The following is a 62,917-nucleotide window of genomic DNA, read 5'->3' on the forward strand; positions in this document are numbered from 1 at the left end:
AAGAGCTGCAGGCGTACAGAGTGGAGCTGGCCCAAAAGAGGGGCTATTTATATTGCAAGAAGCTACGCTGGAGAGTTGGAGCTACTTTTGGAGATCAACCAGTTTCATCACAAGCCCTAGAATCGACGTCCTATATGCTGGTCACCGTGGCAGACTTCAGTGTTTGCCACGCCTCATTTTGGTCTTGTTTTGATCTGAGCACATCTTGCTCTGCTCTGAATCTTCCCTTTTAGAATGAGAATATTTACTCTGACATTCTATGTTGCATGTGTCTTGTTTATTTTTATTTTATAAGAATTCACAGTTAAAAGACTTTAGATTTTCATTCATTTTGAGAGCATGTGTGTATGTGCACATACATAGACCACGATATTCATGTGGGAGTCAATGGACAGTTCACAGTTGATTTTTTTTTCTACCCTGTGGGACACAGGGATCAAACCTAGGTCATTGGACTTGGCGTCAGGTACTATTATCACCCACTGAGCCATCCGGCAAGTCCCACTGTAGACATTAAAAGTGTTAGAAGACTATGGGTACTTTCATATTTGGACTGAATGAATTGTGTTTTATAACATGGTCATGTCTTATGGGGACAAGAGGTGGGATGCTGTGGTTTAAAAGTGGTGTGTTTGAGAGTCAAGTTAACAAGGAGAGAAACTGTAATAATCAGTGTCAATTGTCCGCTCGACACAATCTAGAATCGCCTGAGAGACACCGGGCATGCCTGTGGAGGGTTATTCTGATTGTATTAACTGAATTGGGAAGGTCTACCTGTTGTGGGCTGTGCTATTCCCTGGGCGGGATCCTGGACAGGTAAAGAAAGGAAGCTGTGCAGCGGGGTGTGTTTGTTGATCTCTATTTCCTCACCACGGGTGCAATGGAGCCATCTCAAGCACCTACGACTACCACTTCCCCTCCAGGTTGGAGTGTACTCCTGAGCTGTGCACAAGCTGAAATCAGCCCTTTCTACCTTAAATTGCAGTTGTCGGGTATTTTATCACAACAATGGAAAAGCATGACAGGATACATCCGACCTTTGAAAATTGCAACATGATGCGGCCATACTCTGAAGAACTTCACAATCAAGTTACCAAAAAAAAGACCTCATATTTTTTAAAAGTTTATGATTTTGTTTTGGGTCACATTTATAACTGTCTTTGGCTCCTTGTAACCATGTGCAGCCCGTGGAGCACAGATTAGATGCAGTTGGTTGCAACAAGTATCCATATGTATACATATACTTTTTCCTCTCCTTGATGCTTTTGCTGTTGGATAAACTCCTAGTGGCAGTGTCTCTGAGATAAAGGTTATGTATATATTTAAGACATCTTTGTTACAGACAGAAGACCAGCCTCTTCACTTCTGTTGTCTTCACCCTGCTTGGCACTGCAATAAAACCACATCCAATGTCACCAAATTGCTGGATAAAACAACGAAATAATTATCTTTTGATTTCAATTTCAGAAATTACACAGTAGTTTTTTTTTCTGATATCTCCTTTGTCTCAGTTTTGTTGTTGTTGTTTTTCTGTTGCTGTAAGAAACTGACAAAAGCAACTTAAGAGCTGGCTCAGCCCATGGAGCTGGCATTTGCCATCGAGGCTCAGTTCATGGGCTGCTTTTCTTGTAACTGTGATAAAACATATGCTCTCACACACAAACAATAAGTGAATAAATAATTTTACATGTATATATATATATATTTCTGTGTGTGCGTGTGTGTGTGTGTGTGTGTGTGTGTGTGGTGTATATGAGGGCCAGGGGACAACTTGTAGGCATTGTCTCTCTCTTTCCACCATGTTAGTTAGTGCCAGGGATCAACTTCCAGTCATCAGTTTTTGATATCAAAAACTATTACCTGCTAAGCCATCTTAACAACCCAACAATTCTTAATGTAAAGCAACATAAGGGATAGGGGTTTCTTTTAGCTCATATTTTGAGGTAAATTTCATCATGGTAGGGAATTCACGAGCTTGAAGAAACTGGTCACAATATGTCTACTGTCAGTAGAAGAGAGGGATGAAGGCAAGCTCTTGCTCAACTCCTTCTCTGTTGTATATAGTCTACAGTCACCTGCCCAGGAATGATGCTGGCCACAATTAATACCTGTCCTTCCAAATCAACTAATGTAATAAAGTCATGACCAGTGCCTGTGTCCCAGTGGATTCTAAATTCTGTCAACTTGAAAACTACTGCCCAACACAGCTCCAGCGTGTTACCCCCAACAGCGCAGCGTTTTAGCCAGGGAATATAATGTATAGTGTGAGGAACCTGTGCCTCAGTACGGCACCTGCATGGCAAATGGGACTTCCAGAGTTCGGGTCCCCAGATCCATAGAATGCCAGGTCACTGATAATTCCAGCCCCAGAAGGCAGAGGCGGATGACCCTCGGAGCAAACTGCTTGGATGATGTAGGAGGAACAGGACCAAGATAACAGCAACAAAGGACTGGAGATCACCTTAGAAGGACGGCTGATTCTTTGGCTTCTTTTACAACTACTTGGAGGGAAAGACGCACAAAGGGCTGCCTAAAAAGCAGTTGTCATTGGGGATAAGTGACTGATACGATCAGTCTCATTAAGGCTAGGGCGAGGGTCAGAAAACTAGACACACTAAGATGTCCTTATTTTAAAAGATGAGAAGAATTAAAAGCATAAGAAGATCAAAGAAAATTATTTTTAAAAAATCATTCAATTCTAAAATCGAAAATTGAGTGGGGAGGAGATCGTGGCAATCACATGAGTACAGGCGAAAGGCCAGGACCCAGTTAAATTCTGACATTTTCATTTAGAAAGGACAAAGACAGTTGTCAAGACGCTGACTGAAGGGCTAGGTGTGCGGAGGTCTGAGGTGAACAGCAGGGCCCTCTGATCCTGCAGTAATTCAGGTACTGTTTTCCCACCCATGCGGGCAGCGTGAATGACTGGTTCTGATCGCTCCGATCTCTGCACCACTCAGGGTGGAGCTGAACACTACACTGAAGCTTAAGCAAAGCTGTCTTTACCACACTGCGCAATATATATGTATTTTTGAAAATTTCAAGACACAGGTTCTTGCTAAGTTGCCCAGGTTAGCCTCAAACTTGCGACCCTTCTGTCTTAACCCCCCCCCCACGTGGGCTTGTGGATGAGTGCCACTACTCTGAGCTCTTCTTGATCCTCAGATTTCTAGCATATGTAGATTGAGAACTTTCCAGGCATTACTTTCAATCAAGCCTCTTTTCTTCTCTCCTCCTTAGATTCTGTTTAAACTCTGCTAGGGTATGAAAGGCAAGCTACACAGAAAGAATAAATATTTATACGTTTTGTCAGTAACCAACACCTGTCTAATTGGATTTAAGGCCAGCTCAATGGGGAGAAACCATGCCTGGTACTAGAAAACTAGCCATCTACCCATGACTAGTGAGGTCATAGACCCCAGAGGAAAACCTTCTACTCCCATTTTAAATCAGTGCAATTCCTAGCTGCGTTCTAAACAACCTGTCCTTATGCCCCCACACAAATATAGCTCGCATCCCTCATCAAAGAAGCTCCCCTTTGCAGTAGCGTTCCCCTTACAGAACTCCACAATGGGTCAAAGTGTAGGGAACAACTGGCTGAGGGGTGTCCAGTTCAGGTTGATACATCTACAACACAACCCCGACATCTAAAGCTTGGGGAACATTGAGGAAGAGGAGGCAGAAAGATTATAACAGACAGAAGACACACATTAACTGTGAGATGTACCTTCTAGCTATCACAAGGAAGACACACCCATGATACTGCAACAATACAGCTGCTTAACCAAAACCTGAACAATGGTAACAACAGTTAACATGCCAACATGGATGAGTGAATCTCACAGGGCTCCACCCCTAGACGAAGAACTACAGGTAATTGATTGTAGGTGGAGACTTCTCATTCATTTCCCTGGTGTGGGAGGTCCTTCTGTCTGTTGCTTTTCTTGGTTAATGAATAAAAAAAAAATGCCTTGGCCTGCTAATAGGGCAGAATTTAGCTAGGCGGGGAAGACGGAAACTGAATGCTGGAAAAAGTAAGGTGGAAAGGGAATGCCATGGAGCTGCCACCAGAGATACACGTGCTGAAACTTTGCTGGTAGGCCACGACCTCGTGGTGAGATACAGATTAATAGAAATGGGTTAACTTCAGATGTAAGAGTTAGCCAATAAGATGTTAGAGCTAATGGGACAATCAGTGATTTAATGAATACAGTTTCTGTGTGGTTATTTGGGGGCTAAGTGGCCGGGAACAACCAAGCAGCCCCCTGCAACATTTCCTGACTGCTCAGATCTAAATAATTACACAGAAACTATATTAATTATTAATTACTACACTGTCCGACCAATGACTCAGGAATATTTCTAGCTAGTTTCTACATCTTGAATTAACCCATTTCTATTAATCTATGTACTGGCACAAAGTTGTTGCTTACTGGTAAGGACCTGGCGTCTGTCTCCTTTGACAGCTTCATGGCATCTCCTTGACTCCGCCTACTTTCTCTATATCTCTGTTTGGGTTTCCCACCTGGCTTTGCTCTGTGAAGCCATTGGTCAAAACAGCTTTATTCAATAACCAATGGTAATAAAATAGATTCACAGCATACAGAAGGGAATTCCACAGTATCTAATGACTGCTGAAAAGGAAGAATCAGTCTTCCCCAAGAACTGGCACCCTAAATGGTTATCAAGTTCAAGTGCCAAGCAGTCAGCCTTAAACACACATATATGCAGGCAACACTAAATAGAGCCAGCAGGCTGCATTTACATGTTTATTCATATGTATATATATGTGTGTGACAACAATAACTATAGAAAAAGAAACAACGGATTTGAGAGGAAATGTGGAGGAAGACGTGGGAAGAGTTGAAAGAGGGGGGAATGATATAACTATACTTTAATAACTTTTAAAAATATGTCAAAAACTAAAAAATACCTACATTGTGAAAAGAAATGTCAAAATTCAAGAGTAAAAAAAATTAAATGACAAACATGACTGACAAAAAAAAACAACGAAATGATTTCTAATAATGTCCAAATATACTCATAAATTAGTGACTAGTCCAGTCGCCATCAGAGAGGCTGCCTCTGGCAACTGATAAGAGCCGATGCAGAGACCCACAATCAGATATTAGTCGGAGAAAGAGTCCAGGTTAGAAGTCCCCATCAGAGACCTCCACTTAGAACTGAGGAACCCTGCAGAAAAGGGGGAAGAAGAATTGTGGGAGCCAGAGGGGTTGAAGACACCAGGAGAACACAGAACCAACTAAACGGAGCTCATGGGGACTCACAGAGACTGAAGCAGCAGTCATAGAGCCTGCATGGGTCTACACCAGCTTTTCTGCATATATGTTGTGATTGATGGATTGGTGCTTTGGAGCGATTCCTGACAATAGACAGTGTCTCTGACCCTTTCCTGACTCTTTTGCCTGCTTTCGGGACCCTTTTCCTCCTACTGGGAACCTCACCGGCCTTAATGTGAGGTTCGTGCCTAGTCTTATCTTGTTGGGCAGCTTCCAGTTGATATCCCTGGGAGGCCTGCTCTTTTCTGAAGTGGATCTTCCAGTGAGTTCATCATAGACAGAAACTGTCATTGTCCCAAAAACTCATTAACATAAGAGCGATTTTATAATGGAGTGTGGACTATGTCATATACACAAATGTGGTAGAAAAACATAAAATACAACATGCTGAGCACACTCGCAACTCAGCACACTAGAGAATACCATTTATCCTCGTGGTTGCATGGCTCACTGGGAACTCAAGCTTGATGCTACCACCCAGCATCAAGAGAGAGAAATTAACAGAGTATATAACCAGCCCAGGAAAAAAGTCAACATTCAAATTTGGGAGAGCAGTTACTAAGGCCTGTGAGATGGCTCCACAGGTGAAGCCCATGAGAGAAAGTGGGGCATTGTGAAGCAGCATCCCAGCACTGCTAGGAAGTAGAGACAGAGAATCACCCTGACGCACACAGTGCGAGCAGGAACAGTAAGAGAGACCTTGCCTCCAAAACAAGGTGGAAGGAGATAACAGAATCCCCAATGTTGTCCTGTAACCTACACATACACACAGTAATAATAATAATATAGTTAGTATATATGTATTTTTATTTTATGTTCATTGATGTTTTGCATGCATGTATGTGTGAGGGTGTCCTGGAAGTGGAGTTACTTATAGACAATTTTGATCTGCCATGTGGGTGCTGGGAATTGAACCTAGTCCTCTGGAAGAGCAGCCAGTATGCTCAGCCACTGAGCCATCTCTCCAACCCCTTTGTGGGACTCTTAAAAGCCCTAATAGGAGTCATTCAGGAGACAAAAGCCAAACCCAGAAATCTCAGAAGCCACCCTCTCTTACTTTAAGCTTCTGCTTAACTGCCTAAGACCCAAGTCCTCAAGGTCCCCGGAATAGTTCTGTAAGGCACTCTGGGTCTTTTCTGGGATCTCAACAAAGGACTCCATATGCACACCTACAACTTCACATACAATGCTCTGGATCTGATCTGTGATTAGAAGCCATTTCTTAATGCTAGCGCAATTTGGTTTTGGAAAGGCTGGGCACAGAGAATGCTTCTCGTTTTGAAGACCATCCAGTGGGCAGAATATGGAAATACACTTAATCACCTGATGCACCCATCTGCATAATTCCGATTTTAACAAGTTTCTGTGTATTCTCTTCTCCTTTCTATTACCCTTTTCTCCTTTTAGTCTTTTTGAGAATTTGGGCTCTCAAGGGGGAGGATGGAATGATACATCCCATAATTACTACTTGTCTTAATTTCACACCTCCAGTAGCATTACTAATATTCTCCCTATTCCTGATATTATACTGCTTGTCTGTCAGCGCCGCACGCTTTACTCTGTCTCTCCACCAATGGTGTGCAGAAGCCACCTCGCGTCATTGCAGGAGAGCAAACTTTCAAGAACTTTGCAAGCTGATTGTTAGTTATTAAAGTAATAGAGTGTTACAATTAAATAAACTACATTAACAGCAAAAAACTTGTCATTGCTACTACATGGTACTGTCTACACTTTGAATATATTATATATTCATATATGCGCACATATAAAACATTGTTTGGCAGAAATGGTTTCATAATACGCATCTCCTCTTTTGCTGTTGTTGAGTACAGGGTCTCGCTCTGTCAATCAGGGAGACCTTGAAGCTGAGCTCCTGCTGAACCCTCCTGAGTGTTGGCATCACGTGTGCCCAGTCTTACACGTCTCTTTTCAACCCCACATTCAGTGACATCCTGCTAGTAAGCTCAGATCAACCCACAGTCAACTGTCTACACTAATGAAGCTAGGGGAGGCTAGAAATCAAGACTAAAGTTTGCTTTCCAAGACAAACCAACATTAACAAAGGTGATTAAGCTGGAAAGTGTGTTGTACTGTAGTCATTCATTATACGTAGTGCCCCCAAAGTGAGGAAATGTTTGAAAGCTATTACCCAGCTCATCAGTGTTCCCACATCACTGCAAATGAGGAAACTGCTCATCTTTATAAGAGTCATTCTACTTTTGGAATGATGTATAAACAGGGGATGGTATATGATTGCACATGCCCAAGGAGTCCAGAAGAAGGTGTCAAATACCCTGGAGCTGGAGATACAGCAATCAGGAGCTGCCAATGCAGATACTAAGAACTGAACTTGGGTCCCCTGGAAGAGCAGTAAGTGCTCCTACCGATGAGATATCACTCCAGCACCCATGGCCTGCTTGTCATGTTTCACCTGTCATTAACAAAAGCGTACCAGTCAACATCTGCGTCAGGAAGCTCAAATCAACAATATGAGCAGTTTCTTGGCTAAATCATAATGATGATGTCATAAGAGATCACCGCGTGGTTTGCTTTACACTGTTGTTACAAGATAATTTAGAAGAACTGATGGAGACTCAACAAGAAAGAGCACCTCACACTGGAATTATAGTTACAGACTACAGAACAAAGTGTTACCGGTTGAAACTGGATTAGTCCTAAAATAACACAATGTGGCTATCATCTACCAGTTGGTCTCAGCCATACAGCTAACAGTATTCACCCCTCCTGATCTGAAAGTCTCTCTTGGTCATTCTAATCATCAGAAGCTCATCCTCTTGTACGCAGCAAAATTAAATATAATTCTTTTTAAAAATCTCATGTGATTAGATAGCTTATAACTAATATACTTTATAAATTCATGTTTTATTTTCTTATTTATCTGTTTGTTGTTTATTACAACACAGGCTGGCCTTGAACTATTGACATTCTTGTCTTAGCCTCCCAAGGGCCAGGATAACAGGCATGAGCCACCACATTCAGCTTAACTCATTCTCTACATTTATTATAACTATCTTAAAATTATATGTACCTTTATCACACAGTTTAGTTAACTTGACTACATCTGGGATCAATTAAAACCCAAGATGCTGGCACTCCTGTAAGGGATTTTCTTAATCCACTTATTTAAACAGGAAGACGGACCCTAAATCTGGCCGCACCCAGTGTCAGGTCTTATGAAAGGACATGGAAGAAACTTGGCTTTTTGCCTACAAAAGCAAAACTTCATTCTATAAGTTCTGTTCCTTTAGAGAGCCGACAAATACAATAAGGATAAGTAGAGCATGGGAGAATTTTGTTTAATGTGTGTGTGGTGCATGCATGCATAATGGTGCATTTTATAAGGACATGGGGACCAGGCAAACGGTTTGGAAAGTGCTGCCCTTGTTCACCAAGAGGCTTTTTTGGCAGTGACTCTATAGCCTCATCTTAGGGTTTGCTTCCTATCTACTAAGTAAAAGCTCTGTTAAAAAAAAAAACAAAAAACACGCGTCTATCCCTGGACTCCATGACAGAAGCCTAGGCGAGAGCAGCTGGCACTGGGAATAGGCTGGAACGGTGAGAAAATTCAGGGAGTTTCCACCCCTTCCCACTTACTCGTCCGGGCACGTCTCTCACACTCATTCCCACCACTGAGATGACAGGTGTTTAGGACGTTTAAGGTGACCAATCCCTCCTCAGTCCCAGAGTTTGTAAACTGAATCCAGGAAATTAGGAGATGTCAGGTATGTCTGCATCAACAAAGTCTGTTCTCGGACTACCTGGAATTGTAATGTAAGACTCCAAAGCGCCCTCTGCTGGCAGCCAGGAAGAAAACCCTGCAGAATTCATGGGTACACGCGGTTTACATAGTTCACGTATAGTTATACTGCATTTACCATTATGTGCCACAATTGACAAAATGAAATTCAAGCCCCATAAGTAAAAGTTTAAAAGGATCCTTTTGAAGCTTATGTCTTCACATATGACACAAATCTACATAATATGAAAATGAACAGACCAGTCATAACTACTGAGAAAGCTGTTAGGTGAAAAGCAACTGTTTGGAATTTTAGTATTGGATACTGCTGTACCTCCAGAATGCGTATAATTTACGTGTCCGCGTGGACAAGCGCTCAGCTACTGAGGCACACCCCTGTCCACCAACATGCCTCTGAGCAGGTGCTGGACCATCCTCTCTCAGGCCTTGTCTCATATCTCAACCACCTAAGAATCAGGATTAATAGCGAGAACAAAAATTATATCCTGGAATTTGTTCAAAGATTGAGTTGTATGTGTTTTGCCTGCAAACAGGTCTATGCACCAAGCATGTGCAGTGTTTCCGGAGGCCAGGAAAGGGAGCTGGATTCCCTAGCACTGAAGATTCAGGCAGTTGTGAGCAGCCGTGTGGGCGATGAGAACCGAACCTGGGTCTTCCGGCAGAGCAGCCAGTGCTCCTAACCACAGAGCCAAGTCTCCAGTCCCAATTCCTGGAATTAAGTTACGTTTATAATAATGTAGCTTACCACTACTCTGTGAACTTGTATTTAAAAGGGTATTGGGTCGGGGAGGCTGGTGGACAAGTGTAGTGAGTTAAAGCACTTGCTACCGAGCCTGATGATCTAAGTTTTCTCCCTGGAGTCAAATGGTGGAAAGAAATACCTCTAATCTACACACACACACACACACACACACACACACACACACTCACGCACACAAGAAAGCCATATGAAATCAAATAGAGTAGTGAATAGTATCCTGAAAAAAATCAGATCATGTGAATTAGTAATTACTAAACTATTTATTCTTATGTAAGCCCAGCCATAAAGAAGATAACTTAGCCAGCTGTGGTGGTGCAGGCCTTTAATCCTAGCACTTGGGAGGCAACCGTGTTCTCCTCTTCCACTGTATGGGTCCCAGGGATTGAACGCACACCGTCAGGCATAGTGGGGAGTGCTCTTACTTGCTAAGTCATCCTGCCAGCCCCACAAAATAGCTTTGATGAAAGACAGAAATGATGATGGTACTTTTTATTTATTTATTTTTGTTCGAGACAGAGTTTTTATTGTGTAGCCCTGGCTGTCCTGGAATTAGCTCAGTTGACCAAGTTGGCCTCAAACTCAAGACTCTTAACAGTAGCAAAATTACAGTTAAGAAGTAGCAATGAAATATATGGTTGGGGGCCACCACAGTAGGAGGAATTGCATTAAAGGGCCACAGCATTACGGAGGTGAGAACCACTACATTAGAGAATCTACTGATGTGAACCAAATGATTACATTTTAAAAAGCATATGGATTATATTGTTTATTTTAAGAGCATATTTATTTTAATAATTTCACAAGAGAATCAATAGACAAATACAAGCTATATTCCTGCCACATCCCTTCAGGCAGTTGTTTGTATGAAAGTTCTAGTGTTTTTTGTTTAACTGAATACTTTGTTACTATAGTAACTCTAAAGCATATAATTGGCTGCAACTTCCCTAAGACTTTAACATGGTACATTCTTTTCAACTAGTAAACAGTAATAAAATATAATCCTTGTTTAGAACTTCATCATCTTCCTGAATATCCCTTAATTAGTATGCAATAGGATTAAAATCAACTTTAACCTCATTATAAGATTTTGAATAATTAGAAGGAAAAGTCCAACTTCTAAACTAAGCACATGTATCTTGCAGGAGTTTGCTGCCACCTTCAGGCTTTAATCAAATGCACAGGAACTAGAGCTCCTACTAAATTTCCTGGAGGCGGCCCCTAGGCAGTGTAGTTGAAATGTTATTGTTTTTAAAAGAAAAATACAATTTAAATTAGCCTGTAGCTTGAGATAGGCCCTTCTTCCTGTCTTTATACCTAATGTGAGTCATTCAATAACATGTCATTGGAAACGAAAACTGAAGTTTATGTGATCAGCCATTCTAACTGCAATTATATAGTAGAAGCTGCCAAAACACTGCCACAAATACAAATATTTTTAAATTCTAAATCTAAAGAATAGTTCTCAGAACTAGTTTAAAGCCAGGCACAATGGCACATGTCTTTAATCCCAGAACTTCGAAAACGGAAGGGATTAGGAGCCCAAGGCTGACCCTGTCTCAAAAGAACCAAGAAGGGGCCAGCAGGATGACTCGGTGGGTAATGGGTTTTCCAGACAAGCCTGATGACCTGAGTTCTATCTCCAAAACCCAAATGGTGGGAGGAGAGAATCAACTCCACAAAACTATCCTGTGACCTGTACATGTGTGCTGTGGCACGCACACACATACACACACACACACACACACTTGATTTTAAATTAAAACGTTTTTTAAAAAACTAAAAATTATAATTTAACTGTCTTAAATGTTTCATGTAGCAAAAGCTGAAGAGATGACTCGAGAGGTTAAGAGCACCTCCTGTTTTGTTCCCAGCACCCACCCTGACTGAATCACAACCACTTGTAATTCCAGTAGTAGCGGTTCCTATGCTCTCTTCTGGTTTCCATGGACATACACACCATCACACATATACACATAAATAAAACTAAAATCTTAAAAAAATAAAAGTTAGTCTTTTGTATATTGATGGTCCCCAAGCAAAGGTCAGCAGGAACTCACATTGGCCACGCTTAACTTCTCATACACACTGGTTGTGAGCACACTAGGAACAGCAGGCTTCTGAGTAGGACAGCATTTAGAAAGGACTCACGGGACTTGACTTCTATTAGAGCTGGAGTAGGGTTCCAGGAAGGGGGGTCTGTCTTGGATAAGATACTCACAGGAGTGCAAGGAACACTGTGATTTGGGGACATTAATACTGTTAACAAATCCAGATGAACAAAATAAAGCAAAAACTCAATAAGGCAGCATTTACACAGCTACAAGAGAGACCTTTTGACCTCTTGTGGTTTGCAGCTGGACCTTCTGTATGTCTACAGTTAGACAAGCTCATGGGCATGGAGAGAGTGTTCTCTTCGTCCTGTCAGAGTGGCCTTGCCAGATGCTGGTGTGTGATGTTGATTGCTGGTGCTTATAAGAGAATGCAGAGTCTAGCAATGAGGACCAGGTAGTACTTTGGGGAATCTATCTCTACCTCTCTCTCTCTCTCTCTCTCTCTCTCTCTCTCTCTCTCTCTCTCTCTCACACACACACACACACACACACAATATTCCATAAACATTTTAGTTTTTAGTCTTTTAATTTGTGGTTGAAAGTATAAAAGTTTACTATGTTCTTCAAGATGGAAATCAATAAAATATGAAGATCTAGAGTTTGCCACGTGCTTCAAGAATGTGACTGGCTAAAGAAAATTTAGAAAGAGGCAACCTCTCCAGAAGTTTCTGTGACACAAGGAAGCCTTGAGTGCAGTCAGCTGATACCAGCAAGTTCAGTGCCAAGGAACTGTTAATCTCTCAGCTCTTCCCACAGGAGAAAACACTGCCTACCATTCTCAACTGTTATTGTCCCTGCTTCAACATCAGAGGTACACTGCTTCTCTTCAGTTAGGGAAGGACCCCACCTCATCAGGACATGAGGACTTAGACTGGATGGACGTTAGAGAGATGATGTTCTTGCTGAAACCACATAGTCGGACCAGGCAAGAAACATTTATTGGAGAAAGTAGAAACACGGAACTGCATAAGCAAATGAAGTAAAGTCCAGCTGGGAGTAGAAAACAAAACTCGGATCTGGGTTTTAGAAATACTGTTAACATTTCCTACAGAAAAAAAAAAGTTCCAGTAAAATAAGGTAATGGCCAAAATGGGGGCATTAGGAAGAGGAGAAAGGGGGCAATTCAGAAAATGTTTATTAGAATCTGTAAGAATAATTACATAGACATGTGGAGTACAGTAATGTATATAATATATACTATGATATATAACATATATAATTATATTATTATAATAAATTACATAATATATATGTGGGGAATATGCCCAAAGGACTCTATATTCTACCGCAGAGACACTTGCTCATCCATTTTCATGGCTACTCTATGTTCTTAACAGCCAGAAATTGGAAACAGCCTAGACACCCATCAACATATATATGCATGGATAATAAAAATGTGGTAGGTTTACACAACGGAATATTATTAAGGCATTAAAAAAGAAAGTCATAGGTAAATGGATGGAACTAGAAAAAAATCATCCTGAGTGATGTAACCCGGGCCCAAAATGACAAATTTTGTGTGTATGTATATTTTTTATGTATTACATATGTACATTAGCTTTTAAGTTTTTGGTAGGCATGCTACAATTCATATAACCACGAAACTTAGGTATAGAGTAAGGCACTAAGCATGAGGGGAAATAGGATATTTAGTAATGAATATCTACCAGGGGTGAAACTGGAATAAGAGAATTAAACAGGAAGAGAGAGGAAGGAGGTGGGTAAGGGAGGAAACAGAAGGAATCATATGGAAACCTGCTACTGTTTTCCTTTATAAGAGTTGCCACGGTCATGCTGTCTCATCACAGCCACAGAAACCCTAAGACAGAAGTGTCAGTGGGTATATAACCCACACTACATAGGCCCCATGTCCAGCAATAGGTGGCCAACACAATACAAACTTAATGGTAGTTTTGTACATTTTTCTCTTAAATTTTTGGTTTGGACCTCCCCCCATTTGATCTTAATCATTATTTGTATGTTATGGGCTCCAATTTTGTTTTGTTTTTGTGTACATGTGTTTCTTGTACTTTTTTGATATTTTTTTCTTTTATCTTGTTTTTCATTTGCCTGTTTGTTTTCTAAAGAGAGAAAGAGGACACAGAGTTTTATGGGTGGGGTATGGAAAGATCTGAGCGAAGCAGGAGTCAGAATACATTGTATGAAAATTATTTTCAATTAAAAATTAAACTAAAACACATACATATACATATAACTTTTCATTTTATACTATGTAACAAGCACTCTTCTATACTCCTACATATATTATTAAATGCTCACTCCAACCCTATGAAGTCTAAATTATCACTTAATTCTCAGATGGGGAAACTGAGGCCTCAGAGGTTACGTTTCCAGGCATATAGTGAGCAAGCTGAAAGAATTCACAATCAGAAATAGTCTAGTTCCAAAATCCAGGAGTCATGTCACCTACCGCAGCCTTCTTTACAAAAGTCTAAGTGTGGATGGTGGTATGAAGAAAGAACAAAAACAAAAATGGAGTCCATCTGACACAGGGAAAGGTGGAAGGAGAAGACAGACCCTTTGTGTTTGTGTATGCTGTTTGTGTATGCAGTACCAAGAACATGAGCTATGGGATAGCCCAATTGCCAATATGGACTATGAAACCATAGTGAAAACAGTAATTTATTTGAGATTGCTCAGGATAATGATGATACTGAAGCCCAGGAAATGAGAGCAGTAATTCAAAGGGAGTACAATGAGGGTCTAGCTGCCTAATTGAAGCAAAGGGATTAAAGCGAACAAAGAAAAATGAGATTGAATGAAGATACTGAAAATTACCCGTGTTTCTGTGATTAGGACAAACAAGCATCCCTAAATATTGTTAGTTGGATTACGAACTGGTACTGTTTATTTATAGCAAAGATTGGCAATATCTAGTAAAATATAAATTCCCCATCGAATCCAGCAATTTTACTTAGGATATGAGATACAACTGTCATCTGTAGACGGAAGTTTCCATCCTACCCAGTCCTGCAGCCACTCAGTCCCAAAGAAACACACAGAGGCTTATATTATTTATAAGCTGTTTGGGTCGGGCTTATTACTAACTAGCTCTTACAACTTAAATTAACCCAAGATTCTTGTCTATGTTTAGCCATGTGGCTTGGTACCTTTTCTCAGTAAGGCATTTTCATCTTGCTTCCTCTGTTTCTGGATGATGACTGTATCTCTGCCTTTCCTCTTCCCAGAATTCTCTTGTCTGGTTGCCCAGCCTATACTTCCTGCTTGGATACTGGCTAATCAACGTTTTATTAACCAATATGAGTGACAAATCTTTTCAGTGTACAAGAGCATTACTCCACAGCAGTCCTCTTCACAGACTAAAAGGTTTATGTGCAAGAGTGTTCATGTCAGACTTGTTTGATTAAGAAAGAGGAGAGGAGGTGGAAGGAAATGAAAAATTCAAATATTGGCCATATGGTGTGGTATATGCCACACTGTCAGGCCACTTTATTTCAAAAACAATGAACACTATGTAGAAGGAGCTGCGGGCAGGCCTGCTTTTCGTCCTGCCCAGCTAGCTTAGCCCCAGAAATAACAACACACAAATTGTATTCTTTTAAACACTGCCTGACCCATTATATCTAGCCTCTTCTCGGCTCTCACATCTTGACTAACCCATTTCTAATAGTCTGTGTAACACCACAAGTTGTGGTGGCTTACCGGGAAAGATTCAGCATGTCTGACCTGGCGGCTGGCTCCATGGTGTCTGTCCCATTGCCTTCTTCCTCCCAGCCCTCCTCCATCAATACTATGTGGTCATGAAAAAGATCAAGGTGCATCTCCAGAGAGTGATGGAGGTCACTGTACTGGTCACATTTTCATTACTGTGATAGTGAAACACCTAACACAGGGTACTGAAAAAAGTTTTAATCAGGTCCCAATTTTGGAGGTTCAAAGTCCAAAACCAGTCAGTTGCACTTGATTGGCCTCTGGTGAGGGCAGATGGCAACAGCTCATGACTGTGAGAAACAGATGAAAGGGCTCATGGCTCAAACTGGAGGCAGCTAAGCAAAGCCCTGGGCAGACTTTCAGAACAACCCTCACTAGAAATCTAAGGACTTCCATGAGAACTATCTCCCAAGGGTGCATCCCCAGTGGGCTAAGGACAACCTCTCGCTGAGAACTCACTGCCAGTGGTCCCCCCACATCCCAACAGTACCACTCTGTGGACCAAGCCCTCAACCACAATAGACCTGGAAGACACCCACACCACAGCAATTACCAAGGCATATTGCACTTGCAAAAGAAAAGGATGCTGAGAGTAAAGTACAGTCTTCCTTTAGTGTAAAACCCAGACCTTCTGTGTCCCCTCCTCCTTAACTGAAGACATACATGACAGAATCCTAGAAAATCTTCTAATCCTTGGATCGAGGTAGAAAAGCTACAGAGAATCGGGGTGTTAAGGAGGCAGTGACCAGCAAGCAACTTCCCTCTTCAGTGGCTTAAACACAGGCCATGACCTCAACTGAATGTTCCCTTGGACAATGCATAGCAAAACAGAAAACAAAAGCTCTCAAGAAAGGGGAAAATGAGCGGTCTAAGCCCTGGGCTCCCCTCTGTAGAAGGCCAAAACTCTCAACAGAAACTCTGGGCCTGAGCAAGGTTACAGTGTGTGCCTCTTGTGTAGTGGGTAACTGTTGTTTTATATACATAAATATTTACAAACTATAATTTAACACCACAGAGTATAAGGTTCAAATAAAAGACTTTCAATCTCAGGAGGCAGAAGCAGGTGGATCTCCGAGAGTTCAAGGCCATCCTGCTCTACAAAGTGGTCCAGGCTAGGACTATATAATAAGATCCTATCTCAAAACAAACAAAACTGCTAGGGTTAGGGTTCATGGATAATTTCAAAGGCTCGAGGTACTTGAGTAAAATGACCCACTAACACACTTACATTACTTAATGAAATCTGACTTCCATGTGCAATCACGTGGGCTCCTATAGACGCCGGCTGCAAAGCCCTTCAGTAACAAACGAAGTAGAATATTTCTCAACATCCCTGCAGAGAAGGTTAAGCCTCTGACTAATGATTCTTCCTCACAGTTGAACACGATTTACAACCTTTAGTAAAAAAGGTTACCAAGCCAGAACGATGGCAATCCTCTCTTCAGAGGACTACAGCTACCTTCCAGCAAGGTCACCCACCTGAGCCTATTTTAGCAACAAAAAGACAGAAAAGAAAAGAAGACTCAAAAGATACAGCTTGCTTTTAATCAAATGTGTCTTGAAAGAGAACATAAGCTTCAATTTTTGGGGAAAAGAATTTATACACTTACAAATTTTAGCTTTCTGTGGCAGAACATACACATATTTTTCTGAAAGCTAAGCTATTTGAGCCTGTTTCAAAACGTTCATGGCATTGACCTTTCATGTTTGGAGAAAAATATAAGGTCAAAAACTCCCAACATAGGACAAATATGTAGTTAGAATTCTGACATTTTATTCATTTTTGTTTTGAACATGCAAAAATTAATGAATTTCAGGTTCTACATTAAATACAAACAACACATGAAAGACATTCAAATGACGATTTTTTTTAATCGCTGGATACCCATTAGTCACAGGTTCCACCCTGTTCCAATAAATTGGTCAGAGTAATAAAATACATGGTCTAAAAAGTACGTAGAAGGGGACTGGAGGAGATGAACTGGTGTTTAAGAGCATTTGCTGCTCTTCCAGAGAACCCAAGCTTGGTTCCCAGCTCTCTCATCTGGTGGCTCACAAATGCCTACAACTCCAGCTCCAAGAGACCCAATGTTCTAATGACTAGCGCCCATACACATGTGAGATCCTACTCACACAGACACACAAGCACACACACAAATGAGTGTTACCAAAAATAAATCTTGGGGCTGGAGAGATGGCTCAGAGGTTAAGAGCATTGCCTGCTCTTCCAAAGGTCCTGAGTTCAATTCCCAGCAACCACATGGTGGCTCACAACCATCTGTAATGAGGTCTGGTGCCCTCTTCTGGCCTGCAGGCACACACAGACAGAATATTGTATACATAATTAATAAATAAATAAATAAATCTTAAAAATAAAGTGGGAAGCTATGGAGGGCAAGATGCTGGCCCACAGTAACAATGGGGACTTCCCACAGGTCACCCACATTGCACCAGCCATGGTCCCTGCAGCTCCATGAAGACAAGAGACATGCCTCCTCTCTGCCTCTGAACTTCCCAGTGCTTTTTCATATTTTACATCTCTGAATTTTCACTAGCTTACATTCCAATTTGGCAAGACTGTAACAATCCTAGCTAATGTACTCGTTCACCCCTTATTCAATCCCTTTCCTTAGGAGACACGCGTTTTCGGTCCACTTCGTCTTAGATAATGGTTGGGGTCTTTTGTATTAAGTGTGAGATGGCAGGGCAAGGTGAGCTTGATGTGAACAAGGAGCTGTGGTAGGAAAGTCCAGAAACTGCCAGCAGGAACTGATGATAAACACGCAGCGGCAGCAGCTGGCCCATCTCATGGCAGGGTTCCCAATGATCTCTAATAACTAACAGACTAATGGGAAACTGCCTGCAACAAGCTATCTCATGGTGCTCATATCGCTGACCAGCATGTGCTTGCCACAATCTTAATATGATACAAAAATTCAAGTTTTCACAGTAAGCATGAGAAACAAGTCTTTATTTTTTTTCTGGTTAGAATTTCAAAATACAGAGTATACTTGCTAAGGTATAACACAGCTGTGTGCATATTTTAGTTAAGTATAACTTAGGCCCTGATACCTGCGCATGTCCCGCAGAGGTGCTAGTGTGGCTAGCCAAGTGCAAGCCCCTCCACACCGCTGTGGAGCTACCGATGACAATGGGCTCAAATCTGCCCAGAAGTGGACAGGGTAGAAACAGCTAAGCATAAGTGAATAACACACAGTACCACAAATGACACTCAAACACTTCTTTTTATTACATACTAAATTTAAAAATACAAATCTCATTAAAAATGTTTATCAAACATCATATATATTTATATATATATAAGTACTGTCAAATGCTCCTGGATTGCGACAGTAAGTCCAGCTGCTAAGGTTGATGAGAAACAGAACAGAGCAGCACAACGCTGCTGATACTAATTTCAAAAGTCGAACGGTTACATTTGGCAACTGTGAAGTGGTGACCTGCACAGGATACCTGCAGAGGTAAACTCATAAGGAACTAACGGAATCATGCAGAGACTCCTTGGCTGAGTGTGAGCAAGTGAATCTTCCTCGTCCTCCTAAATACCACGGTAACAGAAATTAAAGTGCATGAGACCACCAGAACACTTGGTTTGGTGGCACCCTAAACACATACTATAGCCAACTGTGCTGCCAAGTTGCAGGCTTCAGTGTTCTACCTGGTTCCAGAGGCTTTGGGAGTTAATTATGAATGTGGCTAAGGGAAGGGAGGCCAACATTTTCTAAATTGCACCAAATGGCCTTAAAATGTAAAAACATGTAATATTTTAAAAATGCTAATGGGGAGAGCTAGATTCAAAGGAAGTGTTCACATCTATCCTAGCAATAAAATTAGAATAAGGATCTAGCTTTGCCTCCGGAAAAAGCTTACTAAAATCTTCAGAAGGTCAGCCATGTGCAGAGAGCACCGCAATACTGCCAGCCGCTGCTCCCGCAGACACTTCATTACCAACACCAGGGGGCACCTGCCCTCCAAAAGCTCACAATAAACACAGCAGCAGCGTGGTAGCACATGACACAGTGCTACCAATACACCTCTAATATGATCTGGAAAAGAGGCCACCATCAGGAGGCAGACGAGAAGGAGATCCAGTCTGTACTTCTCAGACCCAACAGTTCAACATGGAGTAAAACACTGGACGGCTGGGCCGCCGGTTCTATGTAAGCTGATGATGCCATATATACATAATCACAGACATATGTATAAATTTCAATTGATTTAAACTAATGCGCTAATACAAATCATGTATAGGAAATATTTTCTCGGTCTTATTTACAAACACAACGAGTGACGAAGGCAAGGCGTGGAGACTTTACAACTGCAGCTTAGCTGTAGTTTGTAGTGCACTAAAAGATGAGACACGCACATAATTAAAACACAAAATGAAACAAAACTGAGGGAAAATACATACCAAAAATACCTGCTGGCCACAGGACCTAAGAGGCAAATAAATGTGATGGTCATGATTAAATCTTTTCGCTATTTTCCTTAATGACTTACCAATATGGGCCTACTTAGAGTTCTACCTAAAAGACACATTCTCTCATGACTCGATGAAGACATTCAGCTGCTGAATACATTTTCTTGGCTCCCATGGCACATTACACTTGGTAACACTAATAAGGTAGATTTGGATACACTTAAATTGTGATTACGAATGTTTAATTGAGTATTTTCCTTTCTGTAGCTGTGAAATGTAAAGCTTAGATTTGCTTCCATCAGGCCTCTTAAACCAAACTTCATCATGGTTAATTGTTGTAATTACAGCACTAAAAAAGAAAAAAAAGTGAATGAATTACAATGTGGTTCATTTCATTTCACTTATTTTATTATTATGGGGGTTTATTTCTCTCTTTTTTTTTTTTAGACATGCCATAGAAAGCCCAGGCTGGCCTTGAGCTTGCGTTTCTTCTGCCTCCTCTGGGCTTTACTAATCTCATTAGATTACTAGATTAACAAGGTTCCATACTTTACAAGCTCAGGAGGTTCAGGTATAAAACTGACGTTTACACAGACACTGCGCTGTCAGCAGGGCATGGAGTAGAAAATATCACGATAACCATCAACAACTTACCTTCTAAATGAAATCGATAAACTCTTCCTATTAGACCTAAGCCATGCAGTATGTAACATTTTGATCAACAACAGATTGTATAGACAACAGTGGCTCTAGGAGCTAAAACTGAGGCTAAAGGTTCATGGTTAGGCTGCAATGTCAAACATCACAGCACAATGCGTTCTTCGTGTGTGTGCTGACACTGTTGCACAGAAACCTACTGTGCTGTCAATCACACGAAAGCAGAGCCTGACACTTGGCAAAGATGGTTCACTTTGCTACCTGCCTAGGTACTGACGACATCAACATTTTTCCCAGCTGAAGACTGACACCTGGACCTTGTGTAGGGTTGCCAGGCTCCCAACCACCGAGCTACATCCCCAGCCCTATGTTGTATTAGAGTCTTTTGTTATAATTTTAGCATATATGTTTTTCCAATTATTTTTTAAAATAAAATAAGAAGTATTGCTGTAAAACATCTTACAACTCTTGGTAGCACCAAGTGGCTGCATTATGTGACCAGCCTATACTACGTAGGTGTGTAAGTGAGCTCTATGGTGCTGAAAAGCCCTGTGGCACATATCCCCTCATTGAGTGAGTTACTGGCTGTTCTAAAACACATCATTCCTTCCCCATCCACACTTCATCTTATTCCGTAGCATTAGGGCCTCTTCTACATCAACAGGGAGTCTTTTAAATACTAATCTGTCAATTCCCAGTGTTAGATCACCTGTTGGACTGATTCTCTTCTCAACACTGCCAATCTTCACATAGAAAGATACTCAAGATCTACCTCAAAAGATTTATCACTTTCACTGCTATCTCTTTTTAATCACTTTAATGCTAAGTAGTAGCAAAATGTCTCAAAACCAATAAAACAAGAGAATCCTGGGGCATCAAATGAAATTGGTATTATGATAAACAAACTTCTATGAAAAAAGCTGTTATGCATATTCTTGAAATCCAAAAATTTACATATGAAATCATAATCCAATTATGATTATTTCAAAATAAGAAATCACACTAAACTCAAATGTTCTTATGTAGAAAAGACTGTTTCTTACTTAGAAAGATGATACTTTGGGAATTTAACCCTAAAGGATGAAAGCAATAACTCATCAATATTTTCAAAAAGACCACAGCAAGATAACTTATAAGCTGCATGAATAATTAATATAAACATTAAATATAAATTAACTCTTAAAGACTAATTTCTAGTTTTCAAGTTATATTTTACTTACAAAGTACTCTTTTTTAATGCTTTTCTCTTTTGCTTTATGTGTGTGACTATTTTAGCTATACAAACTGTGTGCAGTGCTCGCAGAGGCCAGAAGAGGGAGCTAGAGTGAACTGACAGCTGCAGTGCTGGGAACCAAGGGTCCTCTAGGAGAGCTGCTCTCTCTCATCAGCTGAACCATCTCTCCAGCCGCACTAGGCAATTCTTAAAGTTTTCATTAATTTTCCATTTCTTTCCTGCCTTGATACTTTTTTGTCTGAAATGGAGTCTCTCCTGTATCCCCAGCTTGCCCTCCCAACTCTAAAGTAGCTAAGTGTTGGGAACACAAAGGTCCTTGTGCTCACAGATAACATCTAAGGGAACCAGGAATGTTAAACATACGGTTTTCCACCCAGAAGGCTGGGAATGGAGGTGGCTAACAGACTAGGTGATCCTTGGGTTATGTGCACAGCCAGCTCTCGCAGGCTCCCACTCACAGGACCCAGGATGGGGAATAGTCTAGATGACCTCTATGCTATCTGTATGACCAAGACCACACCAGATCCTCCCGAGGCCCTTAAGATAACATATGTAACCTATCTTTAGAACTCACCTCCACAGAAGAAGTCACATGTACTTTGAGAAGAGTTTCCATGTAATTATGACTCTTAGTGCACACACGTTTTTCCAAATGTACTGTATTTAAATATCTCAAAACTAAACTGGCAGGGTCATACTCCAAAGTTGAGCCCAGCACTGGCTACTGCATTATGATGAACTGGGTTTACTTCTTTTTTTTTTTTTTTTTTTTTTTTGGTTTTTCGAGACAGGGTTTCTCTGTGGTTTTGGAGCCTGTCCTGGAACTAGCTCTTGTAGACCAGGCTGGTCTCGAACTCACAGAGATCCGCCTGCCTCTGCCTCCCAAGTGCTGGGTTTACTTCTTGCCTCACATGAACCGTTACTCTGCTGGCCCTGCCACTGCAGAGACCCCAGCTAAGACTGCCCTTGAACTCCTGATCTTCCTGTCTCCACCTAGTGCTGAGATTACAGGCTCTCCGCCTGCCCAGGTCATGTAGTGCTGGGGACTGGAGCCAGAACTATCTGTACACTAACAAGCACTCTAAAAACTTAGCTGCATTGCCAGCTGATATGGTTTTTTAATCCAGAAAACTGAAATGGGACCAAAAGAGTGAAGAATTAATAGGCCCACCAAAATTTCTTAATAGTCTGGTTTGAAAGTCATTATATTAGGATTTTAACAACTAATATACTGTAAGAATTAACAAACAGGATCACTTCATGGATGAGCAACCCCCAACACATGCACTTTTTAATGTTGTGCTCAACTCTCACGTGAAGTCTCGTGTATGAACACTACCAACTGCACACACGATTGGATCCCGAGGAACAAATGAGACATGGCAAATATCCTACAGAGGCTGCAAATGTTCATTGACAACAGGCATAAACAGCAATTCTCAGAACACTAAAGCGACAGGAAGCTTCTTACCTTGTAGGACACTCATCTTTCTTATCAATACATATTGTTTGTCCACGTATATACCATTCGCCATCATAATACAGTCTTCCCTCTTCAGATCGAGCACTGTGCAGGTGTTTCTCCAGTTTCACGGGGGCTAAAGGGATCATTAAATAACTGTGATGTTAATAAGATACTGCCAAAACTTTACAAGACAACAGGAATCCATGTACATGTGTGTGTGTAAAAAACATCTGAAATATTCTTACATAGGAAATTCTCTGACTTTAGAGTTCACTGTCTAAGACGAACAAAGATCAGTGAGGAAGAGTCAGGAGAGTGAGCAGGCACGTGAAAGGCAAACTACCAGCACCACTTTTAAGTGCTCCTGAAAAACATGAATTGCCTTATTTCCAATTTTGAAAATTGCTTTTCAAATCTCCTTCCCTACAAGGCATATCATACTTGGAAAAAGCAAAATCTAATGTATAATGAGAGGTCCCCAGAACTTTTAATTATCGTAAGCAGAACTTCCATTTCCAACCCTGAGAAATGGTCTGGCTTTACTAGATAAACGACTGCAGGGAAAACACGCTCTCAGGGGAACGTAGTCGAAACCATACCACGCAGTAGCTGCACCTTCACATTCAGCAACCACCTCTGAGACAGTCTAGTCTTCACCGCAGCTCACCCGGGCTCCGTATGGTTATCACCATCTGGTGCTAACTCACTCGCTTACTAAAAGGAGCCTCCAAATCTTTCCTTCCCCATGTCTCTCCAAGAACCTAAAACAGTCTCTGGTATGTAGAAGGTAGTGATAAGCATATATGCATTTGTTTTTAGTGATTCATTCGTTCATTACACATCTGAGTCCATCCTATACACAGCACACTGTGCTGGGTGCTAAAGAAAAAACAAGCAAAAAGATATGTTGCCAGCCTTTGTAAAGCATACACTCCAGTCAAGAGGCAGATAAACAAGGCAATTAATTTAAAAGTACCAATGGGGCCAGTGTGATGGCTCAGCAGGTAAACATACATGCTATGCAAGCCTGATAATCTGAGTTTGGTGTTTGATTCCCAAAACCCCCAGTGGAAGGAAGGAACCAACTCCTAAAGTTGTCCTCTGATCTCCACATGTGTGCATGGAATGCATGTAGTCACACATGTGTGCATGGAATGCATGTAGTCACACGTGTACATGGAATGCATGTAGTCACACGTGTGCATGGAATGCATGTAGTCGCACATGTGTGCATGGAATGCATGTAGTCGCACATGTGTGCATGGAATGCATGTAGTCGCACACGTGTGCATGGAATGCATGTAGTCGCACACGTGTGCATGGAATGCATGTAGTCGCACACGTGTGCATGGAATGCATGTAGTCACACACGTGTGCATGGAATGCATGTAGTCACACACGTGTGCATGGAATGCATGTAGTCACACACGTGTGCATGGAATGCATGTAGTCACACACGTGTGCATGGAATGCATGTAGTCACACGTGTGCATGGAATGCATGTAGTCACACGTGTGCATGGAATGCATGTAGTCACACGTGTGCATGGAATGCATGTAGTCACACGTGTGCACGGAATGCATGTAGTCACACGTGTGCACGGAATGCATGTAGTCACACACGTGTGCACGGAATGCATGTAGTCACACACGTGTGCACGGAATGCATGTAGTCACACACGTGTGCATGGAATGCATGTAGTCACACGTGTGCATGGAATGCATGTAGTCACACGTGTGCATGGAATGCATGTAGTCACACGCGTGCATGGAATGCATGTAGTCACACGCGTGCATGGAATGCATGTAGTCACACGTGTGTGCATGGAATGCATGTAGTCACACGTGTGCATGGAATGCATGTAGTCACACGTGTGCATGGAATGCATGTAGTCACACGTGTGTGCATGGAATGCATGTAGTCACACGTGTGTGCATGGAATGCATGTAGTCACACGTGTGCATGGAATGCATGTAGTCACACACGTGTGCATGGAATGCATGTAGTCACACACGTGTGCATGGAATGCATGTAGTCACACGTGTGCATGGAATGCATGTAGTCACACGTGTGCATGGAATGCATGTAGTCACACGTGTGCATGGAATGCATGTAGTCACACACGTGTGCATGGAATGCATGTAGTCACACACGTGTGCATGGAATGCATGTAGTCACACACGTGTGCATGGAATGCATGTAGTCACACGTGTGCATGGAATGCATGTAGTCACACGTGTGCATGGAATGCATGTAGTCACACACGTGTGCATGGAATGCATGTAGTCACACACGTGTGCATGGAATGCATGTAGTCACACGTGTGCATGGAATGCATGTAGTCACACGTGTGCATGGAATGCATGTAGTCGCACACGTGTGCATGGAATGCATGTAGTCACACACGTGTGCATGGAATGCATGTAGTCACACGTGTGTGCATGGAATGCATGTAGTCACACGTGTGCATGGAATGCATGTAGTCACACGTGTGTGCATGGAATGCATGTAGTCACACGTGTGCATGGAATGCATGTAGTCACACACGTGTGCATGGAATGCATGTAGTCACACGTGTGCATGGAATGCATGTAGTCACACATGCCCCAGATGCACAACAATAAATTTTCTTTAAAAAGAATTATGGAATTTATTATTCTTAAAGGTACAAATAGAGGTAAATGTTATGAATAAAAGTAGTAGAACATTAAGCTAAAGACAAGTTAGAAGAGAGCCATTCGATGGGGTGGTGGGACTCTAATCCATGAGTGGCTGGGAGACAGCTCACTTGCTACACAAGTGTGTGAAAACAAGAATCCACATAAAATCCAGGCAGGCACAGCATCCACCTATAATCCCAGAACAAGGGAGCAGAAACGGGGGCTCCCCAGAGTATTCAGGGCAGCTAGACTTGCTAGCTCTATTCAACAAGAAATCTTATATCAATAAAAATAAATGGAGAGCCATGGAGGATAAATCTCTAGCCTCCACATATACACATACATGTCCACACAAGTGAACATGCATATCACACACACGCACACACACACACACACACACACACACACACACACACACACACACACACCAAAAAAAATCAAAGACCCAAAAATCATTCTAGAGATTCAGGCATCAGTCCTGCCAGACAAGGGTAGTACATAGGAACAATACTGCTGAAATTTATTGATATGAAATAAAGTTTAAAGGAACCATTAAAAGAAAAAAATGAAACTTTCTTAAAGATAAATACCTCTTAAAGAAACTTTTGAAATGAAGCAAGAAATTCTTTCCTCACTATTTAAAACATGTTTTTTAAAAGCTAACTTTTAAAGAATTACAAAAATGTACAAAAAAAAAGCAAAAACAGACACCAACATTCATCACAATTTTGGCAGCTGCCTCAGAGTTGAAAACATATATATATATATATATATATATATATATATATATATATATATATATATATATATATATATATGTAATGCTAACACTAGCACTCAGGAGAGAGAGGCAAATAGATCCTAATTTCCAGGCCAGTCAAGGCTATTTAGCAAAGTCCTGTCTTAAAACACAACAGGTCAATCTCACTGGTAGATAATCTCTCAGTGTTCCACTGTCAGAACTCTAATCTCTGCTCACGGGCAAAAGAACTCCTAAGAAATTTAATACACAACCCCCAGAGAGTCTGGACTCCCTGAAAACAATTCACGTAGTGATATATTATTTGTATTTTGATAAATAAATCTTTCCTGAAGACCAGAGGCAAAGCTAAAGCCACTAGAGATCAGGCAATGGTGGCATACACCTTTAAATCCCAGGATTTGAGAGTCAGATGGATCTCTGTGAGTTCAAAGCCACCCAGGGCTACAAAAGATCAACGCAGAAACAAATCCAGGTGGTGGTGGCTAGTGTTGATCTCAGTACTAGGAAGTCATACGCCTTTAATCCCAGAACTAGAAGGAATATAAAATGCGAGGAGAGAGAGGCTTAGTGGCTTAGTGTCACCCCGCCTTGGTAGAATTAAGACTTCTCTAGTGGCTTGGCTGCTTTGCTTTTCTGGGTTTTGGGTTGAACCAAATTTCTGTCTCTGGGTTTTTATTATTTGTGCTACAAATTCATGAGTTCTCAACACTTTACAAATAATGGGCCAATTAAAAACAAAAGAAACAAAAAACACACTGGGAAAATACATCTTGAATTACAGAACTAATATCAGTAGTTAAGAATGATTCAGCTTAACAAGAAAGAAGAAATGGAAGAGATACATATGAAGCTTTTACATGAAGCAGGAGACTCCTGAGTTCCTTGTAATATCAGTTAGAGTTTGCTGACTAATGGAACCAGTGATATGTAGTTCCTCAACAACACAGGGCATTTAACCACTCTGATTCAACAGCTCTCCACAGACAGGATGTCACAACTCATGACTTACGTTCTGTTTTAACTCGGTGTGGACCCAATGTAGCCATTGCCTTAGAAAAAAGAGGGAGAGAGGGGAGAAATCTGAGTTCAGACTGAAAATGCATTTTGTTATCTGTAACATATACAATTTTCTTCATTGGTTCAATAATGGAATAAAATATAAACATTAGCTGCTCTCATTTTCTTCTGGTGCTGGGGAAAGAACCCAATGCATCTGGCACACTATCTAGGCAGGCACACTAACTAGGCAGGCACACTATCTAGGCAGGCACACTATCTAGGCAGGCACACTATCTAGGCAGGCACACTATCTAGGCAGGCACACTAACTAAGCAGGCACGCTAGCCAGGCACACTAACCAGGCACACTCTCTAGGCAGGCACATTAACTAACTAGGCAGGCACGCTAGAACTGAGGGTATGCCCAGCCTCCAGACCATGTCTTAAGTCATAGAAAACACCTTCTCACATAGGCGTTATTAACAGCTGAAATCTTTTCTCTGGATAACTTATAAAAATGAAAATTTTTAATAAGGAAAACAAATCTCAAGCCAGGCCTGTTGGCACAAGCTTGTAATCCAGATCCCAAGAAGACCAAGGCAGGAGGCTCACAAGTTCAAAGTCTTTGGGGCTACAAAGTGAATTTTAGAGCAGTCTGAGCAAAATAAAAAGTAAAAATGGTAATAGAAATAAATAAAAAGTAAAAAGATGGGAAGATACACAGCTCCGTTCTTAAACAAGCATCTGAGTCCCTCTTGCCTCGATAGTTATTAATAGAATATAAGACACTTAAAGATCAATGTATTCATTTAGCAAATATTTACTGGGAACTTTCTATAGAGCAGAAACAGCAAAGCTCTGAGTCCAAATACTCTAGAGCAAACTAAACATATTCAATTCCATATTCTTTTATAAACTATTAATGGCTTTATTACAGGAAAAAATACAAATTACAAACATGTATAATTCTTAAAATATTCTACAGTCCACTGCAAAGCAAAGTATATTTACAACAATTATATTTTTATATACTGATGAACAAACTCCTTAACGGTGACTATAAGAATATACTTCTGCTGTATCATTTGTTAATCATACCTTTCTAATTGTTGTCCAGTCTTCAAGGATATCAAGATCCTGAAGCATATAAACTATATATGGACGTTGAAAGGTCAAGGTCAACTCAGCACTGAGCAAATTATACACTTTTATACCCAACGTAGTGCATGCATCTGTGATTCCAGCAATGAACATCAATGCAAGGGGATTATGGGTTCAAGGCTAGCCTGGGCTACACACAAGACCTTGTCTCAAAAACAACAAAAAGCACCTGTAAAAACTAATCACACTGTACTATAAACAGCTGTCTCCCCTCAGTCCTGTGGGCGGGACACTATCAGTTTCCAAGCTGAGGTGAGGACAGGCATTCCTCCTCTCCCCTCCCCTCTATCTCTGGCTTCAGTCATTTTGTGAGCCACTGTGTGCTTGTTAGGAAACAGGCCAGTAAGACCAGAGTGTGAAGAAGTAAGGAAGGCAGGCAGTGTGGAAACCAGACAGCGTGGGAAAGGATATCTGAAACAACAACGGGCTTCTTTTTGTCGGGGCTGAAAGGGTCCTTCCTCTTCTTCCGTGACTGAAGCTCATCATTCCACAGCTCTGCAAGCAAATCACAACAACAGCTGACTTCCGGGGCCACAGGAAGAAAGCGCAGTACAGAATTTCACGTTTACTGCTTACTTACATACAAAGCTCCAAGGACACTATACAGAGGGAGTTTGTTTTCAGTTATTATTTATTTATTTACTCATTATGTGTGTGTTGTGTGTTCGCACACTTGCACACCACAGCACACATGTGGAGGTCAGAGGGAACCTGTGAGAGTGGGTTCTCTCTTTCTACCACATGGGTGCTGGGGACCAAACTCAGTTTGCCAGCCTTGGGGGCAAGCTCCTTCACCCACTGAGCCATCTCGCCAGCCCTTAGGTGGCCATTCTTTTTCAGACAAGGACATCCATTTAGAAAAAACTAAGCAACTGTCCACAGACACCCAACTCACAAACAAGAAAACTCCCTCACTGATCTCATCAAATTTCCCCAACTATAGCAGAGAAGCAAAATGCAAACCATAAAGACAATACATACTCAAGAACTGTGGGCCAACCTAGTAAAACGTCTATTAGTGTGCAAGAGAAAACTTCTCTACTGCCGTCCTGAAGTGGACACATTTCATATTGACCTGATCTAATCATCAGGGTAGTGTTTCCTTTCTCCAAGGCAAAAACCTGTCACCCTGTAACATCTGTCCACTCGCCTGGAAGAACACGGAGCTGTCTTCCAGCCTGGTCGATGGCAGCTCCTGTCATACTTCTGTCCCTTTTCCTATGCTGTACTTTGTACATCTTCCTAGACAGCCTCAACCTGATCATTCTTTAGAAGGCTCCTCCCCTGCTCCCTGTGGCTGGGACACTGTATTCACACAGACAGCATTAACAAGACTGAGGCTGTAGGGGACACCATCACACCGCCCGCGGCCCTGACCTGAGGTAATGTCGATGCTGTGCCTGTCCTCCTCAAGCCTTCTTATCTTCTCCTCAAGCTCACTCTGGACTGTATCATATAACAAAAGCTTTTCACTCTGGAAAGAAACATGATACTCAAGTGAAGAGAAAGAACATACCAGTTCATCTTAACTAACAATGCCAAATTGCATGGTGGTTGTGTTTGCTTTTTCGTTTTCTCTCATTTTTACCCTTGCAGTTCTGAGGACTGAAGCGAGGGGGTGTGTGCTAGGTCAGTGCTCTGCCACTGAGCTACGTCCTCAGTCCCACAACTGAAAACTTTTAAAGAAGAAATGTGCAATATGTAAAATAAAGCAGGGAACAATTATAAAAAGATTTAACTAAGTACAGTAACATCCTGTTTAAGAATGTCTTAATTGGAGCCAGAGAGATGGCTCAAAACACTTGCTGCTCTTGCAGAGGACCTGGGTTAGTTCCCAGCACCTATGTGCTGGCTCACAACCGTCTGTAACTCTAGTTCCAGGGGATTTGATGCCTTCTTCTGACTTCCATGGGCATGCACACACACATACGCACGAGTTAAAAAAAAACTTTTCAAAATTAAATAAAATAGATACTGAATTTTTATTATCTACATCATATAAAACACAGCAATATACTACAAAGAATAATATTTAGATAAACATTACAGTCATTTAAAGTAATTCAATAAAATAATACATTTCAGCTAGAATATATATAAGCAATAGACTGACTAAGAGAAAACTGACATGTTAATTGAATTATAAAATTATAGATTAATTACACCATACTTACTAAAACAACAGGGTGGGGGTAGAAATACAGCCTAGTGGAACAACACTTATCTAGCATATTAAAAGCTCTATGTTCAAACCTTAGCACCACACACAAAAAATAAAAACATGAATAAAATAGACAAGGAAAACAAAACAAATAAATAAACAAACCAGCAGATAGACAATAACAGAAAGCACTGGGACTAGAGAGATGGCTCCATGATTAAGGCACTGGCTGCTCTTCCGGAGAACCCGTGCTCCACCCCCAGCACCCACACTTGTCTGGAACTCCACTTCGGGGATCCAGGACCTTTTTCTTGCCTCCTCAGGCACCAGGCATGCAGGTAGCACGCATACAGGCAAAATATTCATATGCACAAAAATAAATGTATAATTTAAGAAATAGTAAAATAAATAAAACAAAAACACTGTTTTACCAGATCAGGTTCTAAAAACACTGTTTTAGAACCCAGGCTACAAGGTCCAGTTCATTGATTTTAATTGCGCGCCACTGTAGCTCTTTTTATAAAAGCCACAAAATGGACATAAATATACTACAAAGGCCTTTTCATAACAGCTTATGAGGCAAGGCATGGTAAAGAAGGTCTATAATTGCAGTTTCATGGATGGCAGAGGCAGTAGGATCCCAAGCTCAAGGGCTATCTGAACTCCAGACTGAACTCAAGATCAGCATGGGCAACTTAGTAAGATTCTATCACAAACTAAAAGTAAAAGACGGCTGTAGGACAGTGGTAGGTACTTGCCCAGCATGTACAAGGCCCTAGGTTCAATCCCAAGTACAAAGGTGAAGAGGGGACAAACCTCTAACAGAATCAAAACCCACCCCCACAAGATTAGCTCAAAATACTGTCTTATGAAATCTACTATAATAGGACTTCTGGTGGGGAAGGTGGGGAAGCCACACTACTGTAGTAGCATGCCCATATGTCAATCATGAACTGTGCACATACCTGAAGATTATTCTGTATGATAGGGAAAAGACAGGAGTTAAAGAGACAGCAGCTTATCTACGGCCACACTGGCTGAACTTGCCATGCTAATAGGAATTCAGAGGCTGAGGTGTGCTTAGTATCCAGATGGGAGAGTGAAAGCTAAAGCGGAATAAATGTCATGAAAAACCACAGCAGCAGATGCTGGAAAGAGGGCAAGAGAGGGTGGTGGAATGGATAAAGAAAGACCACATGGAACAAATATATGAAAACATAACGAAACCTCTTGTATTGTACATTAAAATATTTAATAAGACACTAAATATCAGAGCTGGAGATATGGCATAGTCAGTAAAGTGCTTGTCACATAAGGACAGGGACCGCAGAAGGATCCCCAGCCTCCACTTAAAAAGCCAGGTTTAGTAGTTCACTCCTTGTGGTAATGTGAATGGAGTTGGCCCCCATAGGCTCATTGGGAGTGAGTGACACTATTAGAAAGTGGAGCTTTGTCCGAGTAGGTATGGCCTTGTTGGAAGAAGTGTGTCACTGTGGAGGTGGGCTTTGTGGCTCAAGCCACACCTAGTGACTCAGTTCACTTCCTACTGCCTGTGTAAGGTGTACAAGTCTTCACTACCTCGCCAGCACCATGGGGCATGCTGCCATGTCCCACCATGACGATAATAAACTAACTCTCTGTTAAATGTTTTCCTTTATAAGAGTTGCCACGGTCATAGTGTCTCCTCACAGCAATAGAAACCCCAACTAAGTCACTCCTATAATCCCCATGCAAGGGATGCAGAGACAGGGGGATTCCTGGCTTGCTGGCCAGACAGTCTACCCAACTTAGCAAATTCCAGGCTCAATAAGAGACCCTGTATCCAAAACTAAAGTGGAAACTAACTGAGGAGACATCAGATGTCAACCTCTGGCCTCTACATGCCATGTATGTGCACAAACATGTACATACACATACATACACAAAATAATTATCTCGGCCGGGCGGTGGTGGCGCACGCCTTTAATCCCAGCACTCGGGAGGCAGAGGCAGGTGGATCTCTGTAAGTTCGAGACCAGCCTGGTCTACAAGAGCTAGTTCCAGGAAGCAACCAAAAAGCTACGGAGAAACCCTGTCTCGAAAATCCAAAAAAAAATAATAATAATAATAATAATTATCTCATTACATGCTGCTCTCAATACTTCATTTTGCTTATTTCTCTGACTTATAAAAAGTCTTCTGAAATATTCCAACTATATCTGTATTGCATTACAGAAACGAAGAAGGAAAATGAATGAGGAAAATAATCCTCAAGAGAGAGGCCGCATGGAAGCTGTCAGCAGATCCAGTTTCCCCAAGCAGAGATGACTTACATCGAGTACTGAAGAGATAAGGCTTTGCATGCATGAATATGAAGTTAAACTGGTATACTCTCCTTCCTTTATGCTGGTATACTTGCTCTAGGCGACGTAGAAATTCTGAGTCCACTAACCATTCTTCATGATTTGTTTTAAAAATCCCACCAAAATAGAAACTAAAATGTTTGAAGCTTTCAAGTCCTTTTTAAAAATATTAGATATATATCCTACAGTGGGCAGGGAGGGGTGGGGTTAGGAACGTAGCCTAATTGGTAAAGTCTTGACAAGGCCCTGGGCTGTAATTTTAGCACCTCACAAACGAGGCGAGGTAGAACACACCTCTAATCCCACTGAAGGGAGTTCAAGACCAGCCTGATCTACAGTGAGTTCCAGGCTAGCCAAGGCTACATATTGGATCCAGTCTTAAAAAAATAAAAGACAAAAGCCTAACACTAGAAACATGAGAACCTGTTTTGGAAAAGAAAGAAATTACAGAATGAAATGCCTTATATCTATACACATTTCAGTACCTTCCTGAATTAGCACTTATTCCAATGCTGTCGCAATTATACATCTGACAAAAGCAACTTAGGAAACGAAACTGTTTATTCTAGCTTACAGTCTAAGGGGCTACGGTCCACTGGCCTGGGGCGCTGGGCATAAGGCATCCACTCAACAAGTAGAGAAATACTGTTAGTGTCTAGTTATCTTCCGCCTTATTGTTATGGGTGTTGCCCATAATCAGGGTGGGTCATTTTCTTTAATTGATTTTATTGAGCTATACATTTCTTTCTGTTTCCCCCACTCTGCTTCCTCTCCCCTCCCCTTCAACCCTCTCCCATGGTCCCCATGGTCCCAATTTACTCAGGAGATCTTGTCTTTTTCTACTTTCCATGTAGATTAGATCCATGTATGTCTCTCTTAGGATCCTCACTGCTGTCTAGGTTCTCTGGGATTATGATATGTAGGCTGGGTTTTTTTGCTTTATGTTTAAAAACCACTTATGAGTGAATACATATGTTAATTGTCTTTATGGGTCTGAGTTACCTCACTCAATGTGATGTTTTCTAGATCCATCCATTTGCCCACAAACTTCAAGATGTCATTATTTTTTCTGCTGTGTAGTGCTCCATTGTGTAAATGTATCACATTTTCCTTATCCATTCTTCGGTCAAGGGGCATTTAGGTTGTTTCTAGGTTCTAGCTATGACAAACAATGCTGCTATGAACATAGTTGAGCACATGTCCTTGTGGAATGATTGAGCATCCTTTGGATATACACCCAAAAGTGGTATTGCTGGGTCTTGAGGAAGGTTGTTTTCTGAGAAATCGCCACACTGACATCCAAAGGGGCTTATACCAGCTTGCACTCCCATCAGCAATGCAGGAGTGTTCCCTTTTCCCCACAACCTCTCCAGCATAAGCTCTCATCAGTGTTTTTGATCTTGGCCATTCTTACAGGTATAAGATGGAATCTCAGAGTTGTTTTGATTTGCATTTCTCTGATGATACTTGTTATGCATCAGTTACTGGTATCACCTCCAGAACCTCCCCCAAATGAACTAGAGTTCAGTTTATAAAATTAAATCCAAAAGAAATAAAAATACAAATTTTTCTCAGAAAAGAATATGAAAGTGTCCTGATTAAAAGGCTCCCCCGAAAGTGGGTAAAGCAATGGACTCCTGCAATCTCTGCACTTGGAAGTCTGTCAGAAAGACTACAAGTTCAAAGCCAGCCTTGGCTACATTGGAAGACCCTATCTCAAAAGAGTAAAAGTTCCAAGTATCCAGCACAATGAAGGAAAAGGAGACCCATGCTTCACTGCTCCCCACACCAAGGATGAAGAGAAAAATCCTGGATGCATTCAGGAAGAACACAGAGCAGCGGCAGCAATCAAAAGGACTTCTCAAAAGCAGCAAGGAGCCAGGCCTGGTACACATTCAGAAGACTAAGGATGCTGAGGGTTAAGGACCAAAAGTGCAAGGTCAGTCTTGAATCCATAGCAAGATCCCATCTCGAAAAAAGCATCGGGAGTAGTGGCACACACCTTTCATCCCAGCACTAGGGAGGTAGATCTCTGTGAGTTCCAGGACAGCCAGGGCTACACAGAGAGACCCTGTCTCAAAACAAACAAAAAGAAGGAAAATGAGCCCTGCACCTTGCCTGGGCAGCACAGTAGAGCTGACCCTGTAGACAGCAGCAGAGTTAGTACCTCTTCCCTCGTCTGTGGTGTGGTGATGGGGGTGAGGGAAAGAGGCCCTCCCTCCTTGCCCCTACCGCCTCCAGCTGATGAGGGAGCCAACCCTCCCCTTTACCAGCTCCAACACTCGGGAAAGCAGGCCCTGCACCTCTTCTGGGCAGCACAGTGGAGCTGACCCTATTGGGGTGGAGGGAGTGACAGGTGAGCCAGCCCAGGAAACATGAGTGGGGAGATCTAGCCCCACCCCTCATCTGCCATTTGGTGGCATAGGCAGGGGAGAGATGCCCCACCCACCCAATGCCTGAGGCAGGTGGGAGAGCTGGCCCTAAGATCCTAAGAGCAGCACTGCCCCTCACCAGCTGCAGCACTTGGAACAATGGCCCCTACTCCTCACCTGGGAGGTAAGGACCTGGTAGACCTGAAAGTATGGGTGTGGGAGAGCAGACGCTGAGGATGTGAAAGCAGGAGAACTAGCCTCACCCCTTGCTCCCTGCTGCAAGGGGTGAACTAGCAAGGGCAATGCTGGAGAGCACACCCTGGTGGTGAGGACAAGAAACAGCTGGCAGGAAACCCAGAGCTCTGTGCATGCTAGGCAATCACCCTGCTAACTGAGCCATATTCCTAGCCCCCACTCTCTAATCTTAATAGTCACTGAAAGACCTGCATTAAGGTTCTCCCAAATAAATCATCTCCAGCCTTTTTCAAATAGAACACTAGTACTCTACGCATGCAATTTCCTTCTAGTTTGATACATTCTATCTGCTGCCTCTATCCCTCAGCCAGGCAGCAGTACACTTTCTGCGTCTGTACCCATATGCACATGTCTAGTCTCAAAGCCAGGCTTTGCCTCACTGTCTGCTGCTACTAGAGCAGACAGACAAATGGAGCAATGTCTTCTGTCTTTCCTCTTCTCTTGACTCTCACTTCTATATAAGTCAAATATAAGAACTACCAAATAAGCAGACAAAAAGCCCTGACTGCTGAAGTTCAGAATTAACGGTAAAGCACATGAGCAGAGAAAGGAAAAGGACGCCGGGGCTGGTCTTGCTGAGCATTCACTGTGCGGCCCTGAGCAAGTCACTCAACCTCTCCGTTTCACTGATCCCATTTCACACGCTTAAAATAATTCCTATCTCGTCTGTTATAAAAAGGTTTAAAATAAAAATTTAAATATTAAACACACAGCATTCAAAGTATAAATTACTGGGCTAGAGATGGCTCACTGATGTCTCTAGAGCACTCACAGCTCTAGAAGGTTTGGCTGCGTTTGGCTCTTGCAGCTCACAACCATCTGCAACTCCAGATTCAATGGAATCTGATGCCTTCTTCTGGTCTTCACATACACAGCACACACAGAATACATATACATACACATAGGCAAAACTACCACACACACACACACGAGTAACTCATTTTTTAAAAAGTTCACTTTCATCTTTCTAAAATGCCCTTGAGCTCTGCCTTCTTCAGACTTTTTTATAAAAGTTAATTACACACTAAATATAAAAACACCAAGCTTTTTACTATACTACAAGTTGAAGCAAATAGTTTGCATATCCATACATGAGAGCAGACTTTCAAGACTGAAAAATTATAGAGGAAGATCAATATTTTTCTGAGTTTAAAAAACTAGCTTTTGCTTCTGGCAATACAGCAGTCATGTTCGTCTCAAGAAGAAAACCACACACCTAAGGGAATCCACCGGCTGAAGTAACACAGGCATCCCAGACACTACCATGTTAGTTAACCTGATCCTAGAGCAGCAGCTTCCTTGAGGTGTCAACACCTCACAGCACCATTTTCAGTCCCCATTTAGGGAAGAAAGAAAGGTGTGGACCTAAGCAAAGTGGGGAACTAGCAGGGGTCTCCAGACAGCCTCTACAGGTGTATGCCTGCAGTGGACAGGCTGCCTAAGGGAGAGATACCTGTCTCACACTAGACAGTTATGTCAGACCTGATATCTACACACCTGAGGTTCAAACATGGACTCTCTGCAGCTTCCAAAAGATCCCAAGTGTTGCAAGAGAAGTCATGAGCCAGGGACACGCCAGACACCTGGACAAACAACCAGGAGAAACACTGCTGGCACTTCCTTTGGGGCTGTAGCTTCTGCTCACAGCCCCAGGATCCAGTGTCAGGAAATCAGAAGTTTAAATTGCAGTATTTGCTGGAAATTTACAAGAGGACATAGATCTAACTTCAGGTAAGGACCTACAATTGTGATTCAAGTATTGGAGATCTGGGCACGGCAGCTCACACCTGTAAGTCTGGAGTTGGGAATCAAGAGGAATGTAAGGTCAAGGCCAGCCTGCCCTACATAGCTAGACCATGTCTTACAAAATACAATAAGGAGTTAGAAATACGGCTCATCAGTTAAGAGCACTTGTTCTTGCAGTTCCCAGCTCTCACATGATGGCTGAAAACCATATATAACTTCAGTTTCAAGGACTCCAACACCATCTTCTGACCTCCGTCCAGCACCAAGCATGTACATGATGTGCATACATACTTGCACATAAAATAAATCTAAGAAAAAGAAAAGACGAAGATAAGGACTACAGAAGGAGGTCTCACTTATGGTGAAGCTGCAAATCAAGCAGAGAAAGGGGAATGGGAATAAAACCAGAAAAGATGATAGCTGCGAAATGTCCAGAATTTATGGCAATCACAAACTCCAAATGTGCAAAAAGTAAGTGAAAAAAGAAATGTATATGGGGACACACAGTAGAACAACTGAAGAAAAATGGAAAGAGCTTAAATGCAGCCAGAAAGGAGGAAAGGACTTAATTAAAAATAACTGCAGTCACCTGCAAGCACAGACTATGGAAAAAGCAAATCTAAAAAACGTTAGAGAAGCCGCGCTGGGGTGCAGCTCAGAAGTATGTCTGCCCGGCGCTCCATCGTGACAACACACAAACATTAGGAGAATAGCTGCCACACGAGAGCTGCCATGTGCTCTCCTGTCCTTCCAGAAGTATAGCTGGGCACGGCGGGGCACACGACTCTAACTGCAGTATTTGAGAGGCAAAGGCAGGAAGTTGAGGGCCAGCATGGGGTACATCAAAAAAAAAAAAGACAAAAGAAGTATTTCAAGTAATGCTATTTTGGGACAAAGAAAACAGACTTTTCTACTGAAAACAGAATTTTCTGCTAAGAGACTCTGGGTGACAGGCCAACATAGAATGGAGTCCATGATTCTACAAAGGAAGGCTGTGATTGAAAGCAGAGAGAAGAGCTAGACAAATAAAGATGAGCCTGAAAAGAATGGACTCTGGGAGACCAGCGTGTCTCATATAAGGGAAAAGCGAGATGAACCTAAGAGCTCTAATGGGAGAAGGAACTAGGTGTGCTCTAGCTCCAGACAGAGGCACGTTCAGGGTTAGCATTCAGAGCCACCAAAGGGAGATGTGCATGCTAAAAAGGTAACATAACAGATACACACACTCCCTAAAACACAAGAAATAGAGATTACAAGCTTAGGACATACCAATAAAACACCCTTTCAAAAAGGTCAGAAAACAGTAAAAACTACAAGCCAGGTATGGTTGTGAACACCTGTGATTCCAGCACTTAAGAGGCAGAGGCAGGAGGATCAAAAGTTCCAGGTCATTGTCAGCAATTCCATAAGTTTAAAGTCAGCCTGGACTGCATGGATCCCTTAAAAAAACAAAACAAAACAAAACACAGGGTCCATGGCCTGGCACTTAAGAACACTCACTTCTCTTTCTGAGGCTGGAGCTCAATTCCTAGCACCCATTTCAGGCTGCTCACAAATGCCTGTTAACTCCAGTTCCAGGGAATCTGATGCCCTCTTCTGGGCTATGTAAACACTGCAGCACATACAGACCAGCACATTACATACCCAGGCGCAAGTACACACAAAATAAAATAAATCTTTAAAAAAAAGAAAGAGAGAGAACAAATCAGGACAATGTCAGGATTAATGGCACAAGCAGAGGCATAAGCAGAAAATACAAAATAGATTGGTATTAAACAACCACTATAAATATATGTGAAATAAAGTTACCAGTTAAAACATAGATACAGTGGTTGGAGAGGTGGCTCGGTGGTTAAGAGAAATTACTGCTCTGGCGGAGAACGTGAGTTCAGTTCTAGTACCCACACCAGGCAGTTCGTAGTGCCTGTAACTCCAGTCACAGGGCATCCAACATCTTCTTCTGGCCTCTGTGGGCACTGGCATGCACACAGCACACATACATGTATGTAGGCATTCATATATACAGAAAAAATTAAAATGAATATTTTTAAAAAGAAAACACAGATACAGTTTTAATATAAAGGTATATGCTATCTGAGAAAATAATACAGAAAAATGCAAAGCCAGGGGGGGAAAAGGCTTAAAAATAAATTCAAGCCAGGAGGTGGAGATCCACATCTTTAATCCCAGCACTCCAGAGGCAGAGGAAGGAAGATCTACGTGACTTCAAGGCCAGCCTGATCTACAAAGGAGTTCCAGGACAGCCAGGACTACACAAAGAAACTGGATGATCTTCCAGAGGACCAGGGTTCAATTCCCAGCATTTACACGGCAGCTCAAAACTGCCTATAACTCTAGTTCCATATGATCTGACCCCCTTATACAGACATGCATGTAGGTAAAACACCAATGTATATAAAATAAAAAATAAATAAATAATATTTTAAAAAATAAAGAAAATAAAAGAAATCTTAAAAAAATTTAACAGCCAACTCCCCCAGGCCAGATAAAACCAGGATAGCTGTTATTCAGACAAGTTAGATCTCCAGATCAAAATCATTATTGCAGAGATAGAAAAGATAAAAATTAAAGTTATTAAAATGTATAAAAAATGTAAGATATGTGTGACTATGTAAAAAATTATAGAAATATAAGGAGATACTAGACAATGTTTAATCTCATTAAAGCTGTGCATAATGACACATTTGTGTCACCTAGCACCTGGGAGGTGAAGCAAGAAGATCTCTCTGAGTTTGAGGCCAGCCAAGGGTACACAGTAAGACTGTGTTTTGAGAGAGGGAGAGAAGGGGGGAGGAGAGGTGAGAGGGGAGGGAACAGAAGGTAAAGGGAGGGGAGGGAACGTTTTTAAAATCCACTGACAACAGCTGGCATCTAGCACGGTGCAGTGGTGTGCATGTGAAATCCACTGACAACAGCCGACATCTATCACAGTGCGGTGGTGAGCACGTGAAATCCAATGACAACAGCCGACATCTACCACAGTGCGGTGGTGAGCATGTGAAATCCACTGACAACAGCCGACATCTATCACAGTGCGGTGGTGAGCACGTGAAATCCACTGACAACAGCCGACATCTATCACAGTGCGGTGGTGAGCACGTGAAATCCACTGACAACAGCCGACATCTATCACAGTGCGGTGGTGAGCACGTGAAATCCACTGACAACAGCCGACATCTATCACAGTGCGGTGGTGAGCACGTGAAATCCACTGACAACAGCCGACATCTATCACAGTGCGGTGGTGAGCACGTGAAATGACAACACCGGAGGCAGAGGTAGGAGAAGCAGGAGCTCATGGTCGTCTCTGGCTGGATAGTGAATAAGGAACTGCCTCAAAAAGCCAAAAAGGAAAATAACGTAGTATGTCCAAGAGGCAGATGCACACCCACGTTCACTGCAGCATTATTCACGACGCCCACACGACGCCCACGCTATGGAATAATCAACCTAACTGACCACCCACAGATGAATGAATAAAGAAAATGTGATGCACAGAAAATATCCATATAAAAATGATGGAATGTTATTTAGCCTTTACAGAGAACAAAATCCTGTTACTTGTGACATGGATGAGCCTTATTCTAAGTAAAACAATCCAGAAAGAGATAAACACTGTAGGATATACTTATATATGAACTCAAATGAAAAAGTGCAGTAATAACTCGTAGCAGCAGAGGCTAGGCTGGGAGCCACCAGACACTGGAATAGGAAAGGAACAGGAGACACAGGTTTAGAGAAGAGGACTAGGTCCTGGGCCTACTGCACAACAGTAGTGACTACTGGTACCAGGAACAAACTGCACACTTGGAAGTTGCTATGAGAAGAGCTCTACAGCACTATCTCAGAAGATGAGAAATTTGTTAAATAAAATAGATACTGTTGTAGTTTGAGTAAGAATGGCCCCCAAAGGCTCACAGCTGTGAATACTTGGTATCCAGTTGGTGAAACTGTTTAGGAAGGATTAGGAGGTGTGGCCTTATTGGAGTACGTGTGTCACTGGAGGGATGGGCTGAGGACTTACATATGCTCAAGCTATACCCAGTGTAGGACAGTCTCCTTCTGCTCCCTGTGCATGTAGAACTCAGCTCCTTCTCCAGCACTGTCTGCCTGCATGCCACAATGTTACCCACCATGAAGACAATGGACTGAACCTCTGAACTATAAGCCAGTCCTTAATTAAATGTTTTCCTTATAAGAGTCACCGCTATGGTCATGTTGTCTCCACATAACAATAAAATCCTAACTAAGACACACATAAAGACATTTTAACATATTTCCATCAGGAAGTAGTAGGCAAAACAAACAAAAATAAAGCAATGACTTCATATTAATACAAACAAACAAATAAATGGAAAGTTGTTAGGAGAAACAAGTTCTTTACACAGTTTTAAAGTTTACTTAGAGAAAACTGCAATTCCAATCAAGTGATTCACATAACATCACCAGTAATGGGACATAACAAAATTGTGCACTCCTCATCAGAATTCAATAAAAATATAGCATCAGTGATATTCCAAATTTACAAAACCTTGCTCATAAATATTAGCAAGCAAAGCCCTTGATTAAATCTGTAGCATGACAAAAAATAAAGAACAGATCATGAAATCAAAGAATGCCTACAGGAGTACTCCACAGTGTACCCAGCACCAACATGCAGGCTAACTGTCTATAACTCCAGTTCAAGAGAACCCAATGCCCTCCTCTGGCCTCTTGGGCACTGCACACACTTGGTGCATAGCAAGCAAAACACCCACATAAATAAAATAAAAATAAATAAAAATTCTTTAAATCACAAGCACACTTAACACATGCAGAACTACAGCTAAAGTCTTAAATTCATATTTCTACAGCACAGAAAATATCAAGTATTCCTAGCTCATCTTATACAAAAAAAAGTACTGAAATTTGAAAATTAAATTTTACTTATAAACAAAGGAATGAAACAACTAAACAAAATATTACCAATGTGCCTGGCATAGTGGCACACCTGTTATCACAATCTTTTTTTTGTTTTGTTTTGTTTTTTTTTTTTTTTTTTTTTTGGTTTTTCGAGACAGGGTTTCTCTGTGGCTTTGGAGCCTGTCCTGGAACTAGCTCTTGTAGACCAGGCTGGTCTCGAACTCACAGAGATCCGCCTGCCTCTGCCTCCCGAGTGCTGGGATTAAAGGCGTGCGCCACCATCGCCCGGCCTGTTATCACAATCTTAAAGCAGAGGCAGGAGGATGGAAAGTTCAAGGCTAACCTGTACTACATAGTAAGCTTCTGCCTCAAGAAGGATGGGAAAAAGCAACAGTAGCCTGAGTGTGATGCATTAAAGGGTCTGCATGTTAATCCTAGCACTCAGGAGACAGATGCTCTGGGAGTTCAAGGCCAGTAGGTCTACACATCAAGTTAGAGTCTAGGTATGGCTATATATGGAGATCTTGTCATATACACGCGCGTGTGATACACAAAGCAATAGGATCCACTGCTTTTATACATATTCAGAATGGCACATTAAAATAAGGAGGGCTAGAGAGGCTAGAGAGATGGTTCCATGATTAAGAGCATTTGCTGGTCTTGCAGAAGTCCCAGGTTAGATCCCCAGCACCCACTGGTGGCTTACAATCATCTATAACACTAATTCCAGAGGATGCAATGCCCTCTTCCAACTTCTCAAGATACCAGGCACACACAGGTGCCCAGACATATATTCAGGCAAAACACACATACACATAAAATAATAAAATATTTTTAATTAAAAGTAGGAGTCATTCTAGAACATGTCCCCTTATTTATACTTGTCTCAGTTTTTTAAGATATCTAAATCTAAAGAAAAGTTATTTGTGAAATGACCATGATGTTTTAAACACTATTCAATATAAACATAACATAAAAAAACCTATATTTTTTCGTATAGAAAATGCTGCCCTAAAATGTGGAAACCAGTCCAACCATCAAAACTTAATTCTATAGCCCAATGTCCTTGCTGCATTATGCCATATTCATTTTTGGCCTAAAGTTCTTATTGTGTTAATTAGACTCTAATTCCAGTTGTCTGACGGCATGACCACTACAGCTCTCTACAGCAATGGTCGCGCTGTGGGCAGCTCGGCAGTGCAGCACTCGCCCGCTGCAGATTATACAGGGCTCTAGGGGGTTCCCGGTACCACAATGTAAATGTGTTTTTAAAGTAACAGTTGAAAAACTTCCAAAATTATCACAAGTCTTTCTTGTGTTCCTCTGAGCCCTGTCTCCAGTCCAGCTTCCAGGTGAACTGCACTTTCTAAAGCTCACCAAGTGATGAGCACCACTGAGTTTTGTCTCCCTCATTTTATTTACTTTTTAAGGCACTCTATTCAGAAAGGACTCAAAGTTAGGACAACGGTACCTCGCAGTGCTGGCGTGAAGCCTGGACTTCACATTCGTACTTGTTCTTCACAGACTCTAGGCAAAGCTCTCTGTAGATGCCTGCAACAAGCACAGTGATTCTGATTATGTAGGCAACAAAGAGTCATAGGTATTCTCCTATACGCTGTCTCCACCATAGTATGAGTCAGTCAGAAAGTCACAAACAATTCTAACTTTATCCTTAAAATCAAAACACATAGCAAAGAAGATGAGAAAATAAGAGTTAATGAGCTAAGAAGTTATACAGTTACTTTTTGTTTTGCCTCACACTTCCAAGAACACTCCTAAATGTTTGCTAGAGAATCATCAAAATAAAAAGTACAATCCTTTTCTAATAAAAACAATCCTCAGATTTCTCCTAACAGAAGGGAGGCAGACAATAAACTCAGGTTTCATTGGGCATACATAATCAAAGCAAGAAATGGATACTTTACTCTGCCAAACCACTGTATCCAAACTAGGCTCTTCAGAGTCCAAGCCTTTGAAGGAAGACAGGCTGAGCAAACTGGCGGAACAAGGCAGCTCATGCGGAGAGCGCTCCCGACAGGCAGATGCCCAGGCGCTACTCTCACAGGGAACAAGTAGCATTATAAAACAGGCAGCAAGGCCACGCACAGGCGCACATGCAGACGTGACAAGACAGTAACTCTATACATGTAAACTCCATGCCGAGCCACGAGTGACCTAGGGACATAATCAGCTGTCCGTTCCGTCAAGGAGCGTGGCAGATACCTGGACCTATGCCATCTGCAACATATTGACCCAAACAATGTCACAAATCAAAGTGCCACTGTCCTACCTGCCACCTTTGTGCGAATCTGCATATTTTCTTGCAAAGTAGCCAGTGGTTCCAAATACTCTGGGGCTTTTCCAGCTATGACTTCTTGGAGTTTCGCATCCACCTGACTCAACCGCTCTTTATAAAGTCTTAACAAAGCAAAAATTAAGACATTAATTAAAAGTTCCCAACCAAGAAGAGCAACTTCCCCCCATGCATTATTGTTTACTAATAGAGCTCATGTTCCAATAACCTATCAAATGGACTCCTGCCTTGACTGCAATCAGAAAACTCACATTATTTGACTTTATATACATCCTAATATTAAATTAGATATAAGTCCAAGGTTTTTTAAAATTAGTATAACTCCCGAGTCACAAAAAATATATAAAATTCAGGCTCAATGTCTTTTGTCTTGTTGTCTAACGTTGCTGGAGGACGGGAGTGAGGAAAGAAAATGGGCTGGAAGACACAACACAGCAAGAATATCTCAAAAAATAAAAGTGGAAAAAATTGAAATGACTATTTGGGGACTCCTGATTTTTATTTTAATTGAACAACAATAAATCAATTCTAAAAGAAAAAGTTATTTTAAACACTAAGCTTAAAAGAAATAAGGAAATCATTTTTAATAGTTTGGATATAAATGATATTCCTGTCAAAGTACATAAATCCCTGGCTGTTCTCCACAGTGCCATAGTCACCGGCAATTTCTGTTTGTTGTTTCTGGTAATGTGAGACAGGTCTCACTAGAAACACTCAAGCTAGTCTAACATTCACTGTGTAGCCCAGGCTAGTCTCCAACTCAAAGGTCTTGTCCCAACCTCCTGGGGGCCAAGATTACAGGTGAAAGTGACTACACATGGCTTCTAGTTAGTGTTTTAAAACAAAGAAGAAAGAGCAATGGGGTGAAGGGGTGATTACAAAGCCCAGAATCTGGGGTACATAACTCAACCCAACTAGAAATGAAGAAAGTGAAATAAAATGAATTAATGGACGAAGAAATGAAAAACAAAAGTTAAGCACAGGAAGCACCACACAAGGCTGCTGCAATCCCAGCATTTGGACAATGGAGCTAGATAGAGCCTATAGTGAGCTCTGCAACACCTGGACTAGGATGTGATAAACTACAGAAAAAGGAAAAAGAAGCCTGTTGTGGAGGCTCGCTCTGGGGGATATGTGAAAAAGGTAGAAGCACAGGATCACAAGCTGGAAGGCAGCCTGGGCTACACCTTAGGACTAGTAAGACAGTTCCGTGGGTAAAGGCATTTGCTTCCTAAACTGATGACCTGAGTTTGATCCCCAGAGCCCACTGAGTAGAGAAGTAGAGAACTGACTCCTGCCACCTGTCCCCTGATGGGCACCATGGCCCAAGTGCACCCACACATACACTACATTCTCATATATGCACACACACACACACACACAGATACCAGGTCCCAGGTTCAAATCCCAGCACCTACATGGTAACTAACAACCATCTGTGACTCCAGTCTAGGGGGAATCTCACGCCCTCTTATGGCCATCACAGGCACTGAACACACATGGTACACAGGCACAAATGTGGGTAAAACACAAATACACATAAAAATTTAAAAAACATAAATATAATAAATACAATATAAAAAATAAACAAATGCTTTGAAAAAGAATGAAATGAAAAATGGGTACAGGTCTCTATTGTCCTTACTCATGGACACTGTAGAAAAAGGAAATTTAGAAAAAGCACCTTAATCTGAAGCTAGAAATATAACACTAGCCAGGCAGTGGTGGCACACACCTTTAATCCCAGCACTTTGGAGGCAGAGGGAAGTGGATCTCTGTGAGTTCAAGGCCAACCTGGTCTACAAGAGCTAGTTCGCTAGTTCCAGGACTGGTTCCAAAGCTACAGAGAAACCCTGTCTTGAAAAACCAAAAAAAAAAAAAAGAGAGAGAGAGAAAAAAGAAAAGAAAAGAAAAGAAAAGAAAAGAAAAGAAAAGAAAAGAAAAGAAACATAACACTTCCCTAGAATGTACAAGGCATGGGGTTCACTCAGCAATACCAGGTTTAAAAACAAAACAAACAAACAAAAAACCCTTACCAGCTGATGCAAAAAGATTCCACATGTGAGAAACTATTTTTTTAAAATAACCCTACAATATAGGGTTCTTCTTAACAGGAAATCCTATTAATTCTTTTTTGTTGTCTTTGTTTTTGTTTTTCGAGACAAAGTTTCTGTGTGTAGCCCTGGCTGTCCTGGAACTTGCTCTCTAGATCAAGCTGGCCTCGAACTCAGAGATCTTCCTGCCTCTGCCTCCAATAGACTCATTCTTAAATGGCAAGGCAAGTTTGAGTGTTAATATAATACACAGTCCACTTTTGTCTATGTGGTCCCTCAGCAACAACAACATATGATTTGTAGAGCTAACTGTTAAATAATTACATTCCTACATCTGGATTAAAGCTTCTTGGGCTCAAAATTCAACCATAAACATATAAAGTCAGAAGCATAATATGATTGACAGCTTTTTAAAATTCCAACAGATTTTAAGGAAAACTCACTAAAACACTAACAGAAAGGTAACACACCTGAAGAATGCCAAATATACACGAAATACTGAAAGAGCCCTTTGAATTTGTGATGGAATTTAAATGAAGAGGAGGTATAAATTAATAATAGCCTGTTATTTAACTTTTTGAAGACAAGGTCTCATTGTGTATCCCAAGCCAGCCCAGAACTTTCCATCTTCCTGCCTCAAACTCCTAGCACCGGAATTACAGGCATCTGCTATCATGACCAGCTCATCTAACCTTTCCAAAAAGCAGATTCCTCAAAATCAATATAAATTCTATAAGCCTGGTATTCAAGGTAAAATTCAAAAAATGCATGCCCTTCAACAGTAACTATTACCATTTATTATAGAGCAAATGCTCAATCGTTTGCTCACTGTCAAGTAGTAAAATGAATGAGGGAACCAGAGAGAGAGTTCAAGTCCCAGCACCCTGTGGTGGCTCACAACCATCCCTAACTCCAGGTCCAGGTGATCTAATGTCCTCTTCTGACCTCTGAGGGCACTGGGCACATATGCAGGTGACTGAGGGTGGTGGAAGACGTTACTCCACACTACAAAAACTGCAGCGGCTGGGCTGGCTGCTTTATGCACAGTGCTACAGCGCCCATGGGCGCTAGAACAGGAGGAGGAGCAGCACAATTGTATCATTCCCTATCTCTTCTAAAGCTTTAAGACACCCTACAGAGATACACAGCATGGCAGGCTAAAAATAGGCTAGACATTTGGAGCAAGATGAAGAAGTAAAGATTTAAAACCCAATGCAAGAAAATGTCTTTTTTCTGATATGCCATTCTACAAATCAATTCCTCAAGAAAGAACATTCCTATGCGATGGTCATGGATCTACTCCTAATACATCCAGAGAAGAACTAAGATTCGAAGGGGAACTAGCTGGTGGTCACAGCGAACCAGAAGCAATGTGGCCCAAGGTGAACAAGATTGGATTCCATGACTACTTGCAAAGCTGTCCCACATAGAACTTGAAGCAGTCTTCCCCTACTGGGTAGCTCTAAAAGACACATCACAAGATTAACAGGGAAATCTCAATCAACTGCATGAGAATTCTTCATTCATGGGTTACTTCTGCTAAAACACAAAAGTCCAAATTTGGGGCTAGAGAAACATTGCAGTGGTTAGGAGTGAGTGTTTGGTTCTCAGTGGGCATGTGCAGATGGCTCACAACCACCTGCAGGGAACCCAACTTCTGACCTCCATGAGAATCTGCACACTCATGTGTGCAAATTGCATCCCCCAAACACACCCCCACTCATGCATACACATCATTTAAAATAATTCTTTAAACACACACACACATTCACTTGCTTCCTCTCTGCCAGAATGATGCTAAACTCTCTATATTGCCTAAATAGACTTAAACTAATTCTAATATAAAATTAGTAGTGGAAATCTTTTTTTAAGATTTTTCTTGCTATGTGACCTAGGTTTACCTGCAATGCCAATCCACCCACCTCTACCTCTCAAGTGTTGAAATTACAGGCACAACAATAAACATGCTACAATAATTTAAACCGGTACAATAAAATATTATACTGCCAGGTGATAGTGGCACCCGCCTTTAATCCAGAACTCAGAAGACAGAAGCAGGCAGGTCTCTATAAGTTAGAGGCCAATCTGGTCTACAAAGCAAATTCCAGGACAGCCAGGACTACATAGAAAACCTTTGTCTCAAAAAAATCAAAAAACTTCTTCAGCACCATGTCTGCCAGCCTGCCACCATGCTCCCATCATGATGATAATGAACAAACTGAAACTGCAAGCCAGCCCCAACTATAGGCTTTCTGTCATAGAAGTCACTGTGCTCATGGTGTCTCTTCAGAACAATAGAACACTGACGAAGACACTCCTTAATAACTTCACAGTGGATTGTGAGATCACTAACAGCATTGTTTTTATGTATGGGTTGACATGTTTATTTACATATTAACTTCTGTTGCTGGGCATCAGACAGGGCTTTCTAACCTCTTGTGCTCGGCAAGTTCCATAGCACTAAACTCCCCAGCAACCTTTACATCTGTTAAGAAAGCCTAATTTAGTCAGGCAGTGGTGGCACACACCTTTAATCCCAGAGAGGAAAGGGAAGGGGAAGGGGGAGGGGAAGGGAAGAAGGGAAGGGGAAGGGGAAGGGGAAGGGAAAGGAAGGGAAGGGAAGGGAAGGGAAGGGAAGGGAAGGGAAGGGAAGGGAAGGGAAGGGAAGGGAAGGGAAGGGAAGGAAAGGAAAGGAAAGGAAAGGAAAGGAAAGGAAAGGAAAGGAAAGGAAAGGAAAGGAAAGGAAAGAAAGCCTAATTTAGAAGCTGGTGAGATGGCTCAGTAGTTTAGTAGAGAGTAGTTACAGAGATGAAAGGCTGACTCCCAGCATGCAAATGGGAGCTCACAATCATCTGTAATTCCAGCAATGCCCTCCTCTGGTCTCCGTGTGCATGTGATACACTGACATACATACATGTGAAATACAGAGAGAGAGAGAGAGAGAGAGAGAGAGAGAGAGAGAGAGAGAGAGAGAGATTCAAATCTGATTCATCAGCGTCTATGCTCTTCCATTCTATAACAATTCCTCCAAAGATGGAGCCTTAAGGGAAAGCACTTGTAACACTAGAGGCAAAAGCCCTGGCTTTATTTACACTTTTTGATAAACTATGGGGATAAATAAACTTCTCTGAGCATCAGTTTCTTCGTTATTAAAATGGAAGCCTTACAGAGCTATTACAAGTAAATTAAGTAACACACATGTGAAACAGGTAATATACACACTATTCAATGTTAAGACATAAAATCAAGTTAAAACCAAATAGAAAACTGGAGGACAATACTCTACTTTATTCTCAAATTTTAAAAATGGTATCTCAGCCTGATGGCACAGAGCTGTAAACCCAGCTACACTGGAGGCTTGGTTAGAAGGATCATAAACTCAAGGCCTACCTGAGTTATAAAGCGAGTTCACAGCCAGCCTGGGCAACTTAGCCAGACCCTGCCTCAAAGGAAAAAGGAAAAAGAGGGATGTGGGGCCATAGCTCAGCGGCAGAGCACTCGCTTATCACGTACACGGTTTCATCTCTAGCACCAGAGGGGAAAATCTTCAGCCAATTATTTAACAAAGGAATGAACAATGCAGATTAGCACCAAGTGTGCAACAATACAAACAGCTGAATCACCAACGCCCACAGGCCAGGCACCTACTCCATCCCACCCCCAAAAACTCTGTTTGGTTAATGAGGTCTCCAACGCATTAACAATAACTGAAGCCTCCTTCGGATCAGATCAGTCTGTTCCCATAAAACACAAAAGGGAACACAGTGGAGACCATGCAATTGCCCTTGTGCTAGTAAAAATGATACCACTGAGACACAGCGACAAAGACCTTCTGAAGTCGATACTTACTGATCTTTGAGATCTGTAAACTGTTTCTCAAGATTGGACATTTCATCTAAACATTCCATCCTTCTCCTTTCACAATCTTCATCGTCCATCTCTGTTAATAAAAAAACAAAATGGAAAATATCAAAGATAAAACTTCAAGGCAGGCCTGGTGGCACACATAGACCTGGATCCCAGCATTTGGGAGGTACAGGCAAGAGGATTAGGAGTTTAAGGCTACCTAAAACTATACGCCACACAGCAAGTTGGAGGCCAGCCTGGGCTACGTGAGACCATATATCAAAAAACAAAAAAAAAAGATAAAACTTTCAAATATATCTGGTTAGTCCAAATAGAAAAAAAAATGTTGTAATATGAAATTGGACATCCAAGGTCTATTACTAAACCTTAAAGGAAAATAAACAATGTTTTCCAAAATAATTACCACTATAGAATTAATTTAATGACAGATTAAAACCCCAGCAGTCTGTAGAGCTTCCAGAGTTTATCCATTTCTCAGTCTTCTTAAAGGACTTTAAGAGCTATGTCAATGAAGGTAACTCACCCACCTTTGGTTTCACACTAATTCTTGAGAACTTAGCACTAAAAATGCCTATGCTCATAAAATGTCATTATTCAAAAAGCACATCTGGCATCCGTCCCTCACAGCTGCGGCGTGTCAGCTGCGCAGTGTATGACTCGGAGGCCAGAAACGACGAACGTTCAAAGCCAGCCGAGGCTGAAGGGAGAAAATCCAAGAAAGAAAAACCAGAACTGGAAAGATGCCTCAGAGGTTGAGCGTGAATCCTGCTCTTTGGAGCCCCAAATTCAGTCCCCAATATCCATGCTATGGCTCACAACTGCCTGTAACTCCAGTTCCAGGGGACCAGATGCCCTCTTCTGACCTCCAAACATGCCATACACATACGCGTGACTTAAATATTTTTTTAAGTCTTAAAAAAAAAAATGAGGATGGAGGTAGAGAAGTCACATGGCTGATTATCCCATCACATAAGAAAAAAAAAGCAACTAATTGCTAGGCAGCATGTGGCACTTAAGAGGCAGAGCCAGAGGCTGGAGAGATGGCTCAGTGGTTAAGAGCATTGCCTGCTCTTCCAAAGGTCCTGAGTTCAATTCCCAGCAACCACATGGTGGCTCACAATCTCTGTAATGAGGTCTGGTGCCCTCTTCTGGCCTACATGCAGACAGAATATTGTATACATAATAAATAAATATTAAAAAAAAAAAAGAGGCAGAGGCAGGTCTGAGTTCAAGGCCAGGTTGGTCTCCTAGAGAATTCCAGCCAAGGCTACACAGTGAACCTTATCTCACACCACAGAAAGTGAACTAATCCTGTTACATTTAGTTTGAAGAATCTTGGACTGCCACTCACCCTCTCTCTGTTCCCTCTCTCCAGATATTGTCAGTCAATGAGAAAGAGCAAATGAGGAAAAAGAAAAGCCAACTTGACGGGCAGTGGTGGCGCACGCCTTTAATCCCAGCACTCGGGAGGCAGAGGCAGGCGGATCTCTGTGAGTTCGAGACCAGCCTGGTCTACAGAGCTAGTTCCAGGACAGGCTCCAAAGCCACAGAGAAACCCTGTCTCGAAAAACCAAAAAAAAAAAGAAAAGCCAACTTCTAAAGACAGCTACTATTAATTATCACATCTTCTGTTTTTATTCACATATATGCAACATCAAAATAACAGGCACAAACTGGTCTGAATCTTGATCTTCATCAAATAAAGGGTCAAACTATGAGAGCCACAGAATGTATAGTTATTTTCATATAGCAAGGAAGTATATGATGATAATTTTCCAACACGGAAATATTTCTGCCTCTTTGGAGCTTGCTCTGCAGGGCTTTAAAACTCATCCCTCAACTGGAGAGCTAATCCCACATAAGAGCACGGGCCCAAACTGCTCAACTCCCAAGGTCTGACAGGGAGCAGAAGGGACACGACAGAGACACATGATCACACACACAACATTTGCTCCCTCCAAATTTCCTATTTTCTACATTCTGTAGGAAGTTTCTGTGTCCACAGGACCTGCTCAGTACGGAAGTCTAACAGGAAAACTCTGACAAGTAAAATGCAAAGCGCAGTAGACGAAAAACAATCCCAGAAAAAGTGAAAAGACAAAGTGCATCTAAGTAATTTACCTTGTGCTGAAAAAAAATGACTTTTAGTTCAAGTTACTACTATGATCCTTGGGTGGTGGTGGCGCACACCTTTAATCCCAGCACTACTATGATCCTTGTAAATTATGTTCTTTTCTAGAATCAGTTTTTCTTGAACATTTTAAAAACCACGACAATGCAAATACTAGAAGGAAAGAAGTATAATACATTTAATGGGAACCTGGCTCCCATTAAAGCCTAAGAAGAACACGGACCGGAGAGATGGCTCAGGGAATCTGAGCACATACTATTCTTTAGTGGACAAATAAAATCTTATCTTTTTTTTTTATTTTTTTGAGACAGAGTTTCTCTGTATCTTTTGGAGCCTGTCCTGGAACTAGCTCTTATAGACCAGGATGGCCTCGAACTCACAGAGATCCGCCTGTCTCCCAAACGCTGGGATTAAAGGCGTGAGCCACCACAGCCCGGCCCAAATAAAATCTTTTTAAAAACAAACAAAAACACTTGAACATGAAAATGCTCCTGGGCTACACTGCACAACCCTGCCCTCTATACCCCACCAGGAAAAGAAAAAAAAAAAAGAACTAAACAAAAACCGTTTTTCAGATCCAAGAACTGTATTTAGAGTAAAATAATCCCTACTTTATGCTAAATAACTGGTTAATTTTGAAGTCTCGCCTATGTCCCTAGCTAGGCAGAGGATCTCAGAATCCTTCTTCTCATCTCAGGCAGGTTCCAATGTTAGATTTCCATCCGTCAGTACAGGCATTCTTACCTAAGCAGATCATACTCAACCGCGACAGGCTCGGAACACTTTATTTTATATCTTCACCCCAGCATTTATCTTACCATCCAGCTGATGCTCCCCACACCTCTCCTGTATCTGAGTGTTCCTCTTACCTTCACTCCTAAAGTTGGATTCCTCAATTCCAATTTTTGCCTTCCTTGAAATCTCTCACAGCAACAACGTTCTTTGCCTTTTCAAGCCTCTTGGTCTCCCAACCAAACTGGTTTTCTCATTCCCCTAGAAGCCTTGAACTCTGGCCTTTGCACCTTTTCTCACATTCCTTCCCCTATACGAACTTTCCACCTAACTATCCCAACCCAGAGGCTTCAAAACAAGGCAATCCCGCTTGCTCAACTCTGCGTGCCGACCACTCAGTTCAGGGAGTCTTTCCTCCGTCTCTGAATTCCCATGGCATTATTTACATTCGATCGTTTTATTTGGCAACTTGTGGAAACTCACAACAGTATTTTTAGACACGTTTATTAACTCTTTGAGACTTGTGTACAATGTATTTTGAACACATTCACTCCCCTCCCCCAACTGCTCCAGATCCACCCATCTCCCTACTCACACAACTGCAAGTCCTCCACTTTTTCTTCTTTGCAAAACCATGGGGTTCAGTTTGCTCTACCCAATCGTTCTTGGGTTGGAACCTGCCCTGGCATGGGCTAACCTACCAGGGCTCATCTCATGTTATTAAAGAAAACTAACTCTCCCCCCCCCCAAATGCTAACAGCTCCTGAGAGAGTGGTAGAACCTCATGGCCTCCACCCCTTCACACTGGGATTAGGTCTTGTGCATGCTGTCACGAGTGCCATGAGTTTGTATGTTCAACTGCTCTGTTGGGTAAGGAAAATGCCGTTCTTTATCTGAGACAAGATAACATAACTAGATATTTATACCTCAGGCTGAGTAGTGCCCACTACTGAGCAAAATGTCTTCCTCACATTTATTTACTTTTGGATGGCTGGTTTATGCCATTACATTCTTCCCGTGGAGGAGCGTACTCTGACAGGCAAGCCTGAAGATTAGTGCGGAGTGATAACACGCTGTCATTAACCTGTCATCAATGCTTCCCTCATAAACACGGTCCAAAACAGGGTTAGGCAAATAAGCCATTCTCCATCAGAGAATGAGCCAGAAAAATCACAACTGCTACCCGTTTTTGAATGACAATTATTAAAGATTTACAAAATGTATTTGTGCTACTCTACCTCCCCCATCAAAAAAACCATAAAATACAAGTAAAGAAATCAGAAACTGTCTAAAGTTACAAAACTATGAACGCTAGAAGACTGGGAATGTCGACACTGCCCACGTCGTCCTGATTATAAACCCATAAAGATTCGAAATCATCCCTCTGGCTGGTCCCTTTTGGGTCTTGGAAACTTTAGGGACCTACTACGAGCCGGAGAGTTCCCAAGTTAGTCCCCTCCAGAGCACTGATGACAGCACTAGACAGGACGACCTAAAGCAAATGTTAATGAGTTCCAAGCCCGCCAAGGACCGAGTCAAAATCTATCCACAGCCCCGAAACACGCCGACAAGGGTGTGACTAAGTAGGTTGGGGAAAGGGACTTCTCCACGGTCTTCCAGACTAGCCAGCGGGGCATTCCACTCGCGGATCGGTAGCCCCAGGACACTGCGAGACGACCCTAGGGCAGGCCCCACCCTTGGCCAGAGCTGCCTTGGGTCGCCACAAGTCAGCGCCCGCCCCGCCGCCCCGGAGCCCGAGCTGGCGGCGCCCCGCAGCTCCCGGGTGCCAGAGGCCGAGCCAGTCCCCGCCCCTTCCCCGTCTCCCCGCCCCGCGCTCGCAGCAGGACGCGCCGCCCGGCGTGAGCACCGCGGCCTGTCGCGCGCCGGTCGCGGGGACCCGGCATCCCTGCCCGGCTGGGTCACGCACCTGAGCTGTCCCCATCCTCGGAGACCGACGAGCTCTCGGTGTCCTCGTCTTCGGAGCTGCTCCCCTCGTTCTCCGCGTAGTCCACCTCCATCTCATCGTGATGATTCGTCTCCTTCTTATCCCCTCGGGAATGGACCGGCATTTTCCAACCGCGCCGTCGCTTCCCACTCCCTGCTCCCAGCCCGGCCACTGCCGCTTCGGTGAAGGGCGCGCCGAACGCCCCGAATCACCGGCCGCCGAGCTCGCTCCGAAACCCTCGACTCCTCCCCACCCCCCGGCCCGGGCCTCACAACCTAACCCGCAGGCTGTGCGCTCGAGCTCTGCCATTGGCCAAGTCTGTCCTGGGGTTGGGGGCGGGGCTTGGCCTTGTAGGAATACGATTGGTTACCTGTGATTACGGCGCGGCCTTCTGACGTACTTCGGGAATTGTAGTCCTTAAGCCGCAGAGCTTCAGGGGCTGTGGGTTTCTAAGGTCCAGCTAGCTGAATCGCTTCTAACTTCGGACTTCAAGTCCCACAAGGCAGGAAAACTGACATACTAGAACGCAGTTTATAAACTAAACAGAAACAGATTGTGCTGATTTGGTCAGTATTTATCCTTTTCCCGCCAAGTGGTTATCTGATCTCCCTAGCTACGCGAAATGTGAAAAGGTCCTTTGCCTGAAAGGGTCTTTCCCTATGTACTCTGAGCCTGGGGAGCTGCAGAATCGTTTCTTCTACCGTATTAGTACATTTATTGCCGTGAACAAACTATTAAATTGAATGTATGTATAAGAAAAAAACTTGTATTTTTTTAATTTTCACAAAGAAATTTAATCTTGGAATTTTTACAACCAAAAATACAGAGGGGAAGGTCAAGTTTTATCTTAGTATTTCGATCTAGCATTTTTGCATATATTTGTTTAATGGAAGATGCCACCAGTTGATTTAATTTCAGACTCCAATGAGAAATACCTGTTTGACTTAAAGAGATTTCCTATCTTTTTTTCAAAGACAGGACACATTAAGTACTATGACTGTTGTAACTCATAATAGCTGACCTCTTTAGTGGTGGTGAACTCTCCAACAGGTTGTCTTGGTAAGCTCATTGCACGGATTAGATGAGTTGAATTTTCAGTTCAATAGCCCTGAGGCGGGAGTCAGTATTCTATCCATTTTGTAAACAAGAAAATCATTTCCAGACAAATCTTTTAAGATGGGAGTGGTGGCACAGGCCAGTAACCTCCACTTGGGAAATAGAGGGAGGGTGGTCACAAGTTCAGAATCGTCCTCAGCTACATATTGTCTACCTAAAACCCTGGGGGTAAAACGTGAAAACCTGCACTTCATCACTCATGAAGATAAGAGCAATTTACTATTGAAAGATAGCTCATAGAATGGGCTGGAGGAATAGCTCAGCCTTTAAGGGCGTGTTCAGCTCTCTCAGAGGACCAGAGTGTGTTTCCCTGCACCCATTGCAAGCCTCACATGCACACACCCACACACAGACTCAAATATAAAGTTAAAAATAATAAAACATGAATCTTACTTTAAAAGATCTTTTCAAATAAATAAATAAATAAGTAAAAGATCTTTTCAGGGGACTGTAGAGATGACTCGGGAGTTAGAGCACTTGTTCTTGCAGAGGACCTGCGTTCGGTTCCCAGAATCCACATAATGGTTAATCTAGGCAGAGTTTCTCTATGCCCCAGCAACTGCTTCATAATAACCACATGGAGCCTTTATATCAATTATAAATGCTTGGCCAATAGATCAGGCTTATTACTAACTAGCTCTTATATTTTAAGTTAACTCATATACCTTATTTACACTCTGCCACATGCACCGTTATTAGCATGGCACTTCCATTTTTATTTTATTTTTTAAAAAAGAAAAAAAGACTATCTCTTTTCATTTTACATACCAGTTCCAGTTCCCACTCCCTCCCCTCCTCCCATTCCCTTTACCACCTCCCCCCCCACCCCATCCCCCATCCACTCCCCAGAGAGGGAAAGGCACATTGCTCCAAGGAACGACCAAGGCCCTCCCCACTATATCCAGGCTGAGCAAGCTATCCATCCAAAGAGAATGGGTTCCAAAATGTCAGTACAAGCAGAAGGAACAAAACCTGGTATCACTGTCAGTGGCCTCACCATCTACCCTAGCCATTCAACTGTCATCCACATTCAGAAGGTCTATCTTGGCCCCATGCTGGTTCTTTCCCTGTCCAGCCAGATGGGTAAGTTCCCATTAGCTCAGATAAGCTGTTTCAGTGGGTGTCTCCATCATGGTCTTGACCTTTTAGCCCATATTCTTACTCCTCCAGCTCTTCAACTGAACTTTAGGAGCTCAGTCCAGTGTTCCACTGCAGGTCTCTGACCCTGTCTCCATCAGATGCTGGATGAAGGTTCTATGGTGACATTTAAGATAGTCATCAAAATGACTAAAGGGCAAGACCATTTTGGGCACCCTCTCCACTATTGCTTAGGGTCTTAGCTGGGGTCATCCTTGTGGATTCCTGGGAATTTCTCTAGTGCCACGTTTCTTGCTAGCCCCATAATGACTTTCTCAATCAAAATATCTCTTTCCTAGCTCTCTGTCTCTGTCCTTCCTCCATCTTGACTATCCTGTTCCCTCACATTCTCTTCCCCTCTCCCCTTTTCCCCTACCCCTCCCCTTCTGCCCTCCCTTATCCTCTAACCCCCATGCTCCCAATTTTGTCAGGGGATCTTGTCTATCTCCTTTTCCCTGGGGATCTATATATGTTTCTCTTAGGGTTCTCCTTGTTACTTAGCTTCTCTAGGGTCATGGACTGTAGACTCATTATCCTTTGTTTTACAGCTAGTATCCACTTACGAGTGAGTACATACCATGCACATCTTTCTGGGTCTGGGTGACCTCACTCAGGATGGTTTTTCTAGTTCCATCCATTTGCATCGCTTGGCACTTTCATCTTCTGCTCCCTCTGCATATGGCTAGCAACTCCAGACTCTGCCCTTCTTCCTCCCAGCATCCTCCTAGTCTGTCTCTCCACCTGAACCTGTCTGTACCACACACCTGTAACCTTTCCTGCCTGCATGAGGAAAGACCCCAAACCCACCATGCAGCATGTAGTTAAAGTTCTCAGGCAGCAGCTGGGAGAAGCTTCTCTGTACTACTGCCCATGTGAGAGGCTGCAGGAACCCGCCACACAGGCTGGTGGCCGGCTTCATCTTGCAGGTATGTGTCTCTGCACTGCAGCTGGTGTGAGACTGTGATACTAGAAAGCTGCATTTGTCTGTTTTTGTGCATTAAGAAACTTTTAAAAACCTTTCTCAGGTTTTATGTGGATGTACACAGCCCTGAACATTGGGCGTCATGTTCACAATCTTCTAACTTTAGTTTCAAGGGAGTCAGTGCCTTCTTCTGACCTCTGTGGGCACCATGCATGCGTGTGGTTCACATGCATACATGCAGGCAAAATGCTAATATTGTGAAATATTAGTTTAAGATATATTACATTCATCTATACTGTGGAATATTTGTTTAATGATGCAAACACGTGCTGCATTCTTTTTTTTTTTTTTTTGGTTTTTCGAGGCAGGGTTTCTCTGTAGCTTTGGTGCCTGTCCCAGAACTAGCTCTGTAGACCAGGCTAGCCTGGGACTCTCAGAGATCCGCCTTCCTCTGCCTCCCTTTAATCTGCTGGGATTAAAGGTGTGTGCCACCACCGCCTAGCGTTTTTGTTTTGTTTTGTTTTGTTTTTTGTTTTTTTTTGTTTGTTGTTGTTTTTGTGTGTGCTGTATTCTTTTACGTCGCATTTGTTTAACTCTGTAAAGCTGTGTTACTTTGCCTGCCTCAAACACCTGATTGGCCTATAAAGAGATGAATGACCAATACTAGGCAGGAGAAAGGGTAGGTGGGGCTGGCAGGCAGAGAGAATAAATAGGAGAAATCTAGGCTCTTGAGCAGTGAGAAAAAGGGGAGGACAGCGCCAGGGGCCAGTCACCCAGCCAGTAACAGAGTAAGAAAAAAAGAAAGATGCACAGAATAAAGGAAGGTTAAAAGCCCAGAGACAAAGCATAGCTAATGAGAAATTGTGTAATTTAAGTTAGAAAAACTGGCTAGAAACAAGCTAAGCTAAGGCCAGGCACTTGTAAGTAAGAATAAATCTTCTTGTATTTATCTGGGAGCTGAGTGGTAGGCCCCTAAAGACTAAAACAAAAAAACAAAACAAAAACCAACTATGCACTAAGACACATAAAATTAATAAATCTAAAATGAATGTTTCAAAATATTTTTTTGCTAGAACACAATGCATCCCACAGCATTTCTTTCTCAGGAATGAGGTCTATAGGCGTTAGGCCAAATGTGATAACAACAACTAGACAAAACTACATTGAAAGTTAGATTTGTAATTTAATGACAGAAAACATTTCAAGAGTTGTCCATTTTCTGCATGGTAAAATACAACTTAGAGACTTCTATTATTTTGTGTCAATCAATCCCAGCCAGTCACAGAGTAAGAAAAATAAACTCTGTAGGAAAGCTCCCGTTATGGTTGCCCTAATTTTTTGAGGGGAAAATTAGTGTTTGATAAATATTTTGACAAATGACCTAGAGAACTCACAATATTGAAATTAGGATGATTTTTTTTTCTGTCTTTTCTTTCTTTCTTTCTTCCCTTTTTTTTTTTTTTTGAGACAGGATTTCTCCGTAGCTTTTGGTTCCTGTCCTGGAACTGGAACTAGCTCTTGTAGACCAGGCTGGCCTCAAACTCACGGAGATCTGCCTGCCTCTGCCTCCCGAGTGCTGGGATTAAAGGCGTGCGCCACCACCGCCCGGCCGGACCAGTTATTCTTATGTGCTACATATAATTCATAAAAATAAAACTTAGTTGCAAATTGGGTATGTAAGCAATTCTGCATTTCCATAAGGGAACGAAATGAATGGAATTTCATGAATAGATATAACTTTTATAATTCTCAAAAGATAAAATTAGTTGCCTAAATGAACACTGTTAGATGTGTCTCTTAGACCATATGTATGAGAGTTTCTCTACATCAAAATCACAAAAATGGGTTATGTTTATGCAGAGAAGAAGGAAGGAAGGAAATATTAAAACTTTTATTTGTTGACTAATAAAAAATTGCTCAACTTTCGTAACCATCAAGGAAACACAAATCAAAACACTGAAGTTTTACATCATACCAGTCAGAATGGCTATCGTCAAGAAAACAAACAGCAAACATTAGTGAAGATGTAAGGAGCAGAGCAGTTCTTACACATCGCTGGTGGGAACGCAAAGTGATGCAACCATTATAGAAGACAATACAACTGTAGTTCTCAACCTGTGGGTCTTGACCCCCTTGGGGTCAAATGATCCTTTCACAGGGGTTGTCTGAGACCATCAGGAACTGCAGATATTTACATTATGATTCATAATAGTAGTAAAATTATAGTTATGAAGTAACAACAAAAATAATTTTATGGTTGGGGACCACCACAACATGAGGAGCTGTATTAAAGGGTTACAGTATGAGGAAGGTTGAGAACCCTGAAACAGAGGTTTCAAAAACAAACAAGCAAAACCAAACCAAAAGTGGAATCCTAACACAAAATGAGTGTGGTGGTGCATGCCTATAATCCCAGCACTCAGGAAGCATCGACAGAATTGCTGCAAGCCCAAAGTTAGCCAAGTCTGCATTGCAAGCTCCAGCCCTGCACCCGAGACCGCACAGTGAGACTATGTCTCAAAACTAAACCAAAATAGAACCAAAATCATATCATATGACTATTCTACCCCAGTCTTCTGTATATATCTGCAGGAATCCAAGCACACCACAGAAATAATTGCACATCTATGTCTACTGTAGCACTATTCGCAACAGCTAAGGCAGGGAACTAGCCTGGATGCCCATCGGCAGATAAAATAAGAAAATGTGGCATGTATATGCAATGTATTTTATTCAGCCATAAAGAAGAAAGCTATGCCAGTTGCAAAAGCAGAAATGATGGAATTAGAGGCATGGTGTCGTAAGACTCAGGAAGACACATAATGTGTACTTTCTTCTCCTCCTCTCCCTCCCCCTCGTTTATTGAGACAGAGTTTCTCTGTGTAGCCCTGACTAGCCTCAAACTCACAGAGATCCTCCTGTCTCTTTCAAGTACTAAGATTAAAGGCGTGCACTACCTCATCTCTTCTTTATGATATACATACACACAGATATATGTGTGAGGTATGAAAACAGGGTAACTATTTTGTGGGCTAGGAAAGAAATCAGATGGAGGGGAAAGGTGAATAAGAGTGAAGAATAGTGATATACATATGAAAATGACCTAATAAATCTCATTATTTTGTATATTTTCTTATAAAATTTATTTTAAAACTTATAGTGTTGGCTTGTGTGGTGGTGTATGCCTTTAAACCATACACGTGGAGCACTTGGGAGACAGAAGCAGGCAGATCTCTGAGTTCAAGGCCAGCCTGGTCTACACAGCGGGTTCCAGGACAGCCAGGGTTACACAGAGAAATCCTTGAAAAACCAACTCCCCCAAAAGAGCTCCAAACATACAATGTTTTCAGTTCTACCTGTTTATAAAGTAAATACAGAGACAATGTTTCCTTTTTAAGATTTATTTACTTATTTAATATGGGGTTTTTGCCTGTGGATATACCTGTGTGAGGGTGTCAGATCCCCTAGAACTGAAGATACGGACAATTGTGAGTTGCCATGTGGGTGCTGGGAATTGAACCCAGGTCCTCTGGAAGAGTAGTCAGTGCTCTTAACCTCTGAGCCATCTCTCCAGACCCAACAATATTTCATTTTTAAATTTTCTTTTCTGTTTTGAGTCTAATAACATACCCAAACTATCTTTGATATTAATAATCCTCCCGCCTTCACTTCCCAGTGTTAGTATTATAAGAACGAGCCTCTGCTCCTCTCTTGTGAGTCCCTGTTAAATTCTCCTTTATCCTCCTTATTGTGTGTTTCCATCCTGTAGGTCCTGTGTTTGATGGAAAGCAAACAATTCCAAGATCTGCCACATGGTGGGGCTCAGACACCAGTCACACAATCCCCAAACTTGTGTGGACCAAGGTCAGATGCTGGAAG

At 42.0% G+C, this 62,917-nt stretch overlaps 1 protein-coding gene across 1 annotated transcript; it reads right to left on the reverse strand.

The window, feature by feature from the left end:
- Positions 1 to 18,868: 18,868 nt before the first annotated feature.
- On the reverse strand, positions 18,869 to 56,145 carry Brms1l (BRMS1 like transcriptional repressor). The gene is made up of 10 exons (XM_075947655.1): positions 55,846 to 56,145; positions 51,038 to 51,128; positions 45,111 to 45,238; positions 44,292 to 44,371; positions 30,399 to 30,495; positions 29,433 to 29,516; positions 28,959 to 29,023; positions 27,872 to 27,911; positions 23,446 to 23,572; positions 18,869 to 20,432 (listed from the first exon to the last, which is right to left on the reverse strand). The coding sequence occupies exons 1-10, from the start codon at positions 55,985 to 55,987 to the stop codon at positions 20,315 to 20,317; spliced, it is 972 nt and encodes a 323-aa protein (XP_075803770.1). The 5' UTR covers positions 55,988 to 56,145; the 3' UTR covers positions 18,869 to 20,314.
- Between the last annotated feature and the right edge of the window lie 6,772 nt (positions 56,146 to 62,917).

Source organism: Microtus pennsylvanicus, chromosome 14, assembly GCF_037038515.1.
Source record: "Microtus pennsylvanicus isolate mMicPen1 chromosome 14, mMicPen1.hap1, whole genome shotgun sequence".
NCBI lineage: Eukaryota > Metazoa > Chordata > Mammalia > Rodentia > Cricetidae > Microtus > Microtus pennsylvanicus.

Bases quoted from the DNA above. Each gene is read 5' to 3' on its own strand.
- Brms1l (XM_075947655.1), bottom strand. From the start codon at position 55,987: ATGCCGGTCCATTCCCGAGGGGATAAGAAGGAGACGAATCATCACGAT. The intron at 44,372-45,110 runs GTAGGACAGTGG...TGCTTGTTGCAG, and splicing joins GATTCGCACAAAGGTGGCAG to GCATCTACAGAGAGCTTTGC. The intron at 20,433-23,445 runs GTAAGAAGCTTC...TTTCTTTTTTAG, and splicing joins AAAGATGAGTGTCCTACAAG to TGCTGTAATTACAACAATTA.